Raw genomic sequence first — 72,089 nt, forward strand, 5'->3', positions numbered from 1 at the left:
TGTGGATTCACTCTCTCTAAGTTCCTTTTAGGATTAATACGCCTTACTTCACTTCTGATATGCCTTAGCAATTCCACTCAAGCCATCACACTCTTCTCCTTGGATTCCACTGGGGCCTGCTCGGCTTCAGCAGACATAGAACACGAAGGTCCTGTTTCTGTGGCCATACACCAATGGTCACTCGATTCCCATTACACGCCCCTCGGTAACCCCCTAGTGATACCTCTCTAGAGACATGCAGTCTGACACAACTCTGTTTTGGTTAGAATCCAATCTCAGCTCTTCTTCCTACTCACTCCTGCCATCCCTTGATCTTCAACAGCCCTCATGGCAACAGACCCCTTCTTGGTCCAGCTCCTGAGCACTATCTCCCATATGCTTTCTTTTGGGGAGCTCCTCACCGTGCTCTCACTATGAAAGGGAGCAGGGCCCCTCTTGGGAAAAGTCCGAGATTCCACCCAGGTAGTGACACAGGTGAAGATCTCTCAAATGAACACATTAGAAGACAGGGGTCAGGAGAAAACATTGGGCATTATTGTGCATCAGAGAGAAGGTTGCTCCATGGTCTAATGGAATCTATGGTAGAAGAATATATTTCATAAAAGAGTTTTTCCTCTATTTGGAAAAGTTCATGCTTTAGCCAAATGAATCAGAAATGGCTTTTTTAAAATTTTTTGCCAAAAGCGTCCATATGTTTTCAGATGCATTAGCAAAGCAAAAGCACAGAAACATTAATTTGCTAAAAGTAGGGCAAAACCACATTCTTTCCCTGGAAAAACTCAAGAGTTGGGGAAAAGAATTGGACTTGTCATTTTGGATCACAGTGAGAAAAAATTGCCATCTGGACAAAAACTGGCTCGAGAATGGAACATGACCATCTCCTTTCTTCCAGCAGAGTTTACCTCTCAACAGGCTTTGCCCTCGCTGTGGAATGCTCTCTTCAGTCCTGTTGGTGGTGCCTTTATGATGACATGGGAAAATGCATAATAAACACGAGTTTGACACAAATAAAGCATGTTTTCAAATAGTTAGCTCAAGGCTGTAGTGTTTTTTAAAAGAGTTGGACGACTTTGTACTTTTAGAGTATATTTGAGTGGATCATTTCAAATGATCACATTATGATGCAAAGCTCTTTGTTAAGAGCCAAGAGCAAGCTTCTCACTGCAGAAACCAGAGCCTGAAGGGTCACTTGTGGCAGTAGGGGGACACCCTGCACACTACCTTCTTTAGGAAAGACTCCGAGGGAATACACACAATTTGATCCAGCCAAATGCTTGAGCTGGTTGATAGTGCTCTCCCACTCCCCAAGTCAAGATTCTTTGGAAAAGTGCATTTGTAAATGTGTTTCTAAATTTAGCCACTCTTCTATATCCAGGCCAAGTTTTCATGGTGGAATCCAAAGCAATCCAGCAGTTGATGGAAAATCTGTATTGTATAAGTCCCCCAAACTGTTCAAATGGTCACGAGAAACTACAAGGTGCTTATGCCTTGTGAAGATGCTGCATTCAGTAAGTGTTCAACATACACAAATGGCACATTTTATAAACCTTTACCACTTAGTCAGATCAAGGATAAGGATGGGCTCGCCTGGACCATTCTCCTTGCTGGGGTAACACCTTATATTCATAGAGTAAACATGTGCCAAGTGAAAAGCACAGGATCACTCATTCCACTCATGTGACTTGAATTCCTCCTATGCACCAGCTGCTGTCTCCCAAGCTGCAGGGCACACCGTGAAACAACAGAATGCCTTCTCTCAAGTAGCTCACATTTCACCGTTCCCCTAGGGGAATAACTGAAACAATTCTTGCAGAAGTACTTTATACTCAAAATGTTTTATCTGGGGACTTCAGAGATTCTGATACGGCCGATTTTGCTCATTGAAGATGAAGAGACTGAGACCCAGAGAGGTGAGCTCAACTCAAGCAAATTCCTCGAAGCCAGTGAAACAGTTATTGTCATTACAGTGCTTTATGGTTGTAACGTTGAAATAGTTGCAGAGGATCTAGACAAAGCAGGCTCTCACACCACTTCTGATGGTGCAGTTGATGCAATTACACAGCACAGCACCTTGTGCTACCTAACAGAACTGAGCATCTGTGTTACTATTTGGTGATGCCAGAGATCTCACTCTAAAGGATGTACTCTCAAATTGCAGCTTTCAACCTTTTTTTATTATGAGGCACAGTTAGAAATACATTTAATATCATAATCCAGGACACAGAGCTCCAATATAAAAGTTTCACAAAATGCTTTTGGCTCTTACTTTGTGCAATGCAATCTGATATTTTTCTTTTTTCTTCCCTTTATTGAATTTCATTTTTTTTTAAAAGGATATTTTCATCATTGAGCACATTGATCTAATGATTTACTAACGGGTCAAACTTCAGTTTGAAAAGCACTACCTTTGGAGAATTCTCGTCCTTGTACCCAGGAGGCACTGCAACAACGTGCGAAGCACGAGTGTCCATAAGAGCAGAAGTGGGAAAACCCCAAATGCCCGTCAACAGGTGAGCTAGTAAGAAAGGATAGTTCTAAAATGGAATATTGAACGTCAGTGAAAGTTTCTAAACTGTAGATTTACCTATCATCGTAAATGATTCTCAAAAGCCAAATATGTGAAAAACAGTTCTGGACAGAAAGAGACAGCACAGCTCCATTTATTTGCTGGTCAAAACTAGGAAAGCTGAGGAGCAAATTCTTATGCAACAACATATGTACATATGCAACATCATTAAAAAAGAGAGAATGACGAATATAAAATTTAGGATAACTTCTCCCCTGGTGGAGGAGAGTGTGGAGGAAAGTGGATGCATTTGGAAAGATGAACATTGAGAGTCTCATATGTATAGAAAATATTCTGTGTCTTAAGCTGTGTAGTGGGTATATGGATATTCTTATTTTTAAATAAATATATTTTAAACAATATTTATAAATTTTATTTTTTAAATAAAATTCTAAATAATATTTTTATTTTTACAATTGTACATATATGCATTTTACATACGCAATATAATATAAAATAAAAATATCAAAATTATGAGTAATAAATGTCAGAGAGATATTCAATATTTTAAATATAATGATTATTATATTAAATAATAGGGTTAGAATTAGGTACAGTGACAAAGTCTCCAAGAGAGAAGAATATAATCAAATTATCATATATCCACATAAAAGTCTTATAAATTGTGTTTTGAGTGAACATTAAGTGGTAAATTAAGTAAATTAAGTGGTAAATAAATTAAGTGGTAATGACATACTTTGCATAAAAAGTACATATACGGGGCCAACTTGGTGGCATTAAGTTCAAGCACTCCACATCGGTGGCCCAGGGTTCTCGGGTTTGGACCCCAGGTTGAAACCTAAATACTGCTCATCAAACCATGCTGTGGTGGCATCCCACATACAAAATAGAGGAAGACGGGCACAGATGTTAGCTCAGGGACAATCTTCCTCAAGCAAAAAGAGGAAGATTAGCAACAGACATTAGCTCAGGGCCAATCTTCCTCACCAAAAAAAAAAAAGTACATGTAGCTATATATGCAGTGTGATGTAATTCTGTATGTATAATTTTATATTTATATAAAATATTTTTGGGAATTATACCAAATCTCAATTTATATTGTCCAAAATATTGTTGGGAATTATACCAATGTCATGATATGATGGTGATTTTTGTTTTTTTCTATGGGTTTTCAAATTCTAAAATGAGCATAAGTTACTTTGTAAGTCAGAAATGGTCAATAAGTCATGTTAAATGAATCAAATTTAGAAGAATGGTCTTGCTCTCTGTGTTAGCTCAGGCTGCTACAGCAGACACCATAGACCGGGCAGCTTAAACAGCAGACGTGCATTGCTCACAGTGCTGGAGGCTGGAATCCAAGGTCAAGCCACCTGCAGATTTGGTGTCTGGTGAGAGCTGCTTCCTAGTTTGCAGACAGCCATGTTTTTGCTGTGTCCTCACATTCTCTTCTTATAAGGGCGTTAATCCCCTCATGAGGCTCCACCCTCATGACCTTATCTAACCCTAATCACCTCCCAAAGGCCCCATCTCCAAATGTCATCATGTTGGGGATTACGACTTCAGCATATGAACTTGAGGGGAACACAAACATTCGGTTCAGAGCACTCTCTCTTCCCTAATCCCTCCACAAAGTATTAATGAAATGTTAGAAACTTCTACTGTACAGGATAATCTAGCAGGGTCTGTAATGAAGACCCCCCATTAAATGAAGACAGGAAAGAACCTTGGTCAGTAGTAGTTCAGCCTCCATACTTGGTTATGTCAACTCCCTGGGATGAAAATAAAATAAAAATTCACCAAGTGGGAAAGTGGGAATACAGTTTTTGATCCCAGTGCAAAAAATGGACAAAATGGAAAACTGTAGCACAGGCTAAGAGATCCACTGGACGTGTACTTGCCCACTCAGCTCTCATTTCTGAGAAGATGAAGATAACGAGTGGGGCAGGTGTAGACTTTCCTCAGGGAAGATCTGCCAAGTGAAACTGTAAAAATGAAGGTGGTCACACCGTGGAGGAACTTGTTACCGATGAGCTCCGTGAAGTGACTCCAGAGATGCTGAGTTCTCTGCATTGCTAATCAATCACTCCAGCTCTCACAGCACCAGTCTCCAGATACCCACATTCTGTCTAACATTCATGTCACTCTTGAGAAAAAGACACAGAAAAATTATTAATGGAGATTTAAAGTGCAAAAATATTAAAAGATGTTATGATCAAAGTAAGTTATTTTCTAGGAATGGTCTCATGACTACGAGTCTTGCTTATTTTAATCCATCTGACCATCTCCATCTTTTAATTTGAATGGCCAATTCATTTGTATTATAATTATTAATTTAGCTTGGTGTAAGTCTACCTTCTTGGTATTGCTTTTCCATTAACCTCAGATCTTTTTTGTGTGTGTGAGGAGGATCATCCCTGAGCTAACATCCATGCCAATCCTCCTCTTTTTTTTGCTGAGAAAGACCAGTCCTGAGCTAATTGCCAATCCTCCTCCTTTATTTCCCTTTTTCTCCCCAAAGCCCCAGTAGAGAGTTGTATGTCATAGTTACACATCCTTCTAGTTGCTGTATGTGGGACGCGGCCTCAGCATGGCCCGACAAGCAGTGCGTGGGTGCGAGCCTGGGTCTGAGCCTGGGCCGCCAGTATCGGAGCACGCACTTAACCTCTAAGCCACGGGCCATCCCCAAGCTCAGATCTTTTTTATTTGATCTTCATTTCCTGCTTTCTTTTGGTTTAATTGAGTATTTATAAACATCCCATTTTATTTCCTCTACTGTATTTTTAACTAATTCTGCTTGAATTACTTCCTAGGCGTTGCTCTAGAACTACAGTGAGTATCTTAATTTGTCGCAGCCAATCTTGAGTTAATATTTCAAAATGTAGGTACAACATAAGATGTTTACCAGGGTTTCCATGTATTTCAATAGCACATATGAAATAAACCCCACAATACAATGTTGCAGTTTTTTATCATAAAGTTAATTTACTTTTTAAAAATTAAAAAAAATATAAAAAATAATGTTTTCTACGTATGTCCACATTTACCAGTCCTGGAATTCTTTCTAAAGATCCAGGTTGCTACCTATGACAATTGCTCTTCAGCCTGAAGAACTATTTTTACCATTTTTTACAGTGCAAGTCTGCTGGCAACAAATGATCTCAGCTTACATTATTTGAGAATGTTTCATGTCTCTTTATTCTTGAGGATTAATTTCTTTGGTAATAGATTCTGTTAATCGGCTTTTTCTTCCCTTTCATTTTTGAAGACTGATTTCTCTAGTAGTGGATTCTAAGGTAACTGACTTTCTGCCTTTTCTTTCAACACATTCAAGAAGTCCTTACATCGTCACTCGTACTATTGGTGCTTTGTATGTAGGTGTTTTCTCCTCTGGCTGTTTTTAGGATATCTTTTTTATCTTTTATCTTTCACAGCTGGTGTTATGCACAGGTGTGGGGTTCTTTGTATATATCCCACTGGGTTTGCTGAGTGTCTTGCATGTATAGCTTGTTTTTCATCACATTTGTGAAAATTTTTCCCTTTTTCTTGGAATGACTTTCTGCTCCTTTCTCTCTCCCTCTCCTGATGCTCTGAGTTCTTGGATGTTAGACCTCTCAATATTGCCACAGGGGTCTTCTGAGCTTCACTTTAGATAGTTTCCATCTAGATCTCTTTTCAAATTTGCTCATCTTTCTTCAGCATTCTTCATTCTGTGGTTGAGCCCGCCCAATGTATATTTTTAATTCAAATATTGTAATTTTGTGATTTAGAATTTCCATTTGGTTCCTTTTTCTAATATGCCTTTCTCTGCTCTCTTTCCTTATCTGTTCACTCACTCTTTCCTATAAAGCCTCAAATATATTTATAACGGTTGTTTTCAAAGTCTTGTTTGTTAGCTCCAGTTCTGGAACCAGCAAACCATTACATCAATTTCTCTCTCTTGCTTGTAAGCCTCTCATTACTTTGTATGCGTCATGATTTTTGATGGTATAGGAGATGCTGTATGGAAAGGCACTGGAATATGGAATAGTATCATGTTTTAATAGGGCTTGTTTGTTTGTTTCCAGAGAATGTGAGCTTCTTCCTGTGTCTGCTGGATAAATTGAGGAAGTGATCATATTTCATCCAAAGTCATGATGAACTAGGACCACTGCCTTGCTTTGACAGGAGTGAGCTCGCCTCCACTGGTCCACAGCGGAGGGACCCATCTGCCTTGATTGTGTACATGTTTGGTTCAGAAGGAGGCTGGATTTGACTGTATCAGGGCCTCCAATCCTTGGCTCCACGAGAAGAAGCAAAACTGTGCAGATTCTGTTTTTCAGCCTCTCTTCACTGCTTTTTTCTTTTCTTTCCCAGAATGTTGGGGTTGGACCAGGGATACTTTTCAGAAGAAGCAAATTATTGTTTCATTTGGATCTCTTCCAGACTCCAATCCACTCCAACAACTCCACCATTGCTAATAGCTTGACTGAATTCACCTCGACCTTGAAGAGTCTGATGTTCTTTGAGGGGCTTCTTCCTCCTGCTGCCATGACTGCAAGACCTGGGCTCTGTCCCCAGGAGGCTTCCACTGCCCTCAGACCACCCATGAAGGGTCCCTTTATTCTAAATCAGTTCATCAATTTCTTCTAGTATCCACCACTCAAGAATATTCTCATAGATAAAGAGATCTTTTTGTACTTATTTTTCTTTGATGTTCTTTGTTACTTCCATTATCAAGTATTATAAGCATACATCATATTAAAATATCAATAAAGAATATGAGTAAGAATATATACTAACATTAAATATTTTATATAATAAATTTGACCTTTTATGAATATAGTCAATGCTTTTAACCATCTGCTTTATATTTAGTATTCTGGATACTGATCAAGAAGGAATGCATTTGAGTCTCCTGGTCTGTACAATGTTACTAACCCTAGACACTGTGAGGTTGGTGGATGATAACATAGACTGTGTGGTTGCTATTAAAATAGACTCTAAATAATCATAGATGACTATGAGTGTGTCAGTATTTACCAAAACAGCTGTGGCTGGCTAACTCAATTTGTTGTCACCATGGTGATAAGGTCAGGGTTACGGTTCCATCACGTGTGGACAATTAGCTTTACTCTGTTCTGAGATCAGAGATGACATTCCCCTCCCTCCCACAATCTTGGCTGACTTCTCTACAAAGACTTATTGGGTGACAGAATGTAGATGAAGCAGAGCAAATCTATCTGTGAATCATGCCTTCCTATATCCATGTCTTTACACAAAGGGATATTTTTGTCTGTCGAGTTCTAACTCATCCTTCAAGACTCCAGTTCTACATTAAACAGCATACAGAACGTGATGGTTGGTGAAGAACCAACCATCAGTGGTTGGTGACACAAAAGACAGCACTTTTGTCCAAAGCAATATTCCCATTGTATAGCTAAATTGCGTTTGTGTTAAAGAATGCTTGGGGCTTTGTTCACAGCAGACTTTCATCATGTATTGGTTGAATTGATGTTGTTTCTCTTGGTATGTATACCTATGATGAATTCATCATTTCTCTTTGAAAAAATATTTTAAATGATTGCTGAGCTTGTACTTGACTAGAATAAACATCAGAATATTAGTGCTAAAACGAGGAAAGTTATTATAACCTACAAGATAGTATAACTAATGTGCTACCAAACGTTTCAGAAAGTGCAGTACACATATTCCAACTGAATCTTGCTTTAAAGAATTATCATAGAAGTTTAGTATTTCTACTATGCTTAGAAAAAAGTGAATGTGAAGATACATTTTCTATCTCATCTTTGACACTTTTGAAGACGTTAAGTGATAGACAGAAAGATTTTGATAGAAGATCCCAAACTCTGGTATATTTTCAAAAACTTCTTAGTGGAATGTTCTCTCTCTCTCTGTCTCTTCTGTAAACACACACACACACACACACACACACACACACACCTCTAAATAAAATGGAAAAAGTCCTTTTCTAGTTAGTTTACTAGGATTATGAAAAGAAAAAAATTACACAGACATACTCAAAAATATTCCCAAACTTCAACCCTGAATAATGACTCTGTGCTTTAGATATGAAATATTTGCAAAAGTTCATTGAAAATTGATGACCCTTAGAATAGACTATTAAAAAAAAAAAGGCTCTGCACATGACTCCAGTTCCAAAGAGATGGATCAAACCCACCTCCCAGAAGTTTCATCCAAAAATGAGACTGGAATCTATAATGAGAATCAAAAATGAGACTCTTATCTACAATTCGATATTTTTCCACTGAGCTCTGTTTTTCTTTCTGGGCCCCTCTGGCTTTCTCCTCTTAGATTTTTGTTTTGTGTTGCTTTTGATGTCATTTAACTTGATTTTGTTTTATTTTTGTAAAATGTCCGTATGATATATGATCATGTTCTAGTCCCACATCAAGGGTCTCATGTCTGAAGCGGCTTCGCCACTGTATTCACCTGTTTTACCATATCCCTTCCACCTGAATCTTGGGAAGAGATGCTATGTGATGTGTTAGCTCTATCTGTGATCTTCCTTAGACAATTTAGTGAATCTCATTATCCTGAGAAATTAAATAATAAAATATATTTTCCTATGTCCTGGAAAAGACAAGGGAGTGATTTACGAATATATTTAAAGGAAAATAACTGATTTTTTTAAGAATTATTCCAGGATTATTGCCTTTGGGTAAAACCATGAGGCTTTGAAAGTATTTTCTGGCGCTGTAGCAAATAAAGTGGCGGCTAAAATGCTCTGCATGAGGGAAAATAGAATTTTAAAGATTGGGGAGAAGTATGTTGGAGGAGGCTAAAAGGCAAAGAATCTCAGTATGTGGTTCAAAGACACATTCCAAGTAGAAGGGAGAGTTAGAAAAAATTTACTTCTAAGAGCAAAGATGTCTGCTATTCTATACTAAACTATCCTGTTTTCATGATCTGCTTAGCTGGACGCAATACATGCCTCCATCTTTGAGTCTGTAATGAACAGGTGTTATAAGGGGATAGAGAGTGGTAAGAATTTAGCAAGGCTTAGAAAGAGGTGAGAGCTATATTACAGATAGAGGAGAGAGAGGGAGTAAAGACACATTTGAGAATAAGTACCAAGCATCAAATGTTAAAGACCCGTGAGCAGATTGGATCGAGGAGTCTTAAGTGTGGCAATGAGATGTGATGGAGTTGAGGGTCAAGGGTTTGGGAAGGACCAGGTCGTGAAGGGCCTTTCATGCCATGTCATGAGCTGTTACTTTATCTTGAAGATTGTGGGAAATTGCCAAAAAGTATGAAGGAGAATATGTGGGTCAGACTTGTAGTTTTGACAGATTATGACATTGTGTCTACAGAAATACAATTTGAGAGAGATGAGATTCGGTTGGGGAGACACAGAAGGCTGTTGGGTAGTCCAGCACACTACAATGAATCCCACGTAGTAGTGGGGATAAAGATATAGAGATGAATTCAAGAAGTACAAGGAATACAAAATTACCAAAACTTGGTCCTTTATTGGCTATGGAGAGCAGGCAAGTAGTCAATGATAACTCATAAGTGTGAAGTCTGGGTCATACTATGGATGGGAATATGATCAACTGAGATGCATAATTCACTAGGTATGCAACCACTGGAGGATAATGATGAATTTAACTTGGGATATATTGAGAGCAAGGTGCCTCTGGAGCATCCAAATTGTGAGCTGTTGTTATTAACTATGTCCTAGGTGCTTTTCCCAGTAATTTATATATAGTAACTCATTTAATCTTCACAAGAACTCTCAGAAATGAATAATATTATTAACCAATTTTATGTAGAGGATACTAGAGCCTAGTGGTGCATTCTGACATTCTGGGAGAGGATTACAATAGAGATATAGACTTGGGAGAATGAGATATAGGTCATAACTGAGACCATTGGAGTGGATAATATTAAGTAGGGTGGGGAGTGTGGAGTGAGAAAGACAATGTGTTGAGTTTGGTATCCTGGGATGTAACAACACTAAATGTAAACTTCCTGTAGACCTCTAGTGATAACAGTGAGAGGCAGTGAGAGGGCTAGGATTAGGATAAACACAAAAATAGCTGCTATTAGAGGCTCCACCACTATCAAACATGTGTGACATGAACCAGAAAACAGAAATTTTTAAAAAGGACAAAGTTAGGGGCACAATGACATCACTTTGAGACTTGCCAATGATTTGTATTTATTGAGAAAACAATTCCATTCATCTTACTTTCATTCAAAACATACCAAGTAAATTATATCAGATATTGTATATCACACACATTTCTTGATTCAATTCAATAGATATAGTACTAATTTCCATTTTCCTAAAATTAGAAGGGGGTGTGAAATTTCATTTTGTTATGCTTAGACATCTCTGACAGAAGTGGGGCATCTTCCCATTCTTTCCACTGCTCTTCTTTTTACTCCACCCTCTGACTTCCACCGTTTGGTTCTTGCAGCAAATGTTACAGAGTGTCTGTTTCATGCCTGATTTTTGTCCTACAAACAAAACAGATAATGAGTGTTGCCCATGTGGATTTTGTACTTAGCAATTGTCTTTGCCTCACCATGGGCAGCGAGGCTGCTCAGAGAGGTCGAGGGCTGAGACGGGTTTGACCATGGTCCATGGTGGTCTTGCTCAAGCTCAGGTCCTCTTCCTGTAAACAGAGCACCTATTAGGAGATTTTCAGGCATGTCTCTTACTCCAGGGACTCAATTCAACTCAAGAAGAATTTAAACACTTTCCTACACATTCAAAATGGTCAAAATTCCTGTAAATGCTTAACTAGACTGAGCCCTGAAGAGATCCTTGAGTGTTCTACAACACATGACAAAATTAAGGAGGCTTTGGCTTTCTTACAGTGGCAGAAAACACTACAGTACTCCTCTTCCTGGTTCTTGAATCTTCAGTTAGACCTGAGATTACTCTGGATTTTTGCATCTGAGTTCACTAGCACATTTAGTACACACACACACACACACACACACACACACACACACATATATATATTCTCCACATCTTTAAGAAATCCTCACTTTGTTAGTGAAGTGAGAAATTCATGTTTTGGTATTAATGGCCAAATCCGTTTTTTTAAAAACTTGATCGTTGAACGATTTTTTGGAGTACAAATGGTCACAGATCTCATTGAAATTTTTCTCTAAATTTGCAATAAACTAATTAAAATACAATGCTTTCTTCAACTATGAGGCAAATAAGAATTTATAAGTCAAGAAGTTTGAGCATTAAGTAATATAAAGCATAGAAAGAAGCCAGCGCAGTAACCAGACTAGAGGAAGCACATACAGTGTATTATTATTACATTACTATTAATATTGGGAGTATTGATAAACTCAAAATTGCCTTTCACTTTTATACTATATGCTTCCATATTTTACATTATGTAGAATCCATTTGTCCAAAACCAATTCTGACCTGAGTTGTTTTCTGTGTGAATAAGAAGCAGTTTCATCCCCTTAAACATATATTGTATCTTCCATTAGATATGAATATCTCATAAGACTAAGTGAAGTCAGTTGACCATTTGAATTATATTTCAACCTTTTGAGGAAATTCATGCTCAAATATCTCATCACTTTTACTCACAATTTAGTATAAATTTATCTATTTCAATAAAATGATTTTCATAAAACTGAAAAAAAGCTTACAAAACAACAAGAAAGGAATTTGACCTGATTTGGCAATGGACTAATAGTTTTTTATGATGACAGGCCACTGGACAGAGCTCCAAGATACTGAATGGGAGATTTCAGAATTTTTAAAAGTGATACTTTTCCTTTAAAACAAAAAAGATAAAATGCCATTTCAAATATGTAAAGAACCTGGAAGTTGTCACTCCCATCCTTACAAGAAAAACACTGAACAAGCTGAAAATCAATGACTTTTCTTGTACTAACAGAGAATTAAAGTCACAGAGCACACTGCCATCTGAGTCTGTGAAGACAGGTGAACACAGAGACTCACAGCTGAGATCAATTTATCTGCAGCAGAAGTAGCAGGGCCATCAACAGTAGCAACATTTAACTGAAATTTTGATGAACTGTTTGAGGCTGAATATGGACCAGCATGAAAGAGAGCATCCAGGTGACTGCAGGCTTAGGGAGTCCCCAGAGCTTTCCTGGGCTTACTTCCAGGAAGCAAACCAGCTTCTCATGGTGAAGATTTAGAAAAGAGCTCCTCAAGAAAGACCCCTCTTGGCTCTGTCAGGGGGATGGGAAAAGTAACAATAGTGAGAAGCATTCAGATCCTCTACATAACAAAGCCTACTCTGTGGGGTAAGGACTTTGCCAGAGTCTTTTCAGAGCTGGAGAAGGACAATTGCCCAACTCCAGCCCATTCTAGCTTTCCTGTCTCACCTAAGGAAGAGGGGAGACAAATAAATACTTGAGAACATCACAGACCAGGAATAGAAGTCTTCTAAAGCTTGTAAGATAATACCACACTTGCCCTCTCCCATAGCTTACTACCACACTCGCAGGGCTCCAGCATAATAACAGTGAATTATAGTTGAAAGAGCTGCAAATCTCAGACTCCCAATGAGGAGGAGTAGTTAGGGAAGCCTACAGTATACAATGGAGACAAAAACATAAAAACTAGAAGAAATGGAAAGATCTACCTCTACAACTGTAGAAAACATTAAACACAGCCCAACTCCTAGCCAGATTAACATAAAATCTCACATTAAAGTCCTATTTACCTTAGTTTCTATTATCAGTCATGTTGAAGTCATGTTCAACATTGAAGAACAAAAACAAACAAAAACAAACAATTATAAGGCATGTGAAAAGGCAAAAAAAAATCATCTAAAGAGAAAAATTAAGCATTGTAACCACATTCAAATGTAACACAGATTTTAGAATTATCTGACAGCAAATTTAAAATAAGTATGACTAATATGCTAAGGGCTCTAATGAAAATGTGACAACAAGCAGGAAGTGATAGATATTCTAAGCAGCGAAGTGGAGACTCTAAGAAAGATTCAAAGAGAAATTTTTCTTTTTTTCTTTTTAAAGATTTTATTTATTTATTTATTTATTTTTCCCCCAAAGCCCCAGTAGATAGTTGTATGTCGTAGTTGCACATCCTTCTAGTTACTATATGTGGGACGTGGCCTCAGCATGGCCAGAGAAGCGGTGCATCCGTGCACGCCCGGGATCCGAACCCAGGCCGCCAGCAGCGGAGTGTGCGCAGTTAACTGCTAAGCCACGGGACCGGCCCAAAGAGAAATTCTATAAATCAAAAACAGTATAACAGAAATGCATAATGCCTTTGATGGACTCATCAGTATACTGGACAAAGCTGAGAAAAGAATCAGTGAACTTGAGGATATGTCAACAGAAACTTCCAAAAGAAGACATAACAACCCATTACATGCATGCACCTAATAAACGAGAATCAAAATATGTGAGGCAAAAACTGATCAAACTGCAAGGAGAAATGGACAAATCCATTGTTGTCTTAGAGATTTAAATGTTCCACTTTCAGTCATTCATAGATCAAGCAGGCAGACTATTAGCAGAGACGTAGTTGACTTAACCAGCACCATCATTCAACTTGATCTAATTGACATTTATTAAATACTTCATCCAACAACAGCAGAATATGCATTCTTCTCAAGCTCATGTGGAAAAGTTACCAAAAGAGACCACATTCTGAGACATAAAACAGTTTAACAAATTTGAAAGAATAGAAATCATACAAAGTATGTGCTCAGACTACATGAAACTAAACTAGAAATCAGTAACAGAAAAATAGCTGGGAAATCCCAAAATATTTAGAGATTAAACAACATACTACTAAAAACACATATGTTAAACAAAAAGTCTCAAGACAAATTAAGGCAAATTTTGAACAATGAAGATGAAAATACTCCTTATAAGATTTTGGGGGATTCAGCAAATGCAGTGCTCTAAGGAAAATTTATAGTATTGACTGTATGTTTTAGAAAAAAAGAAAGGCCTAACATCAATAATATAAATCAATCAATCAATAATCTAAAAAAATCAATAATCCAAATCTTTCACCTTAGAAAACTAGAGAAAGATGAGCAATTGAAACATAAAGCAAAAAGAGGAAAGAAAATTTTAAAAATCGAAGCAGAAATCAGCAAAATGGTGAACATAAAAACCATAGAAAAAAACAATGAAACCAAAAGCTGATTCTGTGAAATGATTCGTGAAATTGACACAATGCTAGCCAAGCTAACCAAGATAAAAAGAGCAGTGACACAAATGACCAGCATCAGATATCAAAGAGCAGTCATCACAGCTGATCTCATGGACATTAAAAGGATGGTACAGGAATACTATCAGCAATTCTACACATGCTGAGTCTATAACTTTGATGAAATGCACCAATACCTTGAAAGACACAAACTATCAAAACTCACCCAAGGAAAAATGATCTGAATATGCCTACATCCATTTCAAAAATGGAATCAATAATTAATAACTTTCCAGCAAAAAAAGTATCAAATCCAGATGGTTTTACAGGTGAATTCTACCAATCCTTTAGGAAAGAAACATTACGAAATCTCTATACTCTCTTCCAGAAAAATAAGAGCAGAAGGATCACTTTTTAACTTAATCTATGTGGTTAGTATTACACTAATACCAAAACCAGATTAAGACATTACAAGAAAAGGAAATTATGGACCAATACCTCTCAGCCCCTATTGATAGGGATACCTTAAACAGATACAGGAGACAACTGAAAGAGCCTCCAATGGTTAAAGCTAAAGCAATTTGAGCAAAAAAATAAAGTACTAATGGATTATAATCAAAAGCATAACATACATATATTCATGATTGCATACTGATGTAAATAAATGATTGAATAAGAAAATAAATGTGAGACAACAGCTAAATCTCCCTGCAGAAGAATTCCAAATGAGATGGAAATAATTCCTCTCTCCTTAAGGAGGGACTACACATGGTTATTTCCTTCCAAACAGTACATTATGGTAAGTCATAAAAATTAGTAGCGTTACAGCAGAGAAATCTGACAAACAGGACCTCAGCCAGGTGATCAAGGTCAACATCAATACTAAAAAGTCATGCTGAGAGTATGTAATTCTGATATAATGCAATGGAAATAGCGTTTTGCCTCTGAGATCTTCCTCTCAAAAAACAGTAATCTGTGTCCAACCATGAGAAAAACACCAAGACAGATTCCAATAGAAGGTCATTCTACAAAACACCTGCTCAGTATGTCTCAAAACTGTCAAAGTCATCAAAATCAAGGAGTGCCTGGGAAATTCCGAGCCGAGAGGGGATCTGACAACTAGACATCATGTGGTGTCCTGGATGGGATCTGGAAACAGAAAAAGATATTAGAGGAAAACTAAGGAAATTTGAATAAAAGATGGACTTTAGGGGCTGGCCCAGTGTTTTCGTGGTTAAGTTTGTACACTCCGCCTCGGTGGCCCGGGGTTTGCAGGTTCGGATTCTGGGCGTGGATGTACACGCTGCTTATCAAGCCATGCTGTAGCAGCGTCCTGCATACAAAATAGAGGAAGATGGGCACGGATGTTAACCCAAGGACGAGCTTCCTCAGCAAGAGAGGGAGATTGACAACAGATGTTCGCTAGGGGCCAATCTTCCTCAAGAACAACAACAAAAAGGTGAACTTTAGTCCATGAAAATGTGTCAATATTGGTTCATTAATTGTTACAAATGTAACATACTAATATAAGAGGTAGAAGAAACAGAAATAACTAACACACAACGACATTTGACAGCCTCGGTGCTGCATACATTTTATGTTACAAATTTTACAAAAAATAAGATTATTAATATCTTTATTCTTTATATCAGAGAAAATTAGGCTCAGAAAGAGTCATCGATGTGCTTAAAGTGAGTAAGATTTGCAGTTAGGACTTAGTTCTAGCTAACACCAGGGTCTACACCTTTAATTTCTCCTATTATCTCAACCCCAAATTTCCTTTGAAAAAATTCAAGTTTCACCTGGCCAGAGCATAATGATTGCTAATATTTACCACAAGGCTTTACTGTGTGCAAGCACTGTTCTACGTATGTGCTCATTTAATCCTTAAAAATCACTAGGAAGTGGTATGATGATTTGTTCCACACTTCAAGCCATTAAACACAGGGAGATTAACTTAATGGTTGTAAGTAACACAGAGATCATAAAGTGCTGGGATTCAAACCCAGTCTGTCTGGCTCCAAAGTCAGGTTCTTAATCAACCTTCCAGAAGTGTAATGTTTCTAGGATGAGAAATGGCACATTTAGGAAGTTCTGGGGAGAGTATGCACTCCCTTCACCATCTTCCATTTATTTTGTCATCAGAGCTGTGGCTGCATTTATGTATGTATTGTGCATGGGTACACGTGTGCATTTTAGAGATGGGCTGCTTTTGTGTGAATTCCTAGTAACCAACACACGCATTAAGGACATATGAGAACTTATTTGGGGATGATTATACTAAGACAACTTTATTTCAAAATTTTACTGTGCTGCAAGAGCCAGCTGTATTCCTCAGCTCTCTATTCTATTCCATTGGTTTGTCTGTTCTTCTGCTAGTATCATAAATTTAACTTTTAATTATTGTGCTTTTGTAATCTTTTAAATTACACCATTCTTCAGTTGGTGGAGATAAGTGGTGTTATGTAAACACAGCACTAAACTTGAGTTAGAAGACCTGGTGTTGGCGGTTACATGGCTCTGGTTAAGTTACATAAACTATGAGTTTTAATATTCTTATCTTTAAAATACAGAAAATAATTTCATAGGATGATTTGAAAATTAAATAAATTGGTGAATTAGAATGTGGCAAATTGAATAAAATGGTATATTTTACATTAGTGTGACAATTTATTACTATAAATGGATTTTACATAACTGTAATTTACATCAATTGTCAATATTATTTCTATGATGAAGATCTCTGACGTGTCTGAGTCAATAGAGAAAGACCACAATCCGGGGTCTTGGTGTTTGGACGATGAGTCTGGCTCTCTGGAGCCCTGGGGGTACCAGCATAAATAAATGTTCCCAGAGGCTGCAGGAAGCTTGTCAGTTAAACCATTTAATTTGAGGGTGGCCCTGAGATGGGATGCCAAGCTTATTCATGGATTCTGAGGTTCAGTGTTATAAACAGACTCATGGAGGTGATGGTTGTTCTCAGTCAATCCTAACAGAAGTACTCAGTCATAATTTCATTACTGGATTCACTGTAACATGGGCAGCTCGGCCAATTCAAAGGAGATGGTGAGACAAATCACACCACCTGGATCGCGAAAGTGGCCTCTTGACTCAGGGTTGGTGACATCCAGTGGGACAGCCCTGTTTCCAAATTCAAGAGTCTGTCAGAGAGTCAGAGAAAGTGTTTCCTTTTGGACAAATGCAATTCCCAGGTCACAAGCTGTGAATCCAGATCTAGAGCTCAAAGAAAAATTTGGCTTCAGAATTGGCATGGCTGAATGCAAGGGGTAATCTTAGGAAGTCAACAGTCCCAGGAACAGTCTCAGAGCCTCGTAATAGAGTCTGAACACACTCACCGGAATGCTGTAATCATTCCCTGGCTTCTGAGAGAGAGGGAGAGACTTGGGATACAAAACTAAAAATTATACTTATTTGCTAATTTTTGGAAATGGGTTGTAGGGGAGAAAAAGCCATTATCACTAAGTTTTGAGCCAAATCAAGCCTCCCTCTAGCGGCATGTCAGTAGCAATAGTCCCTTCTCTTCATCAGCATGTTTTTCATCTTACCCTTTCATTAACACAGTTGTGTACAAGCGGATCTTTCCATGAGCTGAGCTCATGCTCAACACACCCTGAACGCCCTGCCTTCCTCCTCCTGTGGTCACGCGTTCACTCTCCTTCTTTTTCTGCTCTCTCCTCCTCAAATTCCATGCAATGGTGTTAAAATGTTTGTGAAAATAGTGATGAGCCTTCCCTTCCTGCATCCGTGTGTTAGGGTATCTACTGAATGCCCTAGCTATCTTCTCTTCTCAAATCCATCCTTAGTCCTTCAGAGACACTTCTTGTTTTGAATTACTGGGTTCTGTAGCAGTGCTCTGCCTCTCACTCTCCCTTTTCCTACACAGACAGCCAATGCATGCGCCTTTCCCAACATAAGCTTGCGTGCTGTCTATAGTTTTAAGATTAATTTCCCATATTTCTAAGACATCCTAGGTACCTCTCCAGATACAATTGACATAATAAGCAACAAAAATATAGACCAACGAACCAAAATAATGTTTTTGATGGGCAGAGATTGGGGCTCAAATTTGGACTCAGCATACTCTGTGAGGTTTGAGTACAAACAGCTACTTATTTGGGTAAATGAAAATCATCCTGTATTCATAGGCCCACGCAATTGCCTCCAGAGTCAAAGGTTTGATAATATGAAATACAAATACCTGGTGTTCCGGTTGCCATGATGATTTAGTCTCCAATCCCTAGGTTCCTATACAGAATAGTATTGGGAGTAACACTCTTGGAAGAATCCCTTCTAGAATTTCTAAATGTTGCATAAAATTGCCCAACACTTCTATCCTCTTTCTATAAATCCTTCTGAATATAAGCGGCATCTACTTTTACCACTATTCCATCTATGTCTCCCCTCCATTCTTCACTACATTCATTGCTGAAGTTTCAACTCTGGTTCACTTTCTCCAGCATGTTCTCCAGCATGTTCTCCAGCTCCTCTTTCTCCATCATGTTCTCCCAAAAAGAACTCATCTGTCCTCATGTCTCAACCAGTCCTGTACACTCCTCCCCCGATTGTATAGTTGATGTGTCATAGGACCATAAACCTTTAGAGCTAGAATAAATCTGATCTGAGAGTCACCGTGGCTAAATCATCATCATCATCATCTATAAAAATAATTAAAAACAAACAGATGATCTGCTTATAGCCATTGAGCTCACTAGGTTGCTTTTTTCTCACATAAATTTAGAAATTCTAAAACCAAGCCCACCATTTTCCATGATATTCTCAAAATCTATTATATCTTCCCAAAGTCTTCAGCCAATGGAAAGATCGTTCTCAAAGTCACAAAAGCTCTATAATTTAGCTTTATTTTACCCCACTCCTTCATTATCCACACCTAGATGGTAGAAATATATCAGTTCTTCCCTCAAAATGTCTCTCACCCACTTCCTTTCTCTCAATTCAGACTGTTGTTCTCCACATTGATAATCTTGCCTTGTTCACACCATCAGTTCTGACGTTGACTTCCCAGATTTGAGTCTTTCTCACTAAAAACCATCCCATATCCATCATAAACTCTCTTGTCCTAAACCTTTGGTGGCTTGCTAGCCCAGACTACATGAAGGCAATGAAAAATCTTTGAATATACACATTTGTTGTTATTCTGATAACTCCCAGCTACAGGAGTGATGATGCTGATAATGGAGAGCAGGAACCAGACAGATGCCCATTAAGGGCTGAGATCATTTTTCTGACTGCTGAAAAGGACACTTAACTCTTCAGCCCTTGAAGTTTTTGGTCTGTTACATTTTTAATGTTTTGCTTAAGTTTTTAATACAACATAATTTGCATGAGGCAACTGTAAGGCTTTTATGTGATCCATTTCATTGCCTGAATCTTTCATCTGGGTGAGGGCTGCATTAAGCTCATCCTGAATAATAGCTTCTATTATTTAAATCCGTTATTTAAATTCAATTTTGCCAAGAAGCTATCACTCCTACTCTATCTGCAAATATGGAAACTTAAACGTAGAATTTCCTCCTGAAATTTTCCATAGGGGAAAAAAATGTCATCCATTTAAATGCATCCTTTGAGTACTGCAAATTCTGTGAGCAAACAACTTTAAACAACCTATTTATTTTTCATATCAAAATTAGGATTTTAAAAAATTTTGCTGATTATAAAAGTAATTTGTGTTTACTGTAAAAGAAAAAATGAAACACTGAAGAATCTAAAGTAGAAAGCAGTGTCTACTCAAAATGGCTATGCCCAATGGAAACATTGTGTTATCTCTATATTTTTTTCTAGATTTTTAAACATAAAGAAACATCAATATTTACCTAAGTTGCATCATATGATACCACGCAGACTGCATTTTCCAAAGACAGCCACAACAATATTCCCATCCTGCACGCTCTTCTGCAAGTGTCCTTGGCATTCTCTCAACAAGAATTGTTATTTCTCCACCTCCTGGAATCTGAGCAGGCCGTTGGATAGCTTCAATAGATAGGATATGGCTGCCATAATGTGGCATAAAACTAATTCTGTGCATAGCCCTTAACTGGCCTGGCAACTTCCACTCTCTACTTCTTGGAAGCTGACCACCATGTAAGAAGTAGGACTATTCTGAGAGCACCATGCTGTGAGGAAGCCCAAGAAGGCCTGGAAGATGAAATTCCATGTTGAGAGGTGAAGAAATTAAAGTTCCCCAAAGCACCAGACATGTGAATGAAGAAGCCATCTTGGAAGTGGATTCTTCCATCCCAGCTGATCCAGGTGATTTACACGTGGGTCAAAGACAAACCACCCAGCTGAGCCCTTCCTGATTCCTGATCTACAAAATCAGCAACAGAGTAAAATAGTTGTGTTTTAAAAATTATTACCAATAATTTTTAATGAAATGGGAAAATACTAATTAGGGAATATTAAGTGAAAAAACTTAAGTACGAAACTATAAATACAACATGATGTTAGATGTGCCTTAGCTTGTCTCACCTGCTCACTGCAGCAGCCACCAAAACGGGCTCCCTCGCCCAGACCTAACCCCCTTCAATGCATTCTCTACACTGAAGCCAGAGACATCTTCCTAAATTAAAATAGTTGTTTCAAACTCCAAAGTTCTGGGGTTATTTGTGATATAGCAACAGAAAACCAAAACATATTCCTTGAATATTTTTTATCATAAAACAAATTAAATCCACCTCATCTCTTTTAGTGGTTTTCATATTATATGCATTTACCATATACTAATTAACTCATCCCTTATAGATGTACTTTTAGACTGTTTTCTCTTTTATTATTGTAAATAATGCTGCAGTGAACATTTCTTTGCATGTGCACCTATCTGATTGTTTTCAAGGGTGAATTCTTGTAAGTCATATTACTGAGCCAAAAGATAATTCAAAAATTACATTTTGATATCTTCAGCGTGACTATATTTCAGGAATGTACAAATTTATTCTCACACCAGGAGTCTGTGAGGATGTCACTTCCATCATACTGGGCCTTATCAACTTTTATAGCCAATGTGGTAAAATATACAAAATTTCATTTTTATTGGCCATTTCTTGTATTTTGTAAATTGCTTGTGCATAAAGTATAAACCATTTCAAAGCCATTTTAAAGCTTAGTTTCTTTATATAAATAAATAATTTCATAAATCTATATACAGTAGACATTATTACTGCTCACCAATATTTCCATTCCTCCTCCCTTTCCAGAAGAGCACAGGAGGAATAAATTTCCCTAATTCCATGAACTTATGTACGGCTATGTGCCTTGAGTGGGGAAAAAAAAGAGGAACATGACATGCATCAAATTGCTAGTGCACCAATCTCCCACGTTCTTTCTTCCCCTGCTGCAGCAATCATGAAAACACAGGTTGATAGGAAGATTCCATGAGATCTAAATGGCCTGGAAGGCTAAGCCAACCTGTTGAGATAATTGCTCTGGAGAGTCTCCCAGACCCTCCCTCACCCTTTGTGTGAGAAAGAAGTAAACGTTTTGTTCATATTAATACATTGGGATGTCAAACTGTTTACCACTGAAGAATAACCTAACCTATCCTGACTAGTAAAATACACATCTGGGGGCCGGCCAGGTGGCACAGTGGTTAAGTGTGCATGCTCTGCTTCGGCGGCCCAGGGTTCATAGGTTCGGATCCCGGGCGCGCACCGACACACGGCTTGTCAAGCCATGCTGTGGCGGCATCCCACATAAAGTAGAGGAAGATGGGCATGGATGTTAGCCCAGGGCTAGTCTTCCTCACACACACACACAAAAATACACATCTGGTCATATATATGCTTTCCAAATGCAGACCTTGTCATTGGGTTTGTTGGTTGCTTGGCTTTATCCCTGTCTACACGTATATCAACACGCACAACATGGGTCACCTTGGTAGAAAGATTTAACAATCTGTTATGTATTCTTCCATATTTTTCATTCATGCTCGTAACATTATACAGATATATCCATATGCATATACATAGAAATGTATGTATGTATGTAAAGTGGGATTTTAGCCTTTGTTTTCCAAAAAAAGAAAGTGGATAATTATACCCCCTTTTCTGCCTCTTGCATTTCTTACTCAACAATAACTGGTGGAATGTAGTCACCTTCTATAGCTCTAATTCCCTCATTTTACCGATTGCTCAATAGAACGTAGTCTGCACGCAGTAGAATTCATTCAACCAGTCTCCTCTTGACCGGCATCCACTTTGATCTAGTTTTGTGCCATTAGAAACAATGCTGCAGTAAACACTTGAGTGCCCAAGTCCATTAATACGTCTGCTTTTATTTCTATTGGCATTCTTGGGAGAAGCCCGGTGAGGTTAAATGATATATGTGTTTTTATTTTTAATAAATGCTGTTAGATTACTTCTGCCAAAAACTATAACACTGCACATTTCCACCAGGAATATGAGATATTATTTCCTTTAATTCCCCGGGAGTATTAAGTGTGTAGCTCTTTCTAATCAATGTAAACTGCTATCTCATCACTTCTTAAATTTGCATCCTCCTGGCTACCAGTGCATTTAAGCATCTTTTCATATATCTGTGACCATTTACATTTGCTCTTCTATGACTTTTCCTTAGTCAATTATTCAACAGTGCTTTTCTCTTGTCAGTTTGGAGAAGTACTTTGAATAACATGGACAACTTACCCCTTGTCTGCCATTTGCATTACACTATTTTGTCCTCATGTATTTTGTCCGTTGATTTTAATTGTTTCTATAGCCACACAAAGGTTATTATCATTTCTTTTATAGCATTTAAGTTTCTGATCTTAGTTAAGACGTTATCCCTGACCCCTAAGTTGTAAGATTTTCTTGCAAGAGTATTGATTGTGGGTTTTTTTCTTACACTAGAGTATTTAAGTCATGAGGAACCTACTGTTTTCTTTTTTGATTTTTTAAAAGCTAAGGTATTATTTCTATTTAAAAAATGCGCTTAAGTGTACAATTTGAGAAATTGTGGTAATTATATATGATAAAGTAATCACAGTCAAGATATAGAACAGTTCCATCACCATAAAGTGTTTTCTTACACTCCCTCACACCCCCAGTGCCAGTCCCCAGCAAACACTGATCTGCGCTCTGTTACTCTAGTTTTGAATTTTTCTATACTGTTGTATAAATAGAATCATCCAGTATAGACTTTCGTGCATGACTTCTTTCAGTCAGCATAATGTTTTTGAGATTCATCCATGATGTTGAATGTATTAATCTTGTTACTTCTTATTGTAGTGTAGAATTCCATAGTATAGATAAACCACAATTTCTTTATCCATTCACCAGTTTTTGCCTATTGTAGATTGTCCTGCTATAAATATTTGCATACATGTCTCTGTGGATATGTTTTTCTTTCACTTGAGTGAATATCTAGGAGTGGAACTTCTGGGTCACATGGTAAGTGTATGTCATACAGTTAGAGATACTACCCGACTGTTTTCCAAAGTGACTGTACCATTTTGCATTTCAGCCAGCAACGAACAAGACTTACAATTGTTCTATATCCTCACCAATGCTTGTACTCAGTATTTTTCAATTCAGCCACTCTGGTAGGCATGTCATTGTGGTTTTTAATTGGCATTTCTCTGATGATCAGCGATGTTGAAAATCTGTTCATACGCTTATTGGCTACTCATATATCTTCATTTGTAAAATATATAGTCATAAATTTGGTCCTTGTTTTAGAAAGACCTTCACTTTTATTGGGATGTTTGACTTAATCTTGAGCTATAAGAGTTCTTTATCTATTCTAGATACAAGTCCTTTGCCTGATGTATGCTTTGCAAAAAAATTTCCAGTCTATGGTTTGCATTTTTATTTTCTTAACTTTGTCTCTTAAAACCCAGAAGCTTATAATCTGAATGAAGTCCATTTTATCATTTTTTTATTTATATTTTATGCTTTTTGTATCTTGTTTAAGAAATCCTAGTGTAACCAAAAGTCACAAAGATTTTCTTCAATGTTTTCTTCCAGAAATTTTATAATTTTAGTTTTTACATTTAGACCTGTGATCCACTTGGAATTAACTTTTTTGCATAGTGTTAGGTAAGGGTATAAGTTCATTTTTTTGCAAATATCCGAATATATAAGTATTCCAGCACCCTTTGTTAAAAAGACTGTCCTTTCTCCATTGGCTTGCCTTGGCACTCAATTGCCCATACAAGTGTGGGTCTATTTATGGACTCTAATCTGTTCCGTTGGTCTATGTGACTATCCTTAAGCCAATCTTTTTTTTATATATAATTTTTATTTATTTATTTATTTTCCCCCCCAAAGCCCCAGTAGATAGTTGTATGTCATAGCTGCACATCCTTCTAGTTGCTGTATGTGGGACACAGCCTCTGCATCGCCGGAGAAGCGGTGCGTCGGTACACGCCCAGGATCCGAACCCGGGCCACCAGCAGCGGAGCGTGCGCACTTAACCGCTAAGCCATGGGGCCGGCCCAAGCCAATCTTGATTGTTATAGATTTATACTAAGTTTTGCAATCAGGTAGTGTAAGTCTTCCAAATTGACTCCTCTTTTCCAAAAACGTTTTAGGTATTCTAAGTCCATTGCCTTTTCATATAAACTTTTAAATCTGCTTGTCAATTTCTTCAAAAAGCCTTTTGTTTTGCACCTTCTCAGACCCTGGAGCATCCCGGATGCAGAACCCAGAACTGGGGGGATGTGACTACTGAGGGGGCCCAGAGTATGCAGTAACAGGGAACAGATTAGCCTTCCTGCCTGAAACAACTAACAAATTGGAAAATACATTAAAGAAAGTTTCTCAAGACATTGGACATCGAGTAATGAAGGACAGTGACCCCTGAGAGATGAGAAACAAATGAAGTGAGCCCTAAAATTGCCCCGGCTATGACCTGCAGAGAGTTTCCAGGCAGCAGCACAGGGAGGGGAACCCAGGGGGAGCACAGCATTCTCCCTAAATTGAGGAGAAGGAGCTGGGACCCAGGGGGCTAAGGCAGCTAGAATCAGCAGGGCAGAGCATTGAAGAGGAGAGCACTGCAAGGAGAGAGAATTGCAGAGATCTACGAGAGTATTCTTCAGCACGTGCATGTGAGGAAACTATCAAAAGGATTAGAGGGGAAAGTCTTCCAGGATAATGGGGGGCCAGAGCAGTGCCTGCTCACACCGTCTGGAGTGGAAAATCCTCATAATTATAAGGACTGGTAGAATACTGAAAAGTTTTTCCTCAGTAGTGGAGAAAATTTTACCCTAGACTAGGCGTTACTCTGTTCCCTCCTAGCAAAGCTTAAAGCACAACCCAAAAGCATCAAATTGTTTCCAAGTAACTTAAATGCATCCCAAAACGAAGCTTAAGTATATTTATAGGAATGTTATAACATATAGCACCCAAAAAGGAAAAAACCACAAAGCCTGGTATTTTTCTCTTAGAGTGTTTTAGCAGATAATGTCCTTGCCTAGGCTTAAACTTCAAACTCGTCTCTTAAGCAGTGGCCCTAGTCATAGTTCAGATCTTTTGTCTTCAACTGAGCCACTTTGAGTCCTCTGCATATGTGTAGTTTGTGAGTCAGAGATATGGGTACACCCATCCCTCCGCCCCCCGCCACCCTCTTCAGTGGTCACAGCATTCCAGCTTCAATCTTCTGGTCCCCACGTGCACCCCCACAGCTGCTGTGTGCACTGCCATGTGGAGGCAGAGACAACACTTGTAGAGCTTCTGATCTCCCCTCCTTCCTTCTATTCCTCAGACTGAATAATCTCAGTTGGCCTATGTTCGATGTCACTGACTCTTTCTTCTGCCTGCTTACATTTGCATTACATCTTATATTGAGCCCATCTAGTGAATTTGTCATTTCAGTTATTATACTTCTAACTCCAGCTTTTCCATTTGGTTGCTTTTTATAATTTCTATCTTCTTATTGATATTCTCTATTTGGTGACACATTGTTCTCCTGATTCCTTTTGTTCTTTGGACTTGGTTTTCTGTAGCTCTTTGAACATATTTAGAATAGCTGACTTAAAGTCTTAATCTAGTAAGTCCAAGGTCTAGGCTTCCTGAGGGACAATTTCCATTGGATTCCTGTGTATGGACCATGTCTTCTTTTGTATTGTCTCATAATATTTTTTTCTTGAAAACTAGACATTTCAAATAATATGTCTGACAACTCTGAAAATCAGATTCTCTCCACCACCCAGGGTTTGCTCTTGCTGCTTGTTATAGATTTTATTGTCTGTTTAGTGACTTTTCTGAAATAATTCTTTAAGTCTGTATCTTTGTCATGTGTGGACACTGAAGTCACTACTTATTTAGCTTAGCGATCAGCTAATGATTAGACAGAAATTGGCTTAAATGTCTAAAACCCTTAAGTCTGTGGGTATTTGCCCAGCAGCTCTGTGTGCATGTTGGGGGGTGTCCTTGACACTCAGCCAGGTGATTTACAACTCTGCCTCCACTGCAGTTGCTGCTTGCACAGAGCCTCAAAGTCAATCAGGGGTGAGGACTTGGGACTTTCCTCAAGTCCCAGGTGTCTCCTGAACACATATATAGCCCTATGCATGTGTGTGACATTTTAGCCCCTGTGGACATCTCATTTGTTCCTTTAATAGTCTTGTCTTCCTTCTTTAAAAGTTAAGACATTTAAAGCTTTAGATTTTGAAGAGTTCAGCTGTTCTGGGTCATTTTATTTTGTTTGGGATTTCTTTTATATTTCTCCTATAATTCAAGGGTTTTCTAAAAATATGTTTCTTGATTTCCAAGTGATTAAGATTTTTTAATCACTCTTTTATTATTTAGTTCCAATTTTTTTGGATTATAATCAGAGAATATGGTCAGAAAAATTTAATGTTTTCTTCATGGCTAAGTCCATTTTTTAAATATGTACATGAGCATAGAAAAATCCAGTTTTGCATTTGAAGTATGTAAATTTCTATACACAGTTATAAAATCAAATTTGAGTATGAGCAAATTCCACTATATCATTTCTTCAAAAAAATTTTTTTTCAAAGGGAGACTGAAGCCAACCGAAAGAGTGGCCAAAGCTGGAACAATTTGAGCAACAAAATAAATAAAATAGTATGGGGTTTAAACCTAAAATATAAAATAAATTTCTGTAAGTACATACTGATATAAATAAATGATTGAATACATAAATAATTAGGGAGAGAATAGACAAATTTGTCATGCAGAATTCCAAATAATTTATGAAGCAACTCTACACTCAAGGACATGGAGACTAACTCTCACTTCTTAAGTGTGGGCTGTGCATAGTGACTTCCTTCCAGAGTACAGCATGGAAAGAGGAGGGGAAAATTAACCTTACAGGGGAAAAACACAAACACTACTTCATCCAGGTTAACACCTATGCGATAAACCACTCTGATAGTATGTTCCCTTGATATGATGTAATGGGAAGGGCACTTTATCTCTGTGGTATTTCTGCCAAAAATCATAACTTCAGTCTAATCATGAGAAAAAAATCAGGCAAATCACACTTGAGGGACACTCTACAAAATATCTGACTAGCATGCAAAACTGTCAAGGTTGAGGTGTCAACAAAAATGTCAGAATAAGACCTGTCAAAGTTCTCCCTCCATAAAAGCAATGAGAAACTGGCAAAAATGTTCACAATAAACTTTATTAAAGCTCTATAAATTAATTTAGCATTTGTAGCAACTTTGAGACTAGTCAGTGAAAAAAACCTTAAAACAAACAAACAAAAAATCCCACTGAATCTCAGCAAAAACAGCAAGGTTTGTGGCATTTTAACTTACCATTTTCCACTCCTCAGCTTTGGAGGCTTTGAACAATAACAGCCTGCATTCCTAACGTAAGAGGGAGCAGATTGCGGCTGGAGCTCTCTCTCAAAGACTCGTTACCAAGATTGTTATTGGACCAATCTTATGGTTCCCTGGCAGCCCTCATGCAAAAACCTGTCTTTATTTGACCTGATTCAAATTATCCCCGTGCTAAAGCTTCATCTTGGAAAGCATTTGTCCACTGTTTTAAAATCTTGGCTTCCTGAGGCAATAACAGTTGGGGCAAACAATAGACTAACCAAAAAGCTTGAAAGGAAAAGCTGAGGAATGAGATTGCCACAGGGGCTAAAATGTCACACACATGCATAGGGCTATACACGTGTTCAGGAGACACCTGGGACTTGAGGAAAGTCCCAAGTCCTCACCCCTGATTGACTTCGAGGCTCTGTGCAAGCAGCATTAAAAGAAGCTAGAATATGATAGTATGTTCCAAATGCTGGGAGAATATCACTGTAAATCTAGGCAGCTCAGCTATCTTTTAGGATAAAGCCCCACTGAAGATTAGTTCAGTCCAAAATTACAAGAAACAACATAAAGAAACAATCCAATATGAGCAAGAATCAGTGGATACCAAAAGAGTAGTACAAGTATCCTGAACTTGCTGCATAATAGAAATGTTGGAGAAAAGCTATTAAAAAAATCATAAGAAAATAATTTACAAAAAAATAGGAAGTGAGCAGGATATTATGACTAAAAGATAGTCTTAAAAAAGAACAGATCTTGAGCAATTAATAAACATATTTTCTTTAAAATTACACATAGTAATTTTAGAAGAAGAAGATTAACTGGTATTATATATTGAAGATATTACACAGAAAGAGAAATTCAAAGATAAAGATGTTGAAAACCTAAGACATCGGTCAGATAGACTGAGAAATTCAACATTTAGTCGATAGGGGTTCCTTAGCTGAATATAGAAAACGAAAGTGGCTGCTCAAAAGATAACATCTGAGAATTTCACAGAGTCAATGAAAGACATGAATCCTCTGATTTAGGAAACATTGGAGGCAGAAAAATCACACCTACGAATTCAAGTAGAAGTGAAACAGCAGAATATAAAATAGAGACAGAAGATCTGAAAGGTGGCCAGACGAAAAATGCAGTGTTTACAAAAGGACAACAATTAAACTGGCAGCATTAAAAGAAGCCAGAATATGATAGTATGTTCAAAATGCTGGGAGAATATCACTGTAAATCTAGGCAGCTCAGCTATCTTTTAGGATAAAGAAAAAAATACATATACCAAGAGTTGAAAATAATGTGAAGCAACTAGAACTCTTACGCTGTTGATAGGAAAATAAATTAGTACAATAACTTTTTTTTCCTTGCTAAAATGGAGATAATATGGTTAGCACATTATAAGCATTCAACAAATATTAGTTTTTTACTGTTTAGTAGAGGTAGAGATGAATATCATAAAATGGTTTAAACGTCCAAGTTCACTTTACAAAGAAAAATAAGTGCCCGAGTCAATGAATAAGCAAACAAACAAACAAAAAATAGAAATACCTTGTGGTACTGAGAATGGATTCCTAGGAATCATTAAAAAAATACAATATGCTCAACTTGAAATATATGTAATTAGAATTTATAAACATTTAATATAATGCATAGAAAAAGGCATCTTTAATTTGGTACTCTCTTTTCTAACTTTTGATTATTTTTTGTTTGTTTATTCCTGATGGAATAGCATCTTAGGAAGTTATTTTCAAATACATGTTCCCAGAAGTTCTGTGAAAATCATTTTGACACTGGGTGGAGAGAGGTTGGAGATGAGAAGGTGGAGTTCTCAGGGCTCACTCCCAGTTCAACTAGAATAACTCCTTTATTTTTCTGCTTATACACTGAGCTTTCGTACACGATAGGAGACAGGGGCAAATTGCTATTTTTAATCACAGCTACTTTTAATTAGAATCAAATTAGTAATTAACAGAACATTTTAGTAAATTTGTTTAGGCACATTCAGCAGTAAGAGAAGGGGTGTGCTTAATTGTTCTATAAAATAAAGAACAAAATACTTTGGGGCTATAAAGAAATCTGGTAAGAGTGGATGAGAAGATAAGGAAGGAGAGAGAGAGAGAGAGAGGCAGAAGAGAAGCTGAGATTGAGTGAAGGAGGGTCAATAAATCTTCCTTGTGGTGGAGTGACCAAATGGCGATGCCTACTCTTCCATTGGAAATTATGGTGTTTCTCTGATGTAAGACCGTCATCTGGCTCTCTCCCATACAGTAAGTAGAGCTTATTGATGAATTTTCCTTACAATTTAAATTGCTAAGATGGCTGAGAGATGTTTGACAATGTATTTAGAAGCAGTTCTCTTGGAAAGGGGCACTGAGGTAGAGGAATCCATGAAAATGTCACCACAGGAGTTTGTATAAATCCGTGAGGAGAGTCTGACTTCCATGGGGTGTAGAATTTTAGGGGTTGGAAGTGTTGAACCAAGTCTGGAATCTGGGCTTCATGAATAATGTTTCATTTGGAGAAAGGATTTTATGCTAAGTTTGAAAATTATTCCTGTAGTAAATGATTCATACAGTTACATCCTGTTTTGAACACAGAAGAAGCCATGCCATTTTCCATACATCATAAGAATTTTTACTGAAGTTGAATCTACTGTAAGAATCACACCCAAAAAAATGGTTTAACTCAATCCTTTTCTGGCTGGATTGGAGGTGACATCTATACTAATGGAGTAGGGACCATAGTCACAAAAGAATTGTTGATTTCCAAGAACGAAGTGGGACCAAGGTGCGCCCTTGGCAGGGGACCTTTAGCTACTTCACAGTTAGTAAGCTTTTGCTATACAGTGTGACTTTCCCTAGGGTACTATTTGCTGGTCAATACATGGCTCCGCTATTCTAAGCCACTTCATTGGTCAAAGTGTGAGTCTCTTCTAAAAACCTAACAGGGTCAAAAGTTGATGGTCAATACTCATTTGTTGAATGAATAGTTGAATGAATAAGTGAATGTATGAATGTCATTTAAAGCTTTGTAAATATCATGTTCTCTATTGGTAAAACCTTTCTAACCCATTTTTTAGAGATTCTTTCATTATGAAAGGAGAAATATAAACGTAAATCTTATAATGATAGTGCTTTGTCAATTGTGAACGTAAACACAGTATTTAGTAATACCACTTCTGGTAGTAGAATATGAATATGAACCTAAACAATAGTCACACAAGGTCATTTATGTGTGGTCATGATTGGAGGAGCCTATTTGCATGAGATACAAGGAGCCTTCTAAAGAAAAGTTCATTTTAAGAAAAAAAGAGTCAGAAAAATAAATCTGAGGATAGGCTGAGGTTAAAGAAGATTGGCCATCTGGGGCCTGTGTTGATCATGTTAACCTTTAGCCCTAATGGTTTTCCTTCCCCCTTCTCTTTATCCCAGGTTCTTGTGCCAGAGTACAGAGGAGTGGAAACTAAAACATATATTTCAAATAGCTACTTCCTTAAGAAGTCTGTTAGGCGTTGGTACCGTAACTCACCAATATTCTGGGATCCACACAAGAGAAATGTGAAGAAAGAAAGAGAGAATGACGTTCCTTACTTGTGCAGAGGACCTTGAGCAGAGTGAAGCCACCTTTTACATGTCTTAGATCCTAGAGTGTTTACTGGTGACATCGGCACTAGAGGCCCTTTTGGCACAGGTGTATGGCAGCATAGAGAGGCATTTGTCCACTCATTCATTTACACGTTCCTTAACCGAGATTTATTGGGGCCTTAGATAACGTGCTGAGGATTTAACTGAGTAACACAAACCCCTTTATTGAAGGCAGTGTTGGACAAAACAAACAAGTAGATCAATACTTCCAGGACACTGTGAAAGAGGAATGCACTATGTGATATAGGATTTTTTAGATGGGCAGTCAAGACTACTCAGAGAAGATTTCTATACCAGGTTCATAACCTGAGTGTTAAAGGAGGAGTAGATGTTAGAGGAAGCATGTTTTCATGGCAGAGACAAGAGTAATTGTGAAGCACACAGACATGAGACAAAACTAAATTTGCAGAATATTTTGGCAAACTACATGCCATCATCTACTGAATCCTTCTTTGGGTTTATCTAAATAGGTCATAAAGTTCATAAAGTATTAATTTTGAAATACTCAAAGGAAATAGGCACAATTTTTCAATTTGGTTTGTTAACTCTTCTGTCCTTACGCCTCTTACAATCTACTTTTCAATAATGACTCTGGTATTTCCGTTGGTTGCTTCTCTTTTCAGCTGGCTTTTTACAGTATCCCAGGTCAAGTTTCCTGTATGCCAAGCAGTAACTGTGAATTCTTTTTTTGATCATAAAGAAAGCTCCAAAACTTTTTTGTCTTCACACTGCCTCGATCATTGCCTCTGCAGAATAGAAACCAATCTCTATATTTTTACATAAACTTTCTTAGCACAAAAATTCACAAACCTGACTGGATATTCTTTTTGCTTAGATGGTCTTGGTAGCTATGCTCCTCAACTGACCACCTTGCAAGTGGGCAGTTTCTATAATGAAGTGAAAAATGAGATTATGTTGATTTAAAACTTTGTGATATGTTCTGATATCCATTCCAGGTGCCTGTGGTTCAGATAGATATTTTTGGCAATGTTCTGCAAAGTTGGAAAAACATTGCTCTGTGGGTTTCTGAGAAACATTTGCTATTTTTCTCATATACGTCGTGCTAGTAGCAACTTCTAATCAGCAGGAAACAAAGGGCATGAGCAATTTATCCATTAAGTGAGTCATATGAAGTAAGCAAAAGAAGGAGACTTGCTGATGGTTAAAAGTGATATTTTTACATTTTGGTCAATGACCATTTCTCATAAATGTTTTAACATATGCTAAACTGAAAGTATTTTGGTTGAATTGTTAGTGAGCTAGCAAAATCTCAATATTTTTAACATGATTTTTTTTTTAAAGAACTCAAAAATAACCATGGAGCTTTTTCCAAGACTACTTAAAAATCACTTTTCAGTTGAGATGCCAAACTTTTAAAATCAGTTTTGGAAAATAAGAAATCTATATAAATTTATCAATTAATATAGAAATAAAGTGTAAAAACCAAAGAACAAAAGAAACTCAAATGTTAGAAATCTTCTAATTTTTGAAGAACTTTAAAAACTAAAATTTTAAAGTACAATTCTATTAGTATCACTATCTAGTTTTCTGCATTATTTTTTCCAATTTTTTTATTTTGAAAAATTAAAATCTATATGAGTTGTAAGAATTCATCAAAGGACATCATTTTACCACATTTGCTTTTTCTTTCTCAAATACTTCAGCATGTACCTTCTAAAAACAAGGATACTCTTCTACATTACTGTAATCAAATTATCACAATCAGAAAATATAACATTTAAAAATACAATTATTTAATATATAGTCTATATTTAAATTCCTCCAATCGTCCAAACAGAATTCTTAACAGATGTTTTTTGATCCAGAGTACATGAAGAATAACGCATTGCATTCAGTTGTTATTCTCTTTAGTTGGCTAATAAAGCAAAGCTTTGTTAATTGTTAGTAAATCAAAGCTAAATTTATTACAACTAGTTGAAGCAAGGGAGAATCATCTTGACAGAGTAAGATTCTCAAAACAGAAAAAGTTCATATGGTTCCAAATTGGAAGAATGCACCTCAATTGGATTCATTTAAGGTTTTTCTCATGATTTGACTGGAGTTAAACATTTTTGCCAGGCATACTACACAGGTGATTTTTGCGTCCTCTGTACAGAACATGATGTCAGTTTCTTCCATTATTGGTGAAATATGGCTTGATCATTTCTCCAAGGTGTCATCTCTCAGATTTACTCACTGCACAAGTTCTTTTTAGTAAGTAATCTGTGGGGGAAAGTTTATGAGGACATAATATTGTGTTCATAAATCCACTAATTATTAGCTTCCATTGATTCTTTCTGTCGTTACTATGATAGGTGAAAAAGAATAAATTTTAATTTCTATAATTTTTTCAACATGTTATTTGATATTTGTCCATAAAGTAGAGCTTTTCCTTTTCCTCACTTTGTAATTACTATTATTTAATAGCAATATACATATTAGGTTCCTTTCTTATTGCAGTGTGTTATGTTCTTATTCAGATTGATAGCCAAGCCATTCCCCATTTGGCCAGTGGGAGCCTATTCATGCATGCTCCAGGATCCTTTTGATATGTACCTATAATTTTTAAAAGAAATTCCTTACTTTCTGTAACAAGAAGACTTTCTAGTCTTACCTTGTACTTTCCTTGCCTTAGCCCCGGAATCAATATTTCTCCAAGGGACCCGCGTTTTTTTCTATCCATTTCCAAGCCATTGCCACTCACCCCCCTGCAGGTAGTCATTTCATTGGCTTCAGGTTTTCACTTCCTGTACTTATTTTTTCAAAATTAAAGCAATATATACTAAATATTCCTTCTCATTCTTTCTTATCCAAAAAAGGAGTGCATTATAGGTACTTTATTGAACTTAATTTTTTTTTTCACTAAAGAGCTTGTCCTGAAAATCACTGCATATGAGTTCATAGAAATTTTCTTCATATTTTGGTTTAAAACTGCATAGAACTTCATTTTGTGGTGAACAGTCATTTATTCAGTCAATCTCCTGTATATGGGCTACATTTTTTAATTGTATTTTTGTAAGTGTATCTTAACAGTAAATTCCTAAATTTGAAGTTTTGTTAGATACTGCCAAATTCTTCCCAGAGAGCTGAATCTATGTTGTATTTATATCAGCAATATATGGAAGTACTTGTTTCCAAAGCCTTCAAACAAAGTGTTCTCAAACTTTTGTGTTTTATAAATCTGATAAAGAATATATGGAATCTTAGTATAGGTGAGATAAATATGAAATTCTCTTATCATGAGTGAAGTTAAATGTCTTTTCATATGTTTAAAAGTCATTTGTATGTCTCTTGTGTCTCTTTTTGTAAGCCATTTATATCTTTTGCCTTTATTTTTATTTGGTTTTGGTATTTTCCCCTGTAATTTAAAATGTTCTTTAAATACTTAGAATGATCACTTTTTACCTGTGATATATACAAATAATTTCCTTTCTATGTATCAATTTTATTTCCATGTTTTTTTGGGGGGGATGTCATACAGAATTTTTTTTCAATATTTCCTTTCATTGCATCAGGATTTTGAGTTATAGGTAGACTTTTTTTCACCCAGTTTATAAAGGAATACCATGTATTTTTCCCTGGTAGTTGCATAGATTTAATTTGTGTATTTAGATCACTGATTCATTTGGGGTTTCTTTTTCTTTTCCAATTCTCGTGCCTCTAATTGTTTCTTCTAATCTAATTTCATGGGCAATACCTCTAATTTATTGTTAAATAATAGTGGAGACAGAAAGTATTCATGCTTTATTCTTGAACTTGATGGGTATATCTCTTTTTCTTCCACATTAAGATGCTGGCTTTAGGGCTGAGTATATAATGTTATATGTATGTGTGTATATTTCTATATTATTGAATAAATTTTAATCAGAAATGGGTGTTGGATTTTATCACGGGCTTTTTAGCATCTATGGAGATAATTATGTATTTTTCTTTTATATCTATCAATATAGTGAGTTTTACAAATGAATTTCTATCTTTAGATTTATTAAATAAACTTCAATTAATGATGCTATATCTTTTCTTAATGTAGTATTAGATTTTGTTTGCTAATGTTTTATTTAAGATTTTTAGATTGATGTTAAGAAACAAAATTGGTATGTGCTAAATTTTTTCAGCTTAGGAATCAATGCTATTCTTGCTTTCTAAAAATATTTTAAAGGGTTCCTTAATTTTCTACGTTCTGTAACAATTTATACAGCATTGGAATTATCTAATCTTTGAAGTTTTGATAGAATTCTCTGTGGAATCATCTGGATGTGATGCTTTTTTATTGGGTAGTTCTTTAATAACTCTCTCACTCTTTCTGTGTCTCTTTCTGTCTTTCTGCCTTTCCATTCTCTCTCTTTCTCTCTTTGTCATATGCAAATCATCTGTTTAAACTTTTTGTCTCTATTATAATCAAATTTGATAAATTATATTTTTCTGAGATATTATCTATTTCATCTAAGTTTTGGCATTTATCTGCATAAAGTTTTGCACAGTCTTCTCATAATATTTTAAATCCTTCTGTTTCAATTGCTGTTTTATCCTTGTTCTCACCCTTGTTCTTCAACCATTGTTACCACTTCTGTTTTAATCTTAGACCTACAGTTAAATATATTCAGTGCTGAAAATCAGTCCTTTTGCTCAAGTTTCTTCAATCACGTCTTGAGTGGGGTAAGCTTGTCCTGTAATTGATTTTGCAGGAAGGACTCATACAGTATTCCTGGAGTTCTTACAGGATTAAACAGTTTCTATAGACTTGACACTTGAAAAACAGTTTTGCTGATGTAACACCCGTAGCTCACACTTTCTTTCCTTGAGTTATTGGAACAAAGGTCCCACCTTTGTCTTGGTTTCAACGTCCTTGTCTAGAATTTTGATGTCATCAGATTTTCTTTCATTGATATGTGACTTTGTCTTTTTGCGTGAATATTCCAAGGATAATTTTCTTTATGCTTAAAGAAAGATATTGAAGCTAAACATTAAAGGGCATATTTTTTTCAGTATATGGTGATCTCTTCAATTACATAGCTTCGGGACTTCTTTGTTTCTGAATTTTTTTGAATTATGGTTTAAAATATTTTCAATTTTTTTATTTTAGTCTTTAACATCTCCAACTATGCCTGTCTTTTATCTTCTTTGCCTATATTGATCAATTTCTCTCTGAACATTTTGTTTCTTTCATTATTTCAATTTTGGTTTGTCTTAGTTGTTAGAATGCCTTTCCTAAATCTTCCTTATTAACTTTGACGTTTAAGCTTTTCTCTCTTGGACACTCTGTAATGTAGCTAATATTAACACATGTTAATATTTATCTTAATATTGAAAACTTATTTTCAGAGTGAATGAACTTAGATGTCCATTTCTGTTCTAAATTTTGGAATTTATAATTCAAAGTTTTTTAATGCCAGTTTTTACTTAAGCTTGTTTAATTCAGTTTGGAGTGTTGTGTTAAAGGTTTTACTTTAATTATTTAGTTAATTAATTAATTTCCTTGTTAGCTCTTTTATTAGAGAGAATTTTTATCAATTGAGATGTTTTGATTCTCCTTTTCTTGTTTTCTTTTTATATTAGGTCCATATGGAAGTACTCTGCAATTTTTAGTTGATTCAGTATTTGAAAAAAATTATTCTGGATTGGCAATAACAAATGTCTACATACAAGACTTTCAGATGGCTAATTAGGTTTCTCTGTTCAAGAGTTCTCTCTTCTGTTAATATTTTGAAGTGCAGTTTATTTAATGGATACTACTCTTTTCAGGGAAAGAGGCTTTGATTTGTCTTCTCTTTTTATCATGTCTTTTTTTCTTTCTTTGGAAAAATAAATTTTCTTTTTCTTTTACATCTTGCCCTTCACCATGAAGTCTCAAATGTGTGCCTCCTGCTTCCCTATGTGCTCTTCTCCCTCAGAAGTAGTGATACAAAATGAAAGGAGTAAAATAAAAATTATACAAGGAAAGAAAAAGATAAGCAAAAACTGTTTAAAATACTTAAGAGAATATGCTACTTGGATAAAATTGATAGAATGATGAGTTTCAAATAACAGAGGACACAACTTAACACTGGCTTAAATATAGGTTGGATTTATTATCTCTCATTACAAAAAGGCGAAGTTGGGTTAATTCCGTGACTTATTGTTCTCAAAGGCACAGGTTACTTTACCCTTCACGTTGTCATATTGAATTTTGTTTTCACATTTGCCGTCTTATGGTCTAAATCACTTGGACAAGAATGTTCTTCTGTAAGAAATAGCAAAGGCCAGAAGAATGTCGTTTTCTTGAGGGAGTAAGGTAAACTTTCTCAGAACCTTAACTTCCCCCACTGCCACAAACCTGGTATTTTTCCTTCATGTCTCCTTGTCCAGATTTCATAAAATTATATATAAGTTTACCAAGATTTATTTTTAGATAAATAAATATTTTCTTGTCCTGGACCACCAGGTATTTAAACTCTGTGTTCTTTTAAAAAACACAAAAGGGGTATGAGACGATTGTTGATTAAACCACCAATTGTGTCTGACACAGATAATAAACATAACAAATTCCACTAAAACATAAGTGTATTTAATGGGAGATAAAATAATAAGAATATCCTAAGAATATGAAGGATAATAATCTTGAAAATATCTTAGAGTAAATTAAAATTATAGGATCATCTTAGAACAAGTATCTGAAAGATAATAATCTTAGAACATTCAGTAGAGTTCTTAATGATTTTTCTCTCTAGATTAGAGTAACTGTAGGACGTCTTTGGGAAGAAAGTCACAGCACAGAGAACTTAGCTCTCTAATTATTTCTAAAGATTCAACTCCTAAAATTTGAGATCTTACATTTGTGGACAGGCAATATCAATTACCAGTTAATGCTGATCCTTCTGGTTCTACAGACTTACAAAGCTGGTACCAAATTCTCCCCTTACGAAACATAGTGCCCAAGAAAGTATTAAAAATTATTTAACTGTATTCTTATTAGGGATCATATGAAGAGGCAAAGGAATTGAGCATTATTTTCTCCCCACTTCTCTTCCTCTTTTGGGAGAACTTGTCCGTTAGAAATCGTGCCTCCTTAGCCTTGATGACTGGGCCAGACGGAGTAATATGCAGCATGTTGACTGTACTTAATAATACTGTATTGCATATTTGAAAGTTGCTAATAAAGAACTTACAAGTCCGCACTACAAGAAAAAAAATTTGTAACTATGTATAATAATGGTTGTTAACTAGACTTATTGTGGTGATCATTTTGCAATATATACAAATATCAAACCACTGTGTTGTACACCTGAAACTAATATAAGTGTTATATGTCAATTATACCTCAATAAAAAAAAAGAACACAATAACACAAAACAACATAAGAAAATGTAAGGTACAACATTCCATTAAGAAGAAAGGAAAATGAACTTATTTCCTCGTTTATGTAAAAAAATGCAGAAAGCTAAATATGACCACTATTTCCATGATAAATTTATTGTGGGAAATATCAAATTATACAATGATTTACACATTCTAATCTAAATTATTTTAGAAGTATTGGTGATCTATTATACTGAACCTTATTTACGTAAACACTATTTTGGCCATTATACAAATTATTTTTCAAGAAATCAACTTTTGAATACATACTATGTGTCCGGCACTGGGCTAAATTGCTCTGCATAGCTCCCTATTAAATAACTGATAGTATTAATACTTTGTACAGGTGAGGAAACTGTGGCTTATGGAGTTTAAATAACTTCACCACTATAACACAGTTAGTGAATGGTATAGATGGGTTCTGAACCCATGTAATGGTCTTGTATGCTTAACAAATTGTCTTAGTCAGAGCAAGTAACATTATTAATTTAAATGTAACTATCTATAGAACTTGTTACCACAGTATTCTTTAGGTAGAGAACAGAACAGAAAGGGGTATACCACGTCTTCAATAGATAGGCCCAAACTTCATGCCATATTTAGGACTCGCCTAAGGAGATAACAAACTGATTATAATGAATTGTCTATACGGCCTTCTATGATCAGACTCAAGAGAAGTTTCTTTAGCCTTGCACCTATGAAATGAATTGTCAGTGGTGACTCCATTTTGTACCCTGGACTTCACCTTGTTAAAAATATGAAACTGTGCTGACCATGCTGACTTGCCAAAAAGGGAGTTATTTGCTGAGACAGAACTTTCTGAAGGACTGTCCAAAAACATACTTTTTCTGGTAGCAACCATATGCCCTTGAGTAAGCCAATAAACTGTAGCAGAAATTTACCCTCCTTAACAAACAATAGAGGGAACTGTTCTGGGCTCTCTTTCTTGCTAATAAAAAGTCTGGACTTTCCAGCTGCTGCTGGAACTGTGTTCCTTGAATTGCAATTCTAAGACCCCAAATAAATGCTACTCTTCTATTTTACAGTTTTTTTTTAATAAGTTGGCATATTTGGTGTTAGAGATATGGGATGTGAAGCGACTTTCCACCTATTTCTGGGGCTGCTGTTGGTTTGGAGCAAGACCCCTGTGTGAGCCTCCTGTGCTCTGTCATCTCCCTGACAGCCTCAGGCCAGGTGAGTCCTCTCAGTTCTGAACCTCCACCTTGGTTGAGGTTCTGGCTTTTATCTGGGTGTCTTTTGGAACTAGTTTAAGAGAATTTACTTCCTCTTTTGGTGAGTCCATACTTGTAGCAGGAAGTATGCAGTCTATTGCTACAGGGATTCAGCTCTTTGGGGATCCCTGCTGGATTTATGTTAAAAAATTATGGGCCCTCTGCATATCAATTTTTAGAGAAATGGCACTGGTATACCAAGGATGATTTAAAACTTGCTTGGCCCCAATGGGGCTCTTTTGAAATATATAAATTAGTTTATTTGCATGCACAGTTAGAAAATAAGAGATCTAAAACTAAGCAAGTGGAACGGGAAGCTTATTTTGATTGGTATGTTGAAGTGTCCTGGGAAGTGCCCCATCCTGTTCAAAAGGCGGGGAAACGTGATTCCAGTGTTTTAGGCACTGTTGAACAAGAAGGCCTATCGTAGTAAAGAAGTTTTAGGGAATCCAAAGGCAAGATAGGTTCCACCTGGTCTATGGACCAGGATCTTGTGCCTTTCTGGAAATGGGTGAACTTTTGGATAATTTGGGATTGTAACAGCCATTCTGGAGAAACTTTCTTTTGGATAAGTCCACCTTAAGGGGCACCCTTAAAAGAGAGGATTCCAAACCTCTCAGAGACAATGGAATGCATTCTTTGATTCCTATGCAGAAGCTTCTAAAAGAAAAAATGACTTCAAAAACAGCTATAAAAGGGTCCTCACAGCATGCAAATAAAAAAAATCTTTAGTAAAAGTCTTTGGCCTTCTGAGCAGGTAAACTTTACTTAGTCCATCTGCCAGAAACACAATTTAGATTCAACTATTCTTTTGGGTTTTGTACCTGAGACATGGCTAAAAATTTTAAAGATCTTTGTGTCTCTCTGTATGTATATACATATGTGTGTGTATATATACATACATATATATGTATATATACACACACATATGTATGGTATTTTTCTACCTCTGGATGGTATTGCCAAAATTAAACATTTATATATATTAAGTATTCCTAAAATTCTCAGAAATATAGAAACTAACCCAAACGTCTTTCAAGTTCACCTTGTCTGAGATCAGGCATGTCTTTAGAGTTATCAATACTGAATGAAATACAAGCATACAAGTTTTTCTATCTGGGTTTACTAATCAAATAATTGTTTACTAGTCAAATAATTCTGTTACAGAATTTGTCAACAAGAAAAATAACTTAAGATGATGGTTAACTCTTTAATGTCTAATCCAAACATAATTGTTAAAAACAAGTGTTTAAATAAATGTAAATAAGATAAAAGCTTACACTAAGCTAAACTAAATAATGGATATCCATTAAATATCTAAATCATTTCCAGATAGGATAGTCACTGAGACATTGACTGCTAAACATACAGGGAAACAAACAATATTTGGGTCCACCAATAGACATGTTTTGTGCCACATTGAAAAGTTTGCTGTAAAGAGAAATATGCTTCTAGAAATTATGAAATTTGTTTATGGGTTTGCTAATCTACTACAGGATGCTAATAGATGAGCTTATAATATCTGATAGCTCACAATTTCATGCTTCCTAGTTTTCACTGGAAAGCAAAGAGTTAAAAAAGTTGGAAGAAGAGCTGAGAATATAAGGTGAACCAAAGAGAAAATGTCAGAACACTTAGAGTGATAAACATAAATTAACTCTGTGCAAACTGTGTGCACTGACGCTGAGAGAGTGCAGGCAAAGCAGCAGGAGCCTCTGAAAGATGAGAAGCAATGGGATTCTCTTGAGAGCTTTTTCCTACTATGGAAGGATTCACTGTAACTTTTTATTTTTCAAACTATTGTCACAGACCATTGAGAAATTATGATTAATGTTTATTTAAACAGAACATGTACATGGTATCTACATTTATCAATATAGATAAATGGATAATACATATCTTCAACTTTATTTATAATTCATAGATAAATTTATTATAAATTTATTTATTATATATAAATAAAAGAAAATAATTTCATAAAATGCAAAATAGAAGGCACATATGGCATATATTAAGCATAGGAAATACATATCAGTTTGTTAAACTTTTATTTCAGATACTTATATGGTTTTATATATATAGGCAAATGCTGGACCATGATATACACTAGATTTCTTGCTGTGGAATGATTCAACATGTTTGAAAACCATTGCTCTTATACTACAGTAAATTGAGCAACAGAAAGGTCTGTGCAGCCAGATGGAGAGGCCAATGCAAGAACCACCACCCTTCCTGTCCTGTAGGCACACAAGGATAACTCCTCAAGGCCAGGCTGTAATCATTCTCTGACAGGCTCATACGCTGTTGCCTGTTTTTTCAGATTTACAGCCAGGCAACAATCTTTGTTCAAAAGAACTTCCCCCAGTTCTTATAACTACTTACAATGCTGGGAATTCTGGTGACGGCTTCCCAGATATTTATAGCCCTGCCATCAGTTTAGACGCTGTTGTTCCATCTTTCAAATCTTTATTCTGCCTACTCAACTTACAGCAGCCGTCTTCAGCAACAATGTGGGGATCTTGTTCTATCCGCCTGTTCTATCATGAACAGTGTAGCAGAGCAATGTCAGGATGAACCTATAGACCCAAGTGAATCTCGTTCTATAATATCCAAAAAGCATATGGCTTACTTTGTACTATGTGGAAGGAGTTTATATTCATTTAATGTAATGCATAGGCAATTATGCCACCCTCCAAGGTAAAATCTGTAATTATTCTGTAACAACTGCTTTGCTTCATTTCTTTTCTAGATACACTTTATAAGTTTTTGAAATTGAGAGAATGACTGTAAATGAAAAGTAAGCAAGAAAAGTAGGCTATGTATTTTCAGTGAAAGACGATATGAAGAATGAAGATGGAATTTTGTTGAAGGAAAAAGTAATTTTGTTCTAAAATAAAATGATTGTTCCAAAACAAACAAAAAAAAAGGACAAAACAAGACATAAAAAATTGTAGAAGACTGTGAAAAAGGAATCTTTAAAAAGAAATTTTAATGTGTGGTCAAGCTGGCTAAGATTAAAGTGAATTTATTGAAAAATAAATTTTAATATCAAAAGTACACTGGTGTAAAATTAAAATTCGGACATTAATTAAAAGTACAAAGAACAAAGTCCTTTATTAAAAGGACAAAGTCTTCTCAGATTATTGATCTGCTCTTAATAAGAAATTATAAAGAACGGGCCGGCCCGGTGGCACAAGCGATTAAGTGCGGGCGCTCCGCTGTGGCGGCCCGGGGTTCGCAGGTTCGGATCCCGGGCGCGCACTGACGCACCGCTTGTCAAGCCATGCTGTGGCGGCGTCCCATATAACGTAGAGGAAGATGGCCATGTATGTTAGCTCAGGGCCAATCTTCCTCGAGAAAAAAGGGGAGGATTGGCATCAGATGTTAGCTCAGGGCTGCTCCTCCTCACAAAAAAAAAAAAGAAATTCTAAAGAAAGTTTCTTTATCTTTAACGTAATTTGCCTAGAAAACAAAGATTCTCTGTTTTGTCTTTATTAGGTCTTCGATTACTTAGAAAAGCTGAATTTTCTCAATATTAAAAGAACTGGGTTTTGGGTCCGGCCTGGTGGCGCAAGCGGTTAAGTGCACACGCTCTGCTGTGGGGCCCCGGGGTTCACCGGTTCGGATCCCCCGCGCGCACTGACACACTGCTTGGCAAACGATGCTGAGGCGGCGGCCCATATAAAGTGGAGGAAGATGGGCACGGATGTTAGCCCAGGGCCAGTCTTCCTTAGCAAAAAAGAGGAGGATTGGCAGATGTTAGTATAGAGCTGATCTCCTCACAAAAAAAAAAAAAAAAAAAAGAACTGGGTTTTGCTTAAAACTATGTAACCTTCTGCATTTTCCCTTAAAATCTTTTTGTTGCTTTGGTTAAATGGATAATTAAATATTGTTTCATAAAAATCTGTGAATCTTTTGGATTAAATGTTTTAAAACCTTTTGATATTTTTAACCAACATCCCTGAATCAAATTCTAAATACAGTCTTTTTGACCTGAGAGATATTAACCTAATTAGGTTTATTTGATATGTTAAATTACATGGGAAGTATCAAATAAGAAGTAATACTAAGCCTTCTTTACATCATATCTATGTAGGTACATATTGTTAGTGCTCCAGAAATGACACGAAATTCCTGGAAATCGGATGTGTCCTAATATAACATCATCAAACTCCAACTATTATCTTAAAATATTGCATGTCCCCAAAATAACCAAATTCCTTTGTCAATTGCATTATAATGACTGCTCATCAGATCTTTAATAATGGGCATTTTAGAGTCTTTTGTCATTTATAGACAGTTTTTGCTTTACTCTGATGGGCTTTGCCAAAGAACTGTGGCTGCAAAAGTGCTTCATCGTCAAAGAGATTCATAGAAAAGACTTTGACAAGTACTTTAGAGTACAGGTCTTTGATAACTTTGGGTTATCAAATCATAACACTGAACTGGGTGGGAATTTCTAAAATTCTAATGGGAAACTGATTGCTTTGATATTTTGTTTTCCAGATTTAAAGGACCCTCTCTTCTCCTCTCTTTTAAGCAAGCTATAACTTACAGCAATTTGGTAAAGTGTATCTTTGCAGCGAAGGTTGAAACGTTTATCTTTTTCTCCATACCTGATCCCTCTAGAATTCTGAAATTCTTATTAAATATTCTTAGTTTCATGACAATATACGTATTTGCATAAGTTCAATAAGAATCTGTTCTCCTTATAATGGGATGCTCAATGCACCTAGCCCCTACTTCCTTTGATCCACAGCTGATAAAAGGGGATATACGTCAATTTGGCAAAGGCCTAATCAAATCCATAGAGAATAATCACACTTTGGTAGAACAGTCTTTCCACAGTGCACTCCCGGGAGACTAAAACACCAGACATCATAATCTGCAGCCCAGAACTTTCCTGTAGACACTGGAAAAGACACCTTTAGAAAGACTCCCTCCAACCTCACTGGAAGGAAACTTATCAGCTACTGTTAACCAGCCCTTGTGTCACTAGACTCCAAGGTATAGACCCTTGGATTCATAAGTTACGTCTAAAGACACCACTAAACCCTGACTGGACCTGCACACCAACTGGTGACCTGAAAGTAAGATTTCCAGGAATTGAAGGAGACGACAGCTGAGTAGACAGCTTTCCCAAGATTCTGGACCAGTCCTGTACATTTTTTATACCCTTTCTCACTGAACAATTTGTTATTCCCTTCATACTTTTCTCTTTTTTAAAAAATTAAGGTCATATTGGTTTATAGCATTATATAAATTTCAGATATACATCATTATATTTCTACTTCTGTATAGACTGCATCGTGTTCACCACCAAAAGTCTGCTTGCCATCCGTCACCATACATATCTGCCCCTTTACCCCCATACTTTTCTCTTCATCATCCTATTGGGAGAACTCTTTTATCTATTCTTCTACATCATGAAAGCATATGACCTCCATTTGTAACTCGTATCTTTATACTCCTTCTTGTGGATCTCTTTACATAAAGTGAAGAATTTCAAGAATGGGTTAATACTTGGCATCTTAACCTAGAAAGCATCCCACAGATCTTTGGAAGGCTGAAAATGAAGGATTGTTGGATTGAAGTATTTGGGCTATTATTTGTCCTGATAGGTATTTCAATGCTTTCTTCTCTAATGCACACAGTGGAATTCTTAGGTGGTGGTAAAACCCTATGAAATCAGAAGAACTCACTGCTGTTATATAGGTTATTGCCTTATGGATCGAACCTCTTACATAGTCGACATATCAAACCACCTTTCTTAAAGTTCTTCTTACAATGGCTTTTGTTATTAGGGTGATTTTCACTCTCAGGTTGGCCTTTTATTTTTCTTCATAATCCTCATTATTAACTGTCATACCTTATCACACTCTTTTTGTTCCTACCTTGCAGAAACTTTCTGATTCCCAAAATCTCACTGATTGTTGGATCTGTGCTAGAACAAATGTGCCTCCACAGCCCTGAGGACTGGGCCGTGACCCAAGAGATCACAGTTGCATGGCAACAGATAGTCAGACAAAATGTCTCTCTCCTGGGAATTTGAATTTGAGATCCAAAATCCCTAGTTGGCTATTCAGTCAATGAAGTCATATAACAGTGAGGTTTTGGTGACCTCATCATATGTGGTCACGTGCATGGAAAAGAAGAGCAAGCCAGTCTTCAGAGAAAGACAAAAATGAAGGAGACATGCACAGAGAAGAAGAGAGGAAAGTATGTAGTCTAAACGAGAGCGAGAGAGCTCCTGAGAGAGGCAAGGGCTTAGCCGTCTTTGCTTTTCAGGTCCTGGTTACAGTTCACTTAGAGTTGCCGAAACTTCTTGCCTCTCCTGTCTCCATTTTATTTTTACTTAAGTTAGTTTTGGAAGATTTCTAAATCCAACAATCCTGGCTTTAACAATATTCTCTTGCTATTGTTTCTATAGTATGTCTGAGAATCAATTTCAGAGTTTAAAGGATTCTAAGATATCATAATTTTATAGATGAGGAAGCCTAGAGAGGTTAAAAATATTACACAGATGACTGAAGATCCTGACTAAACCTAGGATTCCTGATTTTACAAACACCAGTGTTTTGTAGAAAATTAAAACAAAGATTTGGGAATAAATAGTCATTTTCTCCTAATACCACCTCATTTTCCAATAAAACTCTTCTAACAAACTATTAAGTTTAAAAAAAATTAATTTTGAAGGAAAACCAACTTACCGAAAATAGTGAGATATCTATTCCCTGTACCCAGATCTATCAGACATTTTGACATATTTGCTTCCTATATCTCTTTTTGAAAGATATAAAATAGTCAAAATCCAGTCAAAACTTTGTTTTAAAAGATAATTTTAGAGCACATAGTCTAGTATGTGTACTTTTATAAAGTACCCTCTACTACACTCAGACCCTTTACTAAACTCAGATATGATTATACAGTCTAATTGTTTTCTGAGTTTCCTAAATAGAGATGTTTAAAATATATTACCAACATTCATATGACTTTTTTTTACTGAAAAAAAATTTATATTTACCTCAAACCTTAAAAAAAATGATACTGAATGCACTTAGCTGTACTTTACTAGCAACAAATTGAGGTATATCTTTACATTTTTATGTTTGTATAGTTTTGGAAAATAGTCTTTAGTTTCAGCTTTCTTTCCTTTTCTCATCTTGAGCCTTTGCTGGAAGTGACGTATCATTCAAAGGTAGTAGCAATCAGTATTCTTTCCATTCTTGTTAAAATATCAGCATTGTTCTATATTATATGGAGACTAAGACTATCAAGGGAGAATATTTAAAATACTGTGGCAATGAGTTTATATAGTAGTTATGTGACTATCAATATTCTTTCAAGGGATTTATGTTGTAATTCAAGATTACTTGAGCATGAGCATAATAAACTCTTAAAGTAGTAGCCAAATCTTCTCACGCAAGACTCTGAAAGACTCTTTCCAATTAAAAAAAAACTAATACTAATCAACTATAACGCCCCTGGAGGAATTCTACAGGGAATACGCAGTATTATTCCCTCAAATAATGAAAAATTTAAAGCAATGTATTTACTCATTTTCTTCCTTATTCACCCTAGTATATATATTTGTCAGAATATAAAAATTATGAAGTGTTATCAATCTGGTTGTTTTCTTCCTATTTGACTTATTTTAATTGTTTGCTTTTATCTATCAGCCACTTTTTATTTTGCTACCATTTGAGATAATTTCAAACTTAGAGCTGCAACATTAGCACAAAAACCTCCTATATACTACAGTACAGTTATAAAAATCAGAAATCTTAACATTGATATAATACTACTGTCTAATCCATACTCCACACTTAAATTTCTGTCCTAATAATGTTATTTGTAGCTACTTTTTACACCGCCCCCCTCCCCAGTCCAGAGTCCACTCCAGGATAACTCCTTATATTTAGTTGTCATATTTCTTTAGTTTTATTTAATGTGTAATTGTTCCTCAGAATTTCTTTGTACTTTACAACCTTGGGGTTTTTGAAGAGAACTGGCTAGTAACTTCGTAAAATATTGCTCAATTTGGGTTACCTTAGCTTATTAACTCTTTCAAATTACTAGAAATTCCTGTATTGAATTATATTGCAATGTACTTTTGGAAGTTGAATTATTTTTTCTCTAGATGCAAGTTGATCTACCTTAGTCATTTAGGGAGGACATTTATTGCACAGGTTGAGCATTCTGGCTTTGGAGTCAGACAGATTTAGATTTTATTCTACCTTTCCTGCAATTAGTTGTACTCATCTTTCCGAGCTTCAATTTCCTAATCTGTAAAATAGGGAAAAAGTTGCATAATAAAGGGGTTGTTGGAGGGATTAAATGAGATAACATATGCGAAGCATTTGGTAAAGTGCCTGGCATATAAGCAGAGCTCCATAAAAGACTGGACACATTATACATTTGCCAATGGAAAGTAACATGAAAAAACTGACAAGCTGGTTTAGTGGCATTAAATAATATTGCACCAATATTCAGGCAAAGAGGAAAGTGAGTTAAATTGCCTTTTTCATTTGAAGGCCTCTGAAGCATTCATGTTTCCAAGTTTCAGACATTAGGTTTTTTTAATGTGTCAGTTTTCAGTGTACAAGGCTTTATATTTAATTTTTCAAAGCAAAATGTCTCAGTTTATTTTAATTTTTTTTGAAATAATAATCATAGCTAAAGGAATTTCTTTCTGACAGTGTAGAATTTAAAACAAGAGTTTCCTAGTAATTTAGTCATTTGCAACTAATTTGTTTATATGCTATATATTACCTACCTGCTTATTTCTTACATAACAGTACTTTCTCAAGGTAGATCAAGAAAGTCCATTTAGCAATGATGTAGCTGAATTGACAATAAGAGTAATAGCTTTGATTTGGGCTGTGGGAATATGGGTTCAATTGGAGAAGGATGCATGCGAAAGAGGCAAAAATACACATTTTTCGCTTATTGCTTGATGCAAGATTGATGTGAATTATCTTGACCTAAGCTGTGTCTTGTCTTTGGAACCATTCCTTCTGGTCATTTATTCTACTTTCTGGCGATCCTCCGTCCCAGGGGTCTTAAGCTTATAACAACATAACAGTTTTGTTATAGCTTTTCCTGCCCTGCCATATTCACATACACCTTTCCTTTCTTCTTGGGTGAAGAACTCAGATATTTTTAGGGAAAGTTACTGCATCAGTAAGGCATTTTGGATTCTTTGCTAGATGATGAAAAAAAATTTATTTAAAACGTTCATAGATATTTACATTTTAAATAATATATGTGATAAATAAATAAATAATTGGCTATTTTCTAGGCTTTGTGTTTGAGAGAGAGTTTTTGACAAGTTTGGGCCAACTTGTGTTCTGCAATAGTGTTCTGTGGGCTCTATTGTCTCTAAGTTGATACCGCCCTTCATGCCTTCTTAACTTTCTCTAGTTTTGAAGATTTAAGTATTGTTAGTGTATTTAGCCACAGTACTCAGGTCAAGGCCAGAGGCAGGAAGATCGGAAGCATGAATCAACTCATCAAAGGATGGGCTGCCTGCCTGGAGAAAACACTGGAGTGTGATGTGGGACTTTTAGACAGGCAGAGGGCTCTGACACCCAGGCACTCTCTGGCTGGAACGTGCCTGTGGCAATTTTGCACTGGTTAATTTCAACTGAACAGAATTTTCATTTTAGTCAAAAATAGGGAGGCTTGAATTAAATATATCTAAGTTTGTTATGACCTCTGTGAATAGGAATAAAGAAGATAAAAAGCAAAAAACAAAAAAAAATTTAAAAAGAAAATGATTTAAGACATCATCTTAAACATGAGTAGATAGGGTGACTGCATGCTTTTGTTTTATGAGCTTCTGGGCATTTGCTTTTCTCTTAAGTTACATTTTTGCTTTATATACACAGTGTTACTAATTTCTCATGTCTTGGCAACAGCTAGAAAGTCACATTTGAAAAATTATTTAAACAGCTTACCATTTTGATGTCATCTCCTTATAATATTTAGAAATCAGTTTTTTCTCCTGTAGGACACAATTACAATTTTCTAATATGAGTGTACCTTATTTCTTACATTTTAGGAGCTCTCTTTCTTTGGAATTGAGACTTGACATTCAGATACATTAACAATTAAGTGGCCAGGACATTTGAAAGAAATTGGAGGTTAGCGCAGAAGTGCCCTTCTACTGGGGAGGCATTCATGTATCAGAGACATTCTCTTGAATTTATGTAAAAGTTAGAAACACAGTATTGTTATTTAAATAATTTTCCCACATAATAATTCCGTTAAAAGTTGTAATTGCTTTAAATTTTACTACTGATTGTAGTCATTTGTGTGATTGTGTCTATGATTGATGCATTTTAATGTTGCAATTGTCTGGCAATTTTCCATGATTATATCCATGACTGGTATTCTTTATGGTGCAATTGTGTGGTAACAGTCTGATTATATTGCTATTAAGGTTTTTACATAACTTTCTCTCAGGACACATTTGAAGAATAGAGGCTTTATTTTCAAGAGTATAGGCTCCCGCGTAAAGCAAATCAGTTCACCTGGCTTGGTGAATTGTCTTTTCATCAAGTCAATAGGCTGAATGATTTTCAGAAGAAAACCACCACTTTCACTTTTCATATTATAATATTGAGAATGTTATTTAGAAATTTATATTACTAAAATTCTTAACTTCTTAATATGCAATCAGAAAAAGCTGTGATAACAAAGACTGAAAAGAAGTGACCAGAACATTTGGGAAAAATCTAGCAAAGAGCAGCATTAAGAAGGCCAAGAGAAGAAAGGGGAATTAATCAGATGGCACAGAGGGAGATCAGGTGAAGAAAGTACTTAGACACGTCTACTGAATCTGGCACTAGAGACAATAACCTTGACCTCACTGAGACCAGATTCTGTGGACTGTGGGGAAAGAAGCCAGGAGTAAATGTAATTAGGAATCAACGGGAGATAAAGAAAGTCACACAATGTGAGAAGACAATGTTTTTCTCGGGGACAAATGTGAAGAAAGGAAAAAGATAGGATAATATACATAGGAAAATAAAAAAAAATGCTGGGAGGTTTTCTTTTTAACACAGAAGAGATAATTATACACTGAAGGTAAAAAAATAAAAGAAAGAAAGATACTGAGGAAAAAGGTCTCTGAGGAGGTTCAAAGTTCTATTAAGTTCAAAGTAAACTGAACAGATAACTTGGCCCTTCTTTCAGTGAGATATGAAAGAAGGAGGGAAAGTGGTATATGAAGATCAGTTCATTTGTGGGTGGAGGTAGAGGTTGAGTGAATTTCTGCTACTTGGCTTTTGTCTTTGCTGTAACTTAAAAAGATACATTTTCTCTATCAAAGACGGGCATGGAGGTGCGCATGAGCATGGGGACAAAATGGAGAAATAGAGAAAAATGTCTAAGAGTTGGAGACTCTGCCACGTAGAAGGGCTGATGGAGTTGACAGACGAGAACAAATAGAAGGATTGTTGAGTGAACTTGAACAGAGAAAACTTATGTGGTACAGAGGTATGATTTTTCCCAGCAGTGCTTAATGGTCTGCATATCAAAGCAGGAGAGCAAATGTTTGGAGTGATTTCCTGATAGTGATGTACAGATCCAGTGTAGTGGGAGGACAAGAAAACAAAGCAGTTGTGGGTTGCGGGTGGAGAGTATTTGAAAGTGATGAACCACAGGTTCAACAAGGGACAAAAGTGCAGTCACTAGGAGGCTGATGACACAGTATACGAAATGGCTCATGCTCTGGGGTCTTGATGAAATGCAATAATTTGTACAGTGAGAATATGAAAGTAAAAATGCTTAAACGGTAAATGTTTTTCAGTAAGAAAATAGGATTTTAGATTGAAAGATTTTGAAATACTGTTATTTGGCAGGAAGACAAGAGAATTGATTTTAAGATCAACAGCATTGTTCATAATGATTTTAATTAGCTTATTTATTCTTTTGAAAATTAAAGTCAGAGCTATAACTGACTAATTCATCTTGTCGTTCTCAACACTGCCTCTCTTTTGAGGGAGATATTTCTTTGATCAACACATCTCTGGCAGCGATCTGCAGCCTCCGTTTAAAATCACTAATTTCCATCAACAAGTGAGGTTAGAACTGTGCTGTCTAGGATGGCAGCCACTAAGCACACGAAGCTGTTGAGCACTTAAATATGGGTAGAGCTATGGAGGAAGTGAATTCTAAATTTTATTTAATTTTAACTTAAAAACTGAAGCACCTAAAACATTTTTTCTTTCATAAATCTTTATTGCTTTAGTGGGACTACATTTCACCTTAACCACTGCATCAACATTATTGTGTTGTAGTGAATATGACAGGTATATCATTAATAATTTTTATATTGATTAAACGTGTAAATGATAATATTTTGGATACATTGGGTTAAATAAAAATATATTATTGAAACTAATTTCATCTGTTTCATTTCTACGGTTTAAAATTTGGCTACAAAAAGGTGAAAATCACATATGTGGCTTGTTATATTTCTATTGGACAGAACCAGTTTAGAGTTTCTTTGATTGTAGCTGTCTTTTCGAAACTAAAAATAATAAAAATTTCTTTGTTAAAATTAAAAATATTTAGAGAGAGAATATGTTCGTACCTTTTCCTTTATGTACAGGAAAACCAACATTCTGAAAAGTAGAACCGACAAGATGGTGGAAGTAGAGCCGAAGAAGAAGCGGACCTTCTGCAAATGCACCTACCGCGGGGCGGCTCTCGCCCAGCCGGGGGACACATTCTAGGAGCAGCTGGAGCAGCGGGTGCAGCCGCAGCCACTAAACCCGCCCTGCCGTGGAGGCGGCTCTTCCGCTGACGCGCCTGCGCGAGCCCAGGAAGGAGGCGCTGCCGGGGAGAGGCCTGAGGTGCTGAAGATGCACCTGGAGACATGGTCGTCCTGCTGGATATGGTGGGCGTCTACAATGGCAAGACCTTCAGCCAGGTAGAATCCTAGCGAGAGATGACTGGCCACTACCTAGGTGCGTTCTCATCACCTACAGGCCCGGGAACCATGGCCAGCCAGGCACCGGGGCCACCCACACCTCCCACTTCATCTCACTCAGGTGGCCTGCTTGGCCAATAAAGGCACAGAGTTCCTTCCTTCCTTCCTTCCTTCCTTCCTTCCTTCCTTCCTTCCTTCCTTCCTTCCTTCCTTCCTTCCTTCCTCCCTCCCTCCCCTTCTCTTCCCCTTCCTTCCTTCCTTCCTTCCTTCCTTCCTTCCTTCCTTCCTTCCTTCCTCCCTCCCTCCCTCCTTCCCTCCCCTCCCCTCCCCTCCCCTTCCCTTCCTTCCTTTCTTCTTTCATGGTTTTTACAAATATTTTGTTTATTTTAATGAAGGTGGTACAGACAATGTCTATTTAAAACCCATATCCCAGGCCAAAAAGTGCAAGGAAAATAAACAAGAGCCATGTTCTGTTCTGTACACTTCTGTATCAATAACTTTATTAACTGGTAATGAAAATTAGAACTTTTCTGGGATCTTCTGACAAGATTTTTCTTCAATCTTTAAAATGCCTTCTCTTCAGTGAAGCTAGCTTTGGAGTTAGTCATTACTCTTGCCGTATCTGTTATCTCGACCCCAACCTGATATTCCTCTTTTTTGGTCCAGACCTTCAGGTTTTAAAATTTGAGAATATTCTGCCATCTCCTTGTTTTTCTTGCCAAGTTTTACTAATGTATTTGGGAGACAAACTTCATTGCTTAGAATTATTATATATTAGTAGGAAAATGAAAATTAAGGCCATAGTGAGAAGCCAAATTTCCAATGTGTAAGGAAACCAATTGAGTCGGGCCTCGACATTCTGCAGGTTGCTTTCTCATTTTACCCCATATGCCCCATAGGACATTTGCTCATTCTTGGTGGGAGAGGAGAGACAAAGCAGGTTGAGAAGCTCCTAAAAGGCAGGGGAGTCAGGAGAGCTTTAAACAATTTTTCAGATCTGGAGAGACAAAAATTAGAATTTGGTTCTGCCAAAGCACCTGGATTTGAGGAACATCAAGATCCCAGAAAGAAGGGAGGCACGAGAAGTGAATCAAATATTCCAGTTTTTCCCTTGAGACATTGACTGTTTCCAAGCTTCTCAGTACAAGTGCTAAAATTCAGACGCCTCAGTCTCCTTGAACTCCCATCTTTGCTTATTTCTCCGTCCCTGCTCTGGGTTTGGAGAGCAAATGCCGTCAGTAAAAGGGAGAGATTTTAGTGTTTTCTTCTTTTGTTTTCTTCCTGAGGATCACAGCCCTGCATTGTGTGTTTTCCCGATATCTGAAAAGAGTTGTTTCATGCTTCCCAGTATTCTTGCTTTTTATGGTGAGACGGCAAGTCAAGGACCAAGGCACGTTCTGTCATGGTTAGAAGTAGAAATAATTTTTTTTTAAAGTTTTCATAATTAAAATAATTTCTTGCATGATGGTAGTAGAGCATCTTTAAAAGATTCTTGTGATTTCTTTAGATTATTTTATTTATTACCATAATCTTGGGTTACTTATAGTTATTGAAATTTGAGCTCCTAAACTTGAGATGATTTGTAAATCAACACAATATAAGTAGGCAAATTCAGATTAATTTAAGCATAAGGACAGCTTAACAATGAATATAAACCAATATTGTGAATAGAAGCATTTCAGAAAGATTTTTTTAGCATGTGGATCAGTTGCCCATCCTTATTTGCCATATTTTAATTTAAATATTGATTCAATATTTAATGGTTTAGTTTATTGCCATATTTTAATATAAGTATGTACATGTACATTTCTATATGCACATAACTCAGAACACAAAGTGCATGTGGTTCAAAAAAGGGTTACCTGGTGGTATTTGTACCACTCTTCCAGCCCCTAGCAGCATGATACCCAAAGAACGGGAATAATGTGTGTGAGGTGTGGGAACCAGTTTAGAATTACGGAAACTGTAGATTTAAGGTTCTTCACCAATTAAGCAAAGGTGGAGGAATTTGCCAGATATAAGAGAGTATAATGGAAATGGAGGAAACAAGAAATGGCAGGTATATTATTTTGTGAACTTTAAAATAAAATAGCCAGTTATCCTACCAGCAAAATGAGTTTATTCGAGAGTAGACAGAGGAATTGCAATTTGTTAAATGCAAACTATGGCAGACCACAGGCAAATCTAGAGAATAAGGGAGGGGAGCTTGCTTTTATAGAGAAGAAGAGGGGGTTGGGAGGGGCTGTTTTGAACAAAAATTCATTGGAGGAAAGTAAGAGTTTGGGGTGGAGATGGCTTCTCGTTGGCTGAGCTGTGAAGCTTCTCATTGGCTGGGCTGTTGCTGGGCAAGGAGAAAATCTTTCTTCCTCCTGCTGGAGTAGTAGTTGCACTTCCTGTCCAAATTGTAAAGTAAGCTTCAGGGAAGTTGTGTCCTGTAGACCTCCCCTAAGGGGCTTCCTGACTCTGTTTTAAGTGAGGTTTTCCTTTATTAATTTTCACAATTTCTACAGTGAAGCTCCTACCTCAGAGCCCTTCTGCATGTGTTATCCTGTTTGCCCCACACCTGTTCTTAGCAGTAGAGCACATGTTGCAGATGAAGAAAAGGAGGCTCAGAGAGACACCAGTGATTGTCCCAAGTTATAAGTTATGTCAGATACATTGTTCTGAAACTAAATTCAAAAATACAGCTGAAAATGATGCAGGTGTCAATAAGTATTCCTACCCATATCCAAATCCAAAACTATGTTTTCATCTACATCCAGATTGTAAAGATGGTGGGTTACCAAAACAATTACACCAGTTCTTCATCCTCAGTGCCAATATTCTGTTAATTCCTGGAGCTGATAAATGTGATATTGGGAACTGTTAATTCAGTCAAATAGAGTTTACAACTTTGCAAGAATGAATAAAAATAATGATGACTAACCTTAAGGGGCAATTGTGACTTATTAATTACTAATTTTTAATCTATTTTCCTATGAAGCAAATTTCAGAAAGCATTATGTATACTAAAGGAAGTGATTATTTCCTGAAGTCTTCTTAAGAATTAGCTAAAATGGGATAAAATATTCTGAAATTCAATAAGAATTCAGTGAAAATTGCTGTGAAATCTATTGCTACCATGTTATTTTGCAAAGACAATGGTGTCTAATTTAGATTTCTTTGATTTATAGAAAGAATTGTAAGGTAACAAAGATGGTTAAATTAACAGCTCTGCACTTTTGGTGGTTAAAACTAAAAGCAGCATTAATAGTGTAACTGGCCTTTTAATTTAATATTCACAGCATTAGCAAAAAAGTGCAACATATAATTACACTTTTCCTAGCATGTTTACATTCTTTTTCTCATTGTCTTGCTTTAGAAAAGAAATCTGGGCACCAAATATTAAAATAGTCAACTGTTATGCTAGCATTTTTTAAAACATCTAACTTAACAAAAATAATTGTTTTAACATCTGTTTCCTTTTCAATGAAATCTCAAATCTCCTAGATCATCTGTAAAATATCACAAGCATAGAGATAATTCAAATTCACTACTGCTCATTTTGAATTTATGTGCTCTTTTAAATACATTACTATTTAGTAACCACACTTTAAAATCCCATCTTAATTTGAATATTAAGATGAGAAATATGTTTTTCCTCTTGAAATCTTTCCTATCCATTAAAACACATTTCAAGTCTCACCTCCTTCTTCAAGTGTTCTCTGTTTTTTTCTGTCCTACACTGATCTCTTGTTCTGAATTCCTACGTGATATTTCCTCTGTCCCACTTGCGTAGTCTCATGTACTCTTCACCTTTGTATGGGGATAAGCCAACTACACTTTAACATCCTTAAGGATGAGGGCCAGCCCTGGTGGCCTGTTGGTTAAGTTTGACGTGCTCTGCCGATTTACTCACAGTTGGCTTTGCATAACAAAAGAATCTCCTGGTACCTGCGTTATTGGTAAAAATTATATGGTTTTCAAAGTACATACCAAGGGATCAAATGTAATAATCAGAGCCAGTTAGCCTTATCTCACAGCCAAACCTGTCTAAGAGAATTTACTTATAATTTCTAAGAGAATTTACTTGGGAAAGTTGTAAGTTTATAAGCTCTGTGGTGGTTGGTTTTTGGTGTTATCATAATTGAGGCATTCTGGTCTCTTGCAGGCCTTGCATGGATCCCTTTATTTCTACTCCTGGCTGTTGCACTATTGTCAATTACATGTCTCAAATTTTTAATCTGAGATATTTTTCAGTATGAGGACTGAGAGGCAATTTTACTATAGCACCTTCTTTGTCAAAGATGATTATAACAACCAAAAGGTGTCAATGGGGGAATTTATCATAGACCAAACATGCCCAAAAGAATCAAAAGGAGATGGAAATTTTGTGCAAAAATTTTGAGAGGAAAGAGATATAGCACCTTATTTTTCTTTAGGTGTTTAAAAAAATTGAATTAACAAGAAAGTCTAGATATAGAAATATGTGAGAATCTACAAATTACCAATAATATTTCAAAATAGCTACCCTTCTTAGCTTTGACTATCTTTCATAACTCTTCTAAGAAAATAATTTGGAGGAAATATCTTTGCATCCCAAAATGTTTTTTTTATATTCAGCTGAATATATTTGGTTAAATTTTGCAGATACTGTTTTGATACATTTATTGTGTACACAAAGATCAAGGCAATATTTTATTTATAAATTCCACACCCAAAGATTCCCTCTGTGGGTTTTGTTTAGTCACTAGTTCCTTTTGAAAAGGAGCAGCAAAGTCATATTAATGAGTCCATCTGTTAATGGAGTTTAAAGTTTCCTTCATTCTCAGATGGCTGTCCTTTTCTAAAGATTGTCTTCTCCAGCTCAATAGCAAATACAGATCCCTTTCTTTGCTCCTTGCCAAGTAGTATTTTCAACTGGGATATCTTTCTGTATTTCGTTTTTGTAAAATCTTGAAAATATTTGTCTTATGGAATTCCATCATTTTCCCTGAGAGCACAGTTCCTGCATTTGACGGATAACCTCTTGACTTGAGAAATGCTTTGTTTCTCCAGAGAATCTGAATTCATAAAACAATCAGAAAATTTCATTTAGATGAAAGTCCACAGCGATATAACCTCCTCCTTTTTGTGCAAACATGTATGGAGTTTGGTGGTCATGGTTACTTGTTACTAGCCCTGTGCTCTCTGTGGTTCTGTGTGAAGCTGGGCCAGAGATCAGCAAGCCTAGAGTGTCGTTATAGTGAGGCAGAAACTGAGAAGAATGCTTTAGTTGATGATGACCATGCAGCAGTTTAGAACACACAATTTTAAGGTCACAATTTAAGAAAAAATACTTTAGGGGCTTCCCTCCACAACGCTAACTGCTTATTCAGTAATGTCATAGGAACAAGAATGAGAAGAAAAGAAAGACTCAAAAGTATAACTATATTGATTTTCTATCTGTCTGTCTATCTATCTATCTATCTATCCATCCATCCATCTATCTATCCAATATGTATAACTAAAAGAACTTATTCATAAAGTAGAATTTTTAAATGTGTGGATTAGTTTAGTACAATACTTATAGTTTGTGTGTGTGTGTGTGTGTGTGTGCATGTGTATGTCTTAAAAGAAAATTCAAGTTCACAAATGTGTATTTTGACCTAAGGTAAACCCAACAAACACAAAGTTGAACCTCTCAGGAGAAAAGTTGTTCCTGGGATTCTATACTCAAGGATAGTTCTGATCCATTTTATTCATGGAAATTATTTAATTTATCCTGTGAAGCAATATTATAACATAGATTTGGAATGGTGTTCCAAAAGACCAAGCTATATCTTGAAAATTATGTTTTAGTTATGTTTATGCTATCTGTGTAAAATTAAAATAGTGTTATATACCTGTATTTTAATTTGGCATCTGGATAGCAACTGTCATGTAGTTATTACCTCCAAAAACTTCAAGATTGTTATGCAGAAAAAAGACTGAGGGATCTGATGGTAGAATTCTTTGATAGGTAACTAAAATATGATACACTTCAAGAAATCCGGCAGCAGCCGCATCACCTGATGCACAGTAGAAGTGTATTCTGTTCTTTAACCATTATCTTCTAACTGTTCTTGGAGACACAGGATCAGTATCAAGCAGAAAACCGAGCGCTATTCATCTTCTTTGAAGGTGTGGCTTTTTAAAAACAGCAGACTGCGATCCTTTTCCTCTTATGACTTCTAGGACCCCAAATCCCCCCAACTAAGCTATGATGGATAAGGGCAAAACTGGAGATGTCTTGAAAACTGTATTTCTATGTCTCATATTTATTCATGGAATTCTTTAATTTAGAGTTTTAAGATGTCAGGCAAGGAAATAGGTTATTCCACTTACATCCAATAGAATAACACTAGAGCAAGTGTCCTAACCTGGGGTCCAAATTCAGGGGCTCCATGAAATTGGATGGGAAAAAAGAAATCTTTATTTTCATTAGTCTGTAACTGAAATGTAGCATTCCTTTCAAGTACAAATGTAGGCAATAAACCACAGTTATACTAGCAGGATTCGTGACTTTCTCCCCAAGAGAGATCATTAATAGTTTGATAACATATTTAAGTAACTTTAGGTGTCTCAAAATATCTTTTATGCTCATTGATACTTTGGATTTATGGTAGTTATGAGACCTTTCACTAGATCTTGATATTAATGATTAATAAAGAAGCACATATATATTGGTATATAATGTATATTTTATTTTAAAGTAGATTGCTATCTGTGTTTCAGCATAATTTCTTTCTTGGAATTCTGTTTGCCTTTTTAAGGTTTCTCTGTGGTTCAGTGTTCTGGCAAATCTTTCCATGGCACAAAAACATAAAGAAGCCCTGCTTTAAGCAGAACATTTGCTGGAAATTGTGTAATAGACTGGGACTTGTGTATATCAACCTGCTCTCCAGCCCTGACTCCACAACGAGGATTTAGCTAGCACCCAAACAGTAAGCTGTGCCAAAGCAACCCAACACCAAATCCCTTGGTAAGCACCAACTCTGGATAACTCCTACAAAGTTTAATGATGAGAAGGGTAAAAGCGCTGCAGATCAAAGGAGCGAAAATATCAAATGAAGACTCAGAAAAAGACCGTACCTCTGAAAATGAGCGATTATTACAGAAACCATAAAATTACTTCAGAAAACACTTTGACATCCTTGATATAGAAAACCATCAAGACTGAATGGGATAAGATTAAAACAGAGAAGGAAAACATAAAGAAGTAATCAAGGAAACAAAATATGCAATGTCTGAATTAAATTTTCATCAGAAAAATTAACAAACAGGATTCTGGAAGAAGAGAATCAATTTAATGATATGGAAGATCGACTTGAGACACTTTGATTCATAGCAGGGAAAGAAAAATAAAAAGGAATGACAGACAATGGAATTATAGGTGTTTCAGCAGGAGAAAAAAACAAGATAATTAGATTAAATTATTGTTGAAGACATTAAATTATTGTTGGAGACATGTTTCTTCAGAAAAATAATTACCAACATATACCAAATGAAACAGCCTCCAGGAAAACTACCACTTCAGGAAAAACTTTTTAAAAAAGAAACCTCTATTTTAGAAAAAAGTCCACTAGGCACATGAGGAAAAAGAAAATCTACAACACAGAGGAAACAAAGAAAAAGGAAAACAGATTATCTGTAAAAGAAGTAGTCTAGCCTCCAAATTCTCTGTAACTCTAAATATGAGATGTTATGGGAGGATGTTTATGGAGACTTGAGATAATTTTTATCCAAATAAATTTCCTTAGAAATAGAACAAGTATTCAAATATACAAAAGATGCACTTACAGATTACTTTGAAAAGTGTTTAAAAGTTTTCAGTATATATTTTAGTAATATTCCAACTAATTATAAAATAATTCCAAATTAATTGCTCATAATTGGAGAAGTCAGGTATAAAAATGTGACAACTAGTACAAATTAAGCCTAAATCATTGTTCAAGAGAATTTATGAGGTGTAAAATTAATCGCAATAACCTTGGTGTAAATCGTGTTACGTTAGTAAATGTTGTAATGTGGGAATGGGCAGGGGAGAATTAAGGGGTGTTAAACTGCTTATTATAAAAAAGAGGCACTTTATTTTGAGTCTAATGCTATTCAATGTTCCAAACTATCTCTAGACTTGTTATGAAGTTAAATTTATTAGAACGTTCTAATAAATTTAGAAATTTATTATTTCCCTCTAGTAAGGGAGACTACCACAAAGTCTTCTTACTGTCTCAAAAAGGGAAAACTAAAGTGGGGTTTTATAGACTTTGAACCTAGGATCAAATGATTTAAGGCAGGTCTTTCCAAGTGGGTATCTGATGGAGACAGGGCTGAATTCATGACGGATTAGTTTAAGTTTGGTGGACACAACAAAATGGGGGTCTTGAACTGAGTCTTGACTGATAACCAAAATGTTACCCAAGGGAGCAGATTATGTCTGATAAATTGATCATGAGAATTTCCTGAATGAAATAGTGAAGTTGTATAGTGGTTTCAGCCTTATCATTCATAGACCACGTTTTTTTGGAACAAATGACTAAATTATGTTGACATAGGTGGTCTTCAGGTTAATCTAAGTTGTGTTAATACACGTGGCCTCAATGATGTTTTTAAAACTTCTTAAAAGTAACCAGTAATAAAATTAACACCACCATAATGTGGAATGTATAATTACAGCAGATAAATATGTATGTGTGCATGCATAACAAAACTATATATGTCAAACATTAAAAATTCTGTTAAAAATGTAAATGCTTAAACCATTGTATTGACAAGAAAAAAGTTTCAGCTTGAGTAAAGGTAATAAAATTTCAATATATGCTGTTTACATGAAAGGACTATAAATTGGTATAACCACTTTGTAAAACTATCTGACGGTATTTACTAAAGTTTAGCACCAACTTGCCTTATCATCCAGCAGTTCTACTCCTAGATATTTCCCAAAGAGAAATGAATGCTGCAAAATATATATACAAGAAGGCACATAACAGCGTTGTTCATAATGTCTCTCAACTAGAAACTATCCAAGTATTCATCAAGAGAAGATTTTGGCGGGGCCTGCCCTGTGGCCGAGTGGCTCAAGTTCCGCATGCTCTGCTTAAGTGGTCCAGGTTCATGAGTTCATGGGTTTGGATCCCGATTGTGGACCTGCTCCACTCATCAGCCATGCTGTGGTGGTGACCCACATCCAAAATAGAGGAGTATTGGCATGGATGTTAGCTCAGGGCAAAACTTCCTCACCAAAAAAAATCAAAGAGTAGATTTTCGCAAATATATATCTGTGAAAACTATTGAGCTATTATTATAATTTACAATAACACAAAAGAATCTCACTAATTCATTAAAAATTCATCAATGATCTTAGCCTATGTGATTTTAGCACTTTTTTTGCATGCACAGTATACTGAGGAAATAATATATTTAAGCAAGCACTACACAAATAACTTTCATTTTAGAAAGAAAAAGTATTTTTTAATTTAAAATTAGAGGTAATAGGGAATGAAAAAATAGAGAAAAAGGAGGAGGAGGGAAATAGATTAGGAGTTGAAATATTTATAAGTATTTTTCCATTGATTATTTTCATTGTAAAGCAGTAAGTGTTGTGAGAAATAGGAAATAATTAGATCTTGTCTAAACTAAAAATTTGGTTGATAAGACTAAACAAAATGAGAAGAGAAGTAAATAAATGTCTAAACAAATCTTGATGGATACAAAGGGGAGGGAGAGTCTAAGTGTGGCCAGGAATCAGGAATGCTGGAGGAAATGGCATTTGGCATGGCTCTTGAAGGATGGGAAAGATACTGACAGATGGTATTATCCAGGAGGATTTCTCAGAGGGGTTAACATATGGAAGTAAGAATGTATAGGGCAAATTTAGGAAACCAACAAATCAGGAATTTCTGGATTGCATCAATTTAGAAGGTAAATGTGGCAGAAAACGACGGGAAAGTGAGTTGGGTTCAGATGCTGGGTAGAGTTGAATTCCATTCTAAGTAATTTGAACCGTTTTCTATCAACATTGAGTCCCTGTGGAAGGATTTCAGTAGGAAGTTGATGTTTGATCTATGTTCTGAGAATGTAATTGGAGGAAATGTGAAGGGAGGATTTAGCTGGGGAAAAATTACATGACTTTAGGGGAATTTTCAGAGAACACAATCCCCGTATTTAATACATGATAAAAGAGGCTCATATCAATTGATAGCACAGGAAATGATAGAACCCAGATTTCTGAATTTTTAACCCAAGTAATCTTTTCTCTAGAATTAGGAATAGGGGCAAGCTATTGAATTGTCTAGGTGAGAAGAGATGATGGTGTGAACTAGGGTAGTGGGAATAAGAATAAATTGACACAGGAGAGAGACTTTGGAAAGGTGTGACTGAGAGGATTTGGTAACTAATTATATGTGGGGAATGAAGGAGAATATTTTTGGATTCCAGCTTGAATGACTGGAAAGAGGAGGAAGTTTTTAACTGAGCCGGGGAAGAGGAGAACCAGCAGGTTTGCAAGGGAATCAAAGAAGATGTTTAATTTATTTCTGTGTATAAATCACTAACTTTACTTGGGAATCAGCAGTAAGTTCAGAAGTTCTATTGAAGATTCCTTTTCAAGGCTGAGATGATATGTCAAAATGATTAGTTCAGCTGTTTGAATGATTTACTCAAGTCAATTGCTAAAAATTAGATTGATTATTTGAGTAACCAGATAAATGCACTTTTTGATTTTCACTTAGTTGTTTTAGCATTCTGTAGACATCTTAGGAATTTTCCTTCATAAAAGTATGTCTGATATTTGTTTTTTTGAATTTTATTTTGGGCGTCGTCTAAGTTAACTATGGCAAGAGGGAGAAAAAGATGCATCGTTCAACAGCAGCCGCATTTTTCCCCAAGCAGCTTTGAAATACAACATTGAAAGTTCTCTATCCATAATGATTTATTTATTCAAAAATAGTGATTGAGTTCTTCCTATGATGCAGACATTGTGATATGCCTAGGATTACAAAGGTGAGTGAAAACGGAGGCAGACCTTGCTCTCCTGGAGTTGACTGATTAATGTGGAAGCCAAGGATCTATCAATTCATCACCAAATGTAGTGGTTTAATCATAAATGCTGATGAGTGCTCTGCAGGAAAGTCATACTGTGCTATGTGAGGGTGAGGCTGAGAAAGCTCTGTATCTCTGTCTACAATCAGTGTATTAAAAAGAATTAGCACAAATAGTGTTTGAGAATCTAATTCGAATATGTTTTTTCAAATAATATAAACAGTATCACTCTAAGAATCTAAACTAAATGCTGATCCAGATCAGTAAAGGTTGTGATTAAATCTTGTTCTAATATATTATAATTTACTAAAAGCTGAATGTATGGGTCATGACGTACCAGGAAAATTAGGATAAGGTCTTTTTTCTATGAATGTACTTTTCATCTCAAGATATTTAACTCATTTGAATTTTTTTGTGAAGTGAAATCTGAGCCAATTTAATTAATTCTAAATGATACTGGAAAAATACTACTTTCTAAACTTTGCTAGAATCATGTGGTCTATTCGATTCGCACTTTATTTTTGTAGAATTTTATTATGGAAATTATCTCTGTTTAGTCTAACAGAGAATTTTAGACATAACATATAACCCTAACCCAAAACAAACACAATGGAATACTACTCAGCCATAAGAAACGATGAAATCCAGCCATTTGTGACAACATAGATGGACATTGAGGGTATAATGCAAAGTGAAATAAGTCAGAGGGAGAAGGTCAAATACCGTATGATTTCCTTCATTAAGTAGTAGATAATAACAACAATAAACAAACACACAGAGACAGAGATTGGATTGGTGGTTACCAGAGGGGAAGGGGGGAGGGAGGAGGGCGAAAGGGATAATTCAGCACAAGTGTGTGGTGATGGGTTGTAATTAGTATTTGGGTGGTGAACATGATGTAATCTATGCAGCAATAGAAGTATAAAGATGTACACCTGAAATTTATACAATGTTATAAACCAATGTTACTGCAATAAACAAAAAATTAAAAAAAAATTTTGTATTATATGCAGAATACCTTGGATTATTGGAAGACACGTCTCTTGGTCTCCTCCTACTTCTGGGTTGATTCTTTATCTCCTGCGCTGGCTTCTTGGTCTCTAACCTCTACTTAAACTTGCTGTTCTCCAAATCCTGACTTCAGTTCCTTCTCTTGCTATCCGCCAGCTTGAGTAACCTGATTTGTTCCAACAGTGTAATTATCATCAGTAATATAACTCTTATGTCTTCATTTGTAGAACATGGTGATTTGCTGATTGGGCATCTCCAGCTGCTTTTCCTCATGTGTCTCATAATGAAGAGTTTGGTTCTGAAGTTAGATACCTAGGTTTGAATCCTTGCTTTACCACTTACCAATTGTGTGTCTTTTAAAGATATTACTTAACTTCTCTGTGTTTTGGTTTCTTTATCTCTAAAATGATAGAATAATGGCATGTACATCATAGGGTTGTTTTGAGGCTTAAATAAGGTACGATTTAACAGTGCCTAAAACATTTATCTAATTGTTCCATGTGTTTATGAAAAGGAGTTGCATTCCCAAACTGCAGAGAGGGAGAAATAGCTGTTAGATCCACCTACTATTTGATTTATTAGATTCCTATGTATTCTTCCTTTCTCTATCTAAATAATTTTATGTCTGCTTATAGATACTATTATATAGATACTATTATAGATATATAATATAGAATATTATATATAATCTATATAAGTATATAGATAATATATTAGATAATAATACAGATAATAATCTATATAAATAATATAGATACTATTATTTGTTTCACTGAAGATCAAGGCAGTACTACATTATTTATCATTTTTACTTTTTGGTGAGGAAGATTGGCCCTGAGCTAACATCTGTGCCAATCTTCCCCAAATTTTGTATGTGGGATGCCACCACAACATGGCGAGTGTCGTGTAGGTCCAAACACAACTAACCCGGGATCCAAACTGGCAAACCCCAGGCTGCAGAAGTAGAGCGCATGAACTTAACCACTATGCAACCAGGCCGGCCCCTATTTATCTTTTAACATGCCTCCCAGATATTTTAGGACAAGGTGGTAAAGTGAGTTAGTGCTTAAATTTAAATGTTAATGGAAGATAACATAATAAAAACAAATACAGAGTTATAGCTATGCTCAAATATAAGGCACGTATCTCCACGGAGCAGAATGTGCACCATGGTGAAGAGCTGATTTTGTGGGCCTGCTGGCCTCTGGGTTAGTAGATGCGCAGTGGAAGCCAGAAGTTTAGCTCCTATCAGTAAAGTGCATTAGAAATGATTTTCAAATAAAATATTTCATTGGTTGAAAATAGAGATTAAGATGTGGCACCTGCTCACAAGATGTGGCCGGAGAAAACTGCCTCCAAGTTTGTAAATTGATTTCCGAGAGCCCAGTCAAAGTACCTTGACTGACTCTGCCATGTCCCTTAACACACTGGGAGTAGACCCATATTCTTGACAGATAGGGCCAGCTACAGGCATCTTTAAAAGAGCCAAAGTGGGGTGATGCACAGGGAGAAAGAGAGTGGGGAAGAGGGAGAGGGAGAGCATGTGCGGTATTAGTAATAACAACAGAAATCTTCCACCAAATGTGAACCTGAGAATAAAATTTTAAAGTGCATTTAATATCATGCTAAGAAGACAAAACAAGGGGCCTGCCCAGTGGTGTAGTGGGTAAGTTTATGTGCTCCCCTTCAGCGGGTTGGGGTTCACTGATTTGGATCCGGAGTGCGGACCTATGCACTGCTCCTCAAGCCATGGTGTGGCAGCGTCCCACATACAAAATAGAAGAAAATGGGCATGGGTGTTAGCTCAGGGCTAATATTCCTCAGCAAAAAGAGGAAGATTGGCAGCAGATGTTAGCTCAGGGCTGATCTTCCTCACAAAAAAAAAAAAATAAAAAATAATTTTTCCTGGATAAAAACAATTTTCTATAATATTTTGATAGAGACTTTAAGTATGTTGTGGCTGTTGAACAAATCGAATTAATACCTAGCTTCTATGAAAAGAGAATAAAAAATTATGCTCTCAAAAATTATATCCTAAACACTCCAACAGTGTATGTTACATAGTAATCCCTCAATAAATATTCCATGAATAAATTAATAAAAAAATAGACCAATATCACTAATGAACATAAGACTAAAGATATGAAATAAAATATTAGCAAATAAAACTCAGCAGTGCTTATAAAAAAGTATAAAATATTGGCAAACTGAATTTATCAGTGTATACGTTTAAAAAATCATATTATGATCAAATATGGTTTATTCCAGTAATCCAAGGAAGTTCAACACCACAAAATCTATTATCGCAGTGTATATTTAGTTGATAGTGTGATGTACCACTAGATACTCTTTTTGGACTTGAGGACTATTTTCCTATGCCTGGGAATGCTATTTCCTAGCAGATAGCCCTCAGCTACTGGTCATTTCCAAGAAATGAGTGGATGAAGAAAGTCACCTTGTCCGAGGTTAAGCTCCTTTTCCTAAACAATTTGCATTAAATGACTGGTCCACGAAGGAAGTTAAGGCCATGGCCCCCTCCCGCCAATTTAAGAAAAGTCTGACATACCATCCCACCTCAGCTGTGGAGCCTCTTGTAGTGTTGGCTGATGTTTCCCTTGAGATTTCATTACAGACTAACTTCTCGCTCTGCCCCATCCTGCCTCTTTCCCTTTCCTTCCATAGATGATGATCCCAAGTCTTGATTCCTGATCATCTTCCTACATGTTAATTTCTATCTCAGAATCTGCATCGTGGGAAACCCAACTAGAGATGGAATAATACTAGTACAGTCACGTGTGGCATAATGACGTTTCGGTCCATGATGGACCACATATACAATGGTAGTCCCATTATAATAGTACCATATGGTCTAGGTGTGTAGTAGGCTGTACCATCTAGGTTTGTGTGAGGACACTCTATGATGTTCACACAACGATGAAATTGCCTGAGGACACATTTCTCAGAATGCATCCCATTGTTAAGTGACTTGTGACTGTACATTAAAGAAAAATATACAGGAAAAACATTTGAATGATTTAACATTTACTGAAGATATATCTCTTAGGAAACTAGAAATTGAAGAGTATATCCATAAAGTGATAAAATATGTTAAACCAGAAGCAAATCCAAGAAAATCCCCAGAAAGAGCATTGGAACTAATAAGAAAGTGAAGCAAGTTTTCTTACATAAAAAATCAACATGCAAAGGCTCAAAAGCATCCCTATACAACAAGAAAAACTAATAGAGAATATAATAAAAAACACATTAATAATAGCAGTTAACAGTTTTTGAGTATGTACTGTTTGCCTGGTATTTTGATAAAAAGATTTACATATTCCCAAGTAAGGTATGAATAAGCATCTAGGAATAAACTTAACAAAAAATGGCAATGTGTATATGGAGAAAATTATAGAAAGATATTTAAAGGTATAAAAGAAAATCTGAATAAACGAAGGATATGCCATTTTAGGGATCATAAGATTCACAAAACTTTCAGAAGCTAATCTTGATATTTATACATAAGATCTAAGTGCCAAGAAGAGCCAAGACATTTTTGAAAAAGTTGGAGAAACTTTCCTTATCCTATATAAACTTACTATAAATCTAGGAGAATAAAGACAGAGTAGTATTAGGGTAGAGATAAATAAAAATAGAGCCATGTAACAAAATAGAGAGCTCCAAAACAGGCTATGAGTATATGGAGCCCTGATCCATGACAGATGGAGCATGCACATCAGTGGAGAAAGAATACAGCAAATGGTTCTGGGACAATTGACTAAGCTTATAGAAAAAAATTAATTTAGATTTTAATTACACCAGGCACAAAGATCAATTCTAGCTAGGATTAAAAAACCTTAACGCAAAAAGCAAACCTTTAAAAACTTTCAGAAGAAAATATTGGCTGTCATATTTACTATCTGGTGGTTGGCAAGGATAATTTCAAGAAGGCAAAAAAGCTCAATCCGTAAAGGAACCAACTGATGCATTGACTTCATTAAAATTTAAGTATTCTGAGTATCAAAAGGTATCACACAACTTCATTTTTTATTATTCCTTAACTTGTTTTTAATACTTTATTACATATTTATGGATTTTCAAACATTATATATATGAACATTTCATAAATAACATCCTAACTTGGTTTTTCTTTTCATTTAATAATATATATATATATTTTTAAGAGGATAAATGTAGCCTTACGTCATTCATTTTTTTGTGTGTGTGTGTGAGGAAGATCAGCCCTGAGCTAACATCCATGCCAATCCTCCTCTTTTTGCTGAGGAAGACTGGCCCTGGGCTAACATCTGTGCTCATCTTCCTCTACTTTATATGGGACTCTGCCACAGCATGGCCTGACAAGTGGTGCATCAGTGCACACCCGAGATCGAACCTGGGCTGCCAGCAGCGGAGCGTGGGCACTTAACCACTACGGCTTAATGGTTAATGAACGGGGCCAGCCCCATTTCATTCATTTGTAATTTCCATAACATACTGAGTTGCAAGAATATTCCTCAACATACACATTGATAGAAATTTATATTGTTTACTATTTTTTCTTTTTATGAACAATGTGGCTATGAACACTGTTGCAATATGACCTTGCATGAGGTTTTCTCTAGAGAGAAAGTATGTAGAAAAGCAAAAGAAAGAAGGTAGACCATTATCTTACACCATACACAAAAATTAACTGAAAATGGATTAAAGACTTGAATGTAAGACCTGAAACAATAAAACTCCTAGAAGAAAATATAGGCAGTCCACTCTTTGATATTGGCCTTAGTGGTATTTTTTCAAATACCATGTCTACTCAGGCAAGGGAAACAAAAGAAAAAATAAACAAATCGGACTACATCAGACTAAAAAACTTTTGCAAGGCAAAGGAAACCATGAAAAAAATGAAAGACAACCCACCAACTGGGAGAAAATGTCTGCAAATCATATATCCAACAAAGGGTTAATTTCCAAAATATATAAAGAACTTACACAACTCAACAACAAAAAAACAGTCCAATCAAAAAATGGGCAAAGAATATGAACAGACATTTTTCCAAAGAAGATATATGGTTGGCCAACAGACACATGAAAAGATGTTCAACATCACCAATTATTAAGGAAATGTAAATCAAAACTCCAGTGAGATACTACCTCACACCTGTCAGAATGGCTATAATTACCAAGACAAGAAATAACGAGTGTTGGAGAGGATGTGGAGAAATGGGAACCCTCATACACTGCTGGTGGGAATGCAAACTGGTGTAGCCGCTGTGGAAAACAGTATGGAGATTTATCAAAAAATTAAAAATAGAAATACTAGTGGAATCCTGCTAGCTCACTTCTGGGTATTTATCCAAAGAACATGAAACAAACAATTCAAAGAGATCTGTGTGTACATCCCTATGTTCATTGCAGCATTATTCATAATAGCCAAGACATGGAAGCAACTCAAGTGCCCATACATGAATGAGTGGATAAAGAAGATTTGCTATATACACACACACACACACACACACACACACACACAAAGGAATACTACTCAGCCATAAAAAAGAGAAAATTGTGCCATTTGCAACAACGCGGGTGGACCTTAAAGGTGTTGTGCTAAGTGAAATAAGCTAGACAGGGCACGACACCGTATGATTTCCCTCATGTGGAAGATAAACAAACACACAGATAAGGAGAACAGATCAGTGGTTACCAGAGGGAAAGAGGAGGGGAGGATGAAAGGAGTAAAGGGGCACACATGTACGGTGAGGGATACAAATTAGACTATTGGTGGTGAGCACGCTGCAGTCTAGACAGAAACCGATACATAATAATGTACACCTGAAATTATACAGTGTTATAAGCCAATATGACCTCCATAAAATAATTAAGTAAAAAAACAAAATTAAAGGAAGGAGGCAGATAGGATGAGGGACAACACATGGAGTTTCATACAGAACAATGAAAGAAGTTAAAAAAGTTGAAGCAAATATGGCATAAAGTTAAAATTTGCAAACGTTAGGTGGAGGGCACATAGCTCTTCCTCATATTATACTACATGATTTTTTATAGATTTGAAACATTTCATATGAGAGAGAACTCCTTGTTTTCTTAGTGCTTTCTGCATTGAGTTCAACTTTATATGGTATTGATATCATGAACTCTTCTTTTTGTTTTTCTCTGATGTGTATTTGTGTAACCTGCTACTTGCAACATTTCCGAGCTATTTTCTTCAAGATGCAGTTTTAATTTAATTACTGCATAAAAAATAGATATTGTTTCTTGATTCAGTCTGACATCCCTTTTTCCTTCTAATAAATACATAAGTTGATCTTACTCATATTTTTCAACGGCTTCATGGAGATATAATTCATATACAATACAATTAACCCATTTAAATTCAGTCATTTAAAGTATACAATTCCATGTTTATTTGGTAATTCATTC

The sequence above is a fragment of the Diceros bicornis genome, unplaced genomic scaffold (genome assembly GCF_020826845.1).
Source record: "Diceros bicornis minor isolate mBicDic1 unplaced genomic scaffold, mDicBic1.mat.cur scaffold_61_ctg1, whole genome shotgun sequence".
NCBI lineage: Eukaryota > Metazoa > Chordata > Mammalia > Perissodactyla > Rhinocerotidae > Diceros > Diceros bicornis.